Genomic DNA, 72089 nt, shown 5'->3' on the forward strand with positions numbered 1-72089 from the left:
CTCCAACCTCATTAGAGGTTCCAACACACAAGGCGCTGCTGGTTCAGTGCCCCGTGGAGAGAAAAGTAAAACCGACAATAGATTTTGGAAAATCGATGACAGGTTCTGGAGGCAAAATTGTTTTCCTAATAAATTGCCACTGTCTGGGAGCGTTTGATGACAGCTATGGGGTCCTCCCAGGGCTGTGAGTGGCCTGCTCCATGCTCTTATTTCTTAAAGCAGTAAACACCTAGGGTGTACGCATTTCAGGCTTGCCCCAAATAGAGTTGACTATTTTGTACAGTTTGTCAGATAGGTTAAATCCAAAGATAGTCTTTTTTTATTTTTTAAATAGGGAGTTCTCTGATAGAATTTTTGGGTAAATTATATATACTATCATATCAGCTGCAAATAGCAATACCTTGACTTCTTCCTTTCCAATTTGTATCCCTTTGATCTCCTTTAGTTGTCTTTTTGCTCTAGCTAGAACTTCAAGTACTATGCTGAAAAGATATGAAGAGAGTGGGCAGCCTTGCCTTGTCCCTGACCTTAGTAGAATTGTTTTGAGTTTCATCCTACACATATGTAACCGCTAGGCAGTTTGATCTTCATCTGGGTCCCCTCTTAAGTTGAGTGGGTGCTGTCTAATGCCATGGACTCTGTTGCCTGCTTTTTAGATCACCTCTCCTTAATCTGATTGCTTTGCCTCACCTTGGTGGATAAAGAGGAGCTCAATCCTGATGTGACTTGATGTGCTGGGGTGGATTTGTGGGAGATGGCTTCCCTTTTCCAAGGACAAGGGGAGGGAAGATAGGGGGGAGAGGGTGGGAGGGAGGACTGGGAGGAGAGGAGGGAAGAGTCTATGATCAGGATGTGAAGCGAACACATAAATTAAAAATAAATTTTAAAAGTTTAACAATAAGGAAACTTATTCTACCATAGTTTAATGAATAACAGAATGGGCTTTGGGGACCTACAGTACCTGGTCCCTAATTACAGGATGTGCACCCTTTTCGTAAACTCTCTAATCTCTCCAATGAACTGGTTAATGCTGCATGAATTAATGTAGCAAACAGATGCCAGAAACCTGACGCAGAAGACTCAAGATGGTTGCTTCTGTTCTGTTGGTGGCTTTCCACTGAGAGCAGATGATGAGTGTAGGCTGGTTCCATCTTGAGGCATCACTGTCTTTACAAAGTGTGGAAGGGGAAGGGTGTCGGGAAGGCACTTGGTGGGTATGAGTGGGCCAACCCGGGAACTCTTTTCCTCAGCCATCCCACTCTACTAACTCCTGTGGTCACACAGAAATACCAAGTGCTCTTCCATTTTGTCTCCATACATATTTCAGGGGAAAGGAAATAGGCTTGGGGAACAGTGAAATAAAGATAGAGGAAAAGAATTGCACATGACAGCAGATGAGAAAGTGGTGTGTGGTTAGTTCTCAAATATCACCAATTCCAGCTTTCATAGCATAATTTCCAATGCTGGGGTTGTAGACTAAGCTCTTTGATAGTTTTCCAATGACATCAATGAACACTAACACCCACAGCCACAATTATTAGGCATATGTTTTGCTAGATACTACACAAATGTTTACATGGATGTTCTTATTTAATCCTCATAAAAACTGTGAGTTAGGTATCATGCTTAGGCTCATCCAGAAGCAGTCTGGAGAGGTGAAAGGAGCTTGTATAGCTCCATCCAGCCAGGAAGATAAAGACAAGACCAGCCTCTCACCCTAGGTTGCTCATTGCTGGACTGACCTGCTTCTCCAGTGTTGGGAGTGTAAAAAAACTGCATTTATCTTCCTGTCAAGGAACCTCAGAACCAAAAACGGTAAACACAACTACCATGGGTTGTTACAGTTATTTTTATATAACTGTGTTTGTTTCTCTTGGTTTCTTTGCTAACTCAGCTATCACACAAATAATTCAGACTCTTTAGTATTTATTTATAAGGCTTTATAACATAATCTTAAGCAGTTCTTAACCCTCTATGTTTTTCTGGCTTCATCTTTGCTGGAATCTCCAAGTTACTTCCCTTTTACTTCTTCCTTTGGTCCAGTTGGATCTTTCCAGATGTTTCCTGGACCTTAGATCATGACTGAATTCCCTGCTGAACCCCTACTTCCTCTTCTTGGTAGGAATCCCAGCCCTATTCTCTCACTTGCTCAGCAATAGGCTGTAAGCTACTTTATTAGCATATATGGGAACAATTGGAGAGAAGAGTTTATATAACATAGAGACAGAAAACTCTCAGAACAAGGCTTGTAACCAGATATGGGTGTGTATAGAAATCAGCATTTGAATTACACAATAACCTTATGCCAACATTGAGTCTGTATTCCTATGGACCCAAGACCAAAGATAGACCCAGTAGTTGCTTTTTAGGGATCTTTATGGTATGATAAAATGACCTGAAAATATATTATTGAGAATGTGCTTCAAACATGTGTGTGTATATATATCACATTATATAACTGTAGTAGAGTATTTTGTTTTGACAAAGTAATCAATGTTTTTCTTCCGGCCCTAGATTGACACTGGTAGGCACTTTTTTCTAATTCAAGTAGAGTGACCTTTATGTTTTGTTTTGTTTTGTTTTTTCAGTTCAAAGTTGAGACAAAGTAGAAGCTAAAGAGTGGTTCTTAATATCCATGGCTCTGTTTTATCAGAAAATCTTAGTGGATCTAATGATATAGAAGATGTTTGGGATAAATAGTAGAAAGAAGTTTGTTAGAATTATCCAGACTGGAAAAAACAAAACAGAACAAAAATCCCCATGGGCCAAGAAGAAAAGTGAGTGAAGGTTGATGTGAAAGCAGAAGCCAAAGCAGTTCCCAGGGAAAGCAACACTGGTTTCTGTTTGGAGGCAGATTTCCAGGCAGGCAGAGAGACAGAACCTCTACAAGGCCCATACAGATGAGCTCATAGAGAGCCTCACAAAGACTTCTTTGATCTCAAACCTGGTGTAGACATCCCGCAGTGGAAGACTTCTTTAACTTTAACATGCTTACTTGTCACTGTGAGATCTGGTTAAGATGTAAATGCTGACTCAAGAGATCTGGAGAGCCCAAGACTGGCATTGTACCAAGTTCCCAGGTAGTAACAAAGCCGAGTGGAAAGTAAGAGCAGAGTCCCTCCCTCTATAGGGTGGGGTCACGTGATGGAATGAGCATCCATCAGGTGCTGCTGAGACCAGCCATCCTCTGAAGACTGTCCAGGTGTCACATGAGCAAATAGTATCCACTGTGCTGTCTCAAAGCCTAGAAAAGTTTAGTTTCTACTTTCTTCGTTCTTCCCCTTGTTGATAGCCACAGTTAGCCCAGTGACAAGCAGAAGTCGGGACTCCTAGACTCCAGAGTGTTTGTGCTCCCTCCCTGAGTGTCCCATGCTGTATCTACACGAGTGAGACATTCTTTATGGCACTTTGGAGTGTAAGCAAAGAAGTACAGTGCTATGGACACACAACAAGGTGATGATGACATGGGATTTCTCCACACTCCTATTTACAAATGAATCCTCAGACTACTGGTCCTCACATACGTACAAGGAGAGACAGCAATAGAACACCAACTGTTGACTCTGGAGTTGAACATGCCAGTGTTTGCCTCTTGGCCTTGCAAACACCACAGCTTTGTTCTTGCAAGAATATATCCACTTTGATTTTTTTTTTTTTTTTTTTGGTAATGAGTGAATGAGAGGAAGTATCAAGATTTTTTTCTAATGACCAAGATGTAAAGTAAATAAATAAATAAATTTCATTTAAAAAAAGATTTTTCTGAATGACAAGAGTAGGACATGAGTGGCTGTGGAGCCAAGTGCATCAGGGAGGGAATCAATTTAGCAAGCTCTTTTTTAAAATAAATTAAAAGACATTTTAAGAGAAATTCTAGCATTTAATATCTCTCTCTCTCTCTCTCTCTCTCTCTCTCTCTCTCTCTCTCTCTCTCTCTCTCTCACTCACACACATATATATATGTATATATGATAAAAAGAATTCACCTGAGTGATGATGCTCATGGATATATGACATAGAGGGTTTCCACAGGACTCCTCATGAGCTTGCTTTCTCCAGCAGTGTCTCCTTAGTCTTTCATCCCAACTCTGCTTCCAGGCCACTCACATGTTTTAAGAGTTCTCTTCCATCCCTACCTTGTGGTTCAAAGTTAAGGTCCTCTTGGTAACACTGTTTGAAAAAAAAGTAATTACTTGATATAAACATTCTTTTGTTCATGTTTAAATATGCCAGATGAGACAGAATCACCACTAAATAAACATTGTTTGGGTACTCTGGAACACATTTCCTTGCTCATTCTCTTTTTCGGTTCCATAGCCCATAATACTTGGTTCAGGGTACTCCGCCTCATTCCATTTGGGGAAGACACATTTTGTCAAAGATGTGTAATTGTTGATACTCTAAAGAAAATATTCACCAATTTCTCATTACTCAGACAAGTTTAGAAAAGTAGTTGTAGGGATAGAAACAGTAACATGGAGACCTCAGGGAGAAGCCAGTGACTTCCTGTTTCTGGTGAGTGACAAACCCTCTGCTTCTAAGGGAACAGAAGACATATACAAGTGTGAAACCAGAGACTGAAGGATCATGGTTGTTTATGCCATAGATGGCAATATCAACATTTGCATTTAATCCATCAGCAGCGACTCTGCCAGCAATGGCCATTTACTTAGGGTTTATTATGGTCCAAGCACTTTATGAAACACCTAGCTAGGGTCTCTCAAATTCTCACAGAGGTGGCTCAGGCACTGTACTTTGCTTTCTCCATGAACAATTTTCATACCATTTTAGCTTGAAGATACTGCTAGCTAAAATCCACTTCTTGCTATATAGTATAGAAGAAACTAAGTACTAATGTATTAGTGCACTTAGTCTTGTACTCACAAACTGCTGAGTCTTGTGAAGCTTGGGTCCTGGAACCCTGGCTGGGGAAGATGAAGCAATGAAGTAAGGAAAAGCACACAGATACATGTACAGTGAACCTGGGATGGGTGGGGGTCTCTAACTACTACTGCACTCAATCTGGAACCCCCACATGTGTATTAGATACAGTGTGGGAGGACTTAACTAGTCTTGGTTAAGAGGTCACTATAGGTGAGCAGTCTCTAGTTGTAAACATGCAGAAAGAAGAAGCTGATGTTTCTGCTATTTAAATACACCAATCAATCATAAGCATTCCTACTGTTTGAAATGGGTTATGCCAGTTGTCCATAGATATATTGACCTTGGAGTCTTTGGAATGACCATGCTTATGTCAAAATACACATTCAGTCTGGGATTCAACACACTGAGGGCTTTCTCTGACCTGTACAACAAAGTCTGTTAATTAGACAGCTTTATTTTAATGACTGTTGTATCATTAGTACTGATAATATTTAGTGCCATGGAGTAGATGCTCAATAAATATTCTGAATGAATGAGTGAAAATCATGGCACCAGTGTTACTTTACAAATGATACCATTAAAGCTTAAAAAGTAGCCTAAATTCCCACAGCAAATGATGGAGAAAAAGACCCACGTCTGACTCCAGTTCCAGCATGCACAGCCATGTCACAACATCCAGTTGGATAATTCTTACAGTCAGATGCACAGTCAACATAAGAATCAAAGCTCTCTGTGTCCAGAGATGCTAACATGATACAAACATAAGTGATGACATTGTCTGTGAGTCCATCTGTTGCATCCTATGTTTAGAATGTACTGAATGAGTAAAGTGAATAATGTTATGAGAGGATAATAAGAAAGCTTTTTGTTTGTTTGTTTTAGAAAAAAAGGTGTGTGTTAGGGGGTAAGGATGAGATGATCCCAAATTCATAAGCCAGGCTCAGCTTTTGGATTGATTAGTAGGTTCAAGCAATACCTGTAGTGAAGCCAAATAGGAGGAAGATTAAGAGGTGGCATTGCTGGAAATGCAGGTAGTGATAAGGAGACTTAACTCAGAGAGTTTAGAGTAAGCATAAGAAATGAATGAAGTCCTCTGTAGGTGTTTAGAGTGGGCAACAATGTTCTAAAAGCTTATTTAAAGATGGCAGCTTCAACATTATGACGGTCGGATCTGGGCCCAGGGGTGCTCCTCAAACTATGGCACCAGCCAAGGACAATACATGCAGTAAACTTTGAACCCCTACCCAGATCTAGCCAATGGACAGGACATTCTTCACAGTTGAGTGGAGAGAGGGGTCTGACTTTTACACGTACTCTGGTGCCCCATATTTGACCACACACCCCTGGATGGGGAGGCCTGGTGGCACTCAGAGGAAGGATATCAGGCTACCAAGGAGAGACTTGATGCCCTATGATCATATAAAGGGGGAGGAGGTCCCCCTCAGTCACAGTTATGGGGGGAGGAGTAAGGGGAAAATAGGAGGGAGGGAGGAATGGGAGGATACAGGGATGGGATAACAATTGAGATATAATATGAATAAATTAATAAAATATATTTTTAAAAGAGATGGCAGCTTCTGTGGTTGGTTATAGCAGAGAGTTCAGAAGGCTGAGGGATTAGCTATGAGGGTTCTCTAGATCCACACTGATTAAAATCACCCCAAATGTAATTGTGTCATGAATGTGTGTGCACATGTGCACGCACACACATACATGTATGCTGAGGTGTGTATACACAAGTGTCCAAATGTGTGTGGACAGGGTCTGTAGATCTTTTGTTTGAGATGATGTTTGTCATTGCCTAACAGGCTAGGCTGGCTGGTGGGCAGGTGAGCTCAAGCCTGTTTCTGCTTCCCGTACACTGGATTGTAAGGATGCACAACCGTACTCGATTGTTTTAAGTAGGTTTAAAGCCTGGTCCCCACGCTTGCAAGGCAATCATCTTACTGACCTCTCCCAGCCCTACTGCACTTGTCTCTTAAAATCTCAAATGCCTCTGTCTGATACACTTTTTAGAAACAAATGGCTGACTCTTTCCAGGGAATAAATATTGGGTGAGAAAAGTGTATTTTCTTAACATTATTACTGTAATATTAGTACTTTGATATCTAAGGCGTGATAGGGAAAATATATCCCCAAGTAAGGACTAAATGCGTAAGAAAAGGGCAGTTTGACCTGTTCCAGGGCACAAAGCTTGCTCGCACTGTGGGAAGAATCTGGCTCAATTACAGGTATGGTTTTAATAGCAGTGTTTAATTCACCTCAATGACTATACTCAGTTCTCCAGGGACCCCATTTCTCTGTTGTCTTACATGTATGCATTACATATAATTTTACCCACCTGGACTCAAAATGAACTTGAGCTTGCCACTTCTTTTCCATGGTCTTTACAATTTTATAGTACCGTGTTTCTAAACGATAGAAGAATTACAGGAATTGCCTTCGCCTTTCATCCTGCACCACCATGGTCGCACAGCTCCCCCACACAGTTCTTGCAATTATGCAAACTTGCAGGAATAGGAAAAAAAATGTTTCTTTGTCAGTGTGTGGGCTACAGACAGAACATGAGCAGCCTCTTGAAACGTAAGTGGGAAAGGAGGCAGGAATGCAATACCTCCTTGGCAGGTGAGGGCTTTTTCAAGAGATGAGTCTTTGGGAAATCAACGCTAATGAACAAAAAGGCATGACGGCAAAAAAGCAGAGGACAGAGCCTCCTGCGGTTTGTGGAGAGAAGGGTCACACAGATGAGGAAGGGACACTTTGGAGGCTTCTGGAGCAAACTCAGTGAGGCAGCAAAGAGAAGTCCAATTTACAGGACTAGTTAAGACAAATTAAATATTTTTTTTAATCTTTGCTTGTATGTTCGATTGCATGATTGTTTCTTGCTTGATTGAGTGAGGAGGAGCAGAAAGATGCTCATGGCCAGCTTGATAAATGTGAAAGATTGCCTTCAAAAGGCAAAGTAAGCAAATGTACAGATGAACTAGTATGAACAGAAAGTCTACTCAAAAACTGAGGCCAATCAGTGGAGCATTGCCAACATTTTTCCTGTAAAGATGCAGATGTGATTTTTTTCTTTTTGTTGTTGTTGTTTGTTTGTTTGCTGTATTTTTTTGTGTAGTCTTGGCTGTCCTGGTCCTAGACTCACTTCGTAGACTGGGCTGGCCCAAACTCACAGCAAACCCTTGCCTTTGCCTCCCTGAATGCTGGGATTAAAGGCGTGTGCCACCGTGCTCAGCTGCAGATGTGATTTTAAGAAGGATGAATACACATGCTCCCTGGAAAGACTCCTGAGTAGAGTTGTGCCTCTCTTTGCATGCTGCCAGTAGAGCTCCTGATTTCTTCCACGAGGAAACAGGTGTAAAGCCTCTAATCTCTCTCCTGTGTTCCATGTTTAGCTACAACTCAGTGCACGTCCAAGTGAACTCTTGGTGTCGAGGCAAGCTTCCGCCCTCCCTGATCTTCTGTGCCACACCACAGGCTACTGCAAAGGCTCAAGTTCTGTATTTTAGACATTACTTTTTGTCACCGGAAGAACAAGTTGAAACTGTATTTCACAAGCCCAGGATCTGTCTTCACAGAGAAGGCACAGCTTCAGAAACACTGGCTTGGTATGTGGCAACCTTACGTTCAAAAGAGTATAATTATTTTGTACCAAGGCAGCAAGATGGGAGTAGACAATGCAATCAGCATTCTTTCAAAGTACTCTGTTTAGACACTCTGCTTCCTAGTAGAGTGTCTGAAAACTGAAGTGTTATGGCCTCTGTATTATCCCAGGATCGAGACAATTTTATGGGGAGCCAAATTATAGCTTTCTCTCCAGAACTACAAACACATGATTTCTCTGAGAAGAAAAGGGCAACATAGGAGACCTTTCATTTGAAGATGATTTTAAATGATAGCATCTTAATTTGTAGATGTACTAAACTCATATTTTTTTGAAATACAATCAACACATATTGAGTGCCTTCAATGTGCCCAGCACCACATTCATTACTCTTGCATATATGGAACAGTTACTCTCTCTATAGCTCTGTGGGGGGAGCTATCGTTAGCATTGTTCTCATTTAAGAAGTGGGAGAAAAAACATTCATGCTTCAAGGAATTCACCTAACATAGAAAAATTTACAAATGAAAAACTAGAAATTTTAAACTCCAACTCTATAATTTACTTTGTGACATATAGACAAACCAGTTTTCAAAATCCCTGTACTTGGGGAGAAATTTTTAAGAAGTTGCCTACTGAATAATTTCAGTGCACCAGATTTCAAACAATTTTGTTGTTTTCCTCAAATTGCATATGCTTATGACAGATAGATTCTCTTGGGAGAATAAATTATTCAATATTCTCCTAAAAACATTTGGTTGGCCATCCATCACCTGATTTAAGGATGTCAGTTAGTTTAATAAAACACTTTTTAAATTCAAGTAATTAATATTTATTGGTTTATTTCCAAATTTAGTGCAACTAATACAGATCATTTCATTCATTGTCTGTTCCAAACACTTTTATTTACTACCTTATTTACATCTTCCATCCAAGGCATATCTTACATACAGCTGTTAAACCAATCTTGGCCACAAATCTAACTTGTTGCTAACAAATTTTAGTGATTAAAAATTATTTTCATATTAAATATTATGTTTTCAGGGCTGACCATCGGTGTTGGATAGCCGTTTAGTGTGCTTCTCCCTGGAGAAGCTACTTCTCCTGCTCTCAGCACTCCTTAGTTGCCTGTAGTACTTTCTGTAGGGTTGCCGCCTCCAGATCTTTCCCCCATTCATGTTAGCATGTATATTTTTGTTGTCCTCATTCTTTTCATGAGTAGGCAGTCATACTGGTGAGATTTTATGTGTGTAGCTCCATACTGAACATTTTAGTTTTCACTCATTTATTTTTTTCTTCGGAAAAAAAAAAAAAAGAAAAATTTGCTTAGCAAAGATAGTGTACTGTAATAAATCAGAATAGTCAAAAACAACTTAGGGGGTAAAGGATTTATTTCATCTTTCACTTCCAGGGACAGCCCGTCACTGTGGGAAGTCAGGACAGGAACTCAAGGCAGAAACCTGGAGGCAGGAACAGAAGCAGAGACCGTGGAAGAGTGGTGCTTACTGGCTTGTTGTCCATGTTTTGCTAATCCTGTTTTCTTATACAACCAAGAGCCACCTGCCCACAGTGAGCTAGGCCTTCCTGTCTCAGCCATTAATCAAGAACATTTCCCACAGAACATTCTGATGGAGGCAATTCCCTAACTGAAGTTTCTTCTTCTTTCCAGTTATGTCTGGCTTTGTTGGCAGAGTTGATAGAGACTAAGCGGAACAGCTGGTTCTTCTGTCACAAGACAAGGAGTTGTAAGCTTAGACTTAATTTGGGATGGTCAGCATCTCCTTCATGGCTTTTGTTGAACACTAATCAAAATAAAAAAAAATTTAGGACTTTCTTATTTACATTATGTGTTTTGGGGAGAGGACTCAGTCACCTTGAGAATATTCCAAAAATAGCCCGTAAATACTGGAAAGGGTCTTAGCGCTTATAGTACTAATACATGAAGTGGAGACTATAGTGGTGAAATTAGCAACAGACCTAGGCTTTCCTTTTCCATTAGGCTGTGGAGGAAGAGGGTGCTCCTGGGTAAGACCTGGTCAGAGCCATATTGGCTGGTGGGGGGGGGGCAGAGTTGGGCACCAGAAGCTTCTGTCCACATCTGTTGCAGACAACAAAGCTTTCTTTGAGCCCCTTTTCTAGGTGTGTGATAGCAACTCTTTGAATCTCTTGCTCTTCACCCATATTATAAAGGAAGCACTTGAAGCCTTGGGCATATGGGTTGCAAACTGAGCAAAATCCACCCTTGTTACGACAGTGTGTGGCAGGGGAGAAGACAGCAGAAAACACCATGCTACTTCCAATCTGATTTGATGGTTGGGTAGAAATTCCTCATATCCGTTGGACTGCGCTATTGTTTTGAGCAGATAGAGCACTCTGTGTAGTTGGAAGGAATTAGATGGAAAGAGAACATTCAGACTTTTTAAAAGCACTTCATTAAGAATATTTTTAATTAGAGTGTGGGCAAGCTTTCCCATTTTTTTTTTTTTAGTACTTTTACCTATTGGGGAAATGTGCTAATTTATGTATATTAACCACAGTCTATCAGATTCTCTTCACTCAGTTCAAAGAACTGGCCCTGATATCACAGCCAGTTCCAGGATTCAGTGTACACTGAATATCTGAAAGCCTAGTGTGAGTGTCATGCAATGATTTCCATCTGCTAACTTCGAATCCTACACATAGATTTTCCTTTTAATTTTCTGTCTCTTAGACACTGATTATAAATAGACATATCAGGATTAGCTTCTATACTTAGTGAAGATTTAAAATTCTGTTTTCCTTTGGAGACATTCTATGAAGTTAATTATGAAATGTAAAATAATTTAGTTCTTAAAAATGTGTGTGATGTCTTGTTTTTGCAGCATATATGCTATTCTTTCTGTTTTTACCACAGCAACATTCAGTCTATATATTAGCCAGCCTGAGTACTTTTATCAAACAATAATTCTACTTTAAGGAGGATAAGGCTACTGGGGAAATCTCCCAGCTTTTAGAACCATGTAAAGACCTAGATAAAATAGATTCTAGATCATTCAGGAGAAATGGTATAACTTTAGTTATGGACTGTCTTAATCTGCTTGCTGTTTCTGGTGCCAATCTCAGAACACCGCTGGAAAACCAGAAAGAGGATGCTTGACTCTCAGTCTCATTAGTGCATTCTCAAGTAAGTCTCAGTAGGTATCCCAGGTGGTCAGATGGAAGGTGCACATCTATACTTGACCTGTTAAGGAGCAAGGCAATAAACAAAAAAGCTTAATTGTTGAGCGAGTTTGTTTTCAAGATACCACAGGGCAGTTTCTTAATTTGTCTCCCGACTTTCACAAAAATTACCAATTCAAAAGGGAGACAGAAAAGAGCTCTAGGAGTTGAACATGATCAACGTATGTTATATGGAGTATGAAAGTCTCACATAAAAAACCATTATTTTGTATGATTAATACACCCTAATAAAAAGAGTCTTTAAAAAAGATTGCCCTCAGAAAGTAATATTTGTAGAATAATGTCAAACAGTAAAATGAACTTGAATCTATCTCAGGATATTGGAGCTTGAAAGGGAAAAATGCTGAAACTGATCTCTGCTTACAGTGGGTTACATTTTACCAGGTATAGAAAATATGACTATTCTACACTGTAAGTTATATAACAAAATGGAAATAATGATCCAAACTAACCTCTATTGCTCTTTACAAAGCTAAATGACAGCTTAACTCTCCAATATAAAAATTCTAAGGAAAATGAATTTCTTTTATTGCATACTTACACAACAACCCATGTTTTTATGTATACTACTCATCAGTTTTCTTTTTCTGTACTGGTAATTTAATGATTATTTTTATATTTTCAAATTAATGTTTCTGCAAACTATAATCTTGAAGGGAGGAACTCCAATTTTCATTGAAAGATTCCTTGTATATAGCATCAGTGCTCAGCAAGTATTGGATGAAAAGCTGTATGATGAGGGTGCAAGGGAGAAGGATAAATTGGTAATACATTTGCTTTGCATGGGAATTAGACTCTGACTCTAGAACCCATTGCTGGAGGCAAGAAGGTCCCTGGGGCTCATTGGTCAGCCAGTGTATCCCAATTGGTGGGCTGTCAGCCAATGAATGTGCCTATTTAAATGAGATGGAATATCATCCTGAGGGTGATAATGGAGGTTGTCTGATGGTCTGTATGCGTGGGCACACACACACAGACAAAACACACGCACACACAGACAAAACACACGCACACACAGACAAAACACACGCACACACACACTTAACCTTCAAGGCCCCTTTTCCTCCACAGCTTGGATGGTCCTTAAGAATCTTTGCTTGTTGCTTGGTAATTTACGTTGACACAATTTTTTGATGTTTATCCTCAAGGAATAAAATTCATCATCTTCATCATTATCATCATCATCATCATCATCATAAAGGAAAAATTAAAACAAAAGAAAGACATTTGTTTCAGATGTACCAACCTTTGTTCTTGAGCAGGTCTCTGTGAATCCTTAGCCCGGAGTTAACTAGAGTGGGATTTCAATCACTTTTATCATTTCAACGTTGAATATCTACAATGTACTAAGTAGGCAAGACGCTGAAAGTTGGGACCATAAAATGCTGTTATTGGGAGACAATGAAAAGTGGGAGGTGAGGCTGACTTGAAGGAAGTAGGTCACTGAAGATAACTCCTCAAATTTTCACTCTGGCCCATTCTTGTAGTCTAATACAGTGCTTTCATGGTTAGCCCAGCCTGGGCATTCTTGGATGTTCTTGAACTCTGAAACACTGGTGCTGTGGAGAGTGCTTCACCACTCTCTTTTCATCCAGTGACATCTCTTCTAGGGATAAGTATGGATCAACTTTGTGTCTCTCCTTTAGTGTACAGGTGCATGTCTTCTACAACAAAATGCTTAATAGATGTCAACAAATCACATGGATTTATGTCTTTTTATTCCCTCCCTTAATGCTAAACAAATACCTTCCCTTGTGGGTTTGAATTTTTAGAATGTATCAACTCTTCCCAATAAAATGAAGATGTAATAAAACAAAGTTGTGATTGTTCACGTGTATAAAGTTATGTGAGCAAATTCCTCTTTCCTCTCCCTTGTACTCTTGCTTTTCCCAGTTCTCTGCTTTTGCTTCTATGAGGAAGGAACGCATAGCCTTGCTTCTTCCTTTGGAATTCACTATGCTGACTGCTAGGCACCCGCACCCTGCTGTTCCTTTTGTGGAGAAAGCATTAAAGCATTAAGCCTTTCTTCTATTTGCTTTAAGATGCTGTAAGACTCACTTCAGGAGGATGTAATTAAAAAGACAAGAACAGCAGGGAAAATGCTAGACAATTACTAGGAGACATGGGGTAAAAACAAGGTTGAGACAAACTAGTTTATATGAAGAGAAGTTCTGATTACTAGCATAGTTATTATTGGTACTTACCATTTATTGAGCACCAACAGGAGTCACACAGGGTAAAGAGCATGGAATTAGTCCTCCTTCTAGCCAGGAGATAACGCTTAAAGACCTATGAGATACCCCAAAGCTGCTGGTCTTAGATGACACTTTTCTAAGAAGAGGAGGGTGCAAGATTTCTGATCCTGTGTAGATCTTGAGTTTTTATGAGGAAAAAATATACTATAAAGAATGCAGGCAAGAGAATTACCTGTAATGAACATTTACTGCAAATGAGTTGCCCGCAAGAGAGGAGCAGATTAATAATGAATAATAACATTGTATAATCAAGTGAAGAGTCTGGCTGCCTTGTGGATGTTTCCCATATGAAATTTAGCTAAACTCTTCAATTTGTGATTTATTGATGGAGCCTACAAATCCCTACATATTGGTTTGTCTAAAGAAAATGTAGAAGTAATTTTCAAAGTACTCAAATAAATTTATCAAATATAAATATCAAGCAATGCTGGGAGGCCCTTGAAGTAAAAAAAAAAAAAGTCTACATTTTCATCTGTTTAGATTTTAGAGCTGAAAAAATATCTGGCAAATCATAGGAACTAAAACAATGTGTTCAATAAAAAAATGTATGGAAACAACGAAACATGTTTTTAAAAATCAAAGTAAGAAGAAATTTGGATTTGAAATTTTCCACAGAGAAAACTTTTTAAGGAAAAAATAGTTTTAGTCACCCATACCAAGATGACAACACATGCCACACAATGTAACCAGTACTCTCACGTGTCAGTGACAGGATCCGTGTGAGCCAAGTTCTCATCAGTCCGCTCCTGCTCAGTTATTAAGCCCAGTGCATTCACATTTGCTTTGAGGCATGTTCCCCGTTTTAGCAATCCATTTCAGACACAGTTACCCTTTTAAGTGTTGAAACTATTTTGGATGCATTTCCTTCCAATGTACATACCTCCTTTCTTTCCAAAGCAGAACGTATTCTGTTCAGTTTTGATCCACATATTTGGAATTATGTTGGAAAATTGGAGCATATTTAGAAAACATTCTTCCATGAGTTTTACAGCCCAGGACACAAATCTCAAGCTGCTTGCCTTCTCTTAATGAAACTGAGAAGTCTGTGAACTCAAAGTTCTGATTTGCTCTCCCCCACCCCCAACCCCTGGTGTTTTTGAAGGCCTTTTCTCTAAGGAGAAACACAAAATGCATTTTATGTGTGGACTGGCTCAATGGATTAGAGCACTGGCTGATCTTTCAGAGGTCCTGGGTTCAATTCCAGTGTCCATAGTGGGGCTCACAACCATCTTCAACTGCAGTTTCAGGAGATCTGATGTACTGTTTTTGCCTTTTGGGTACCAAGCATGTAAGTAGTGCACAGACAAACATACAGGGAAAACAATGATACATGTAAAATAAAATAAAAATTAATGTTTAATATGATATATAGCATAAATAAAAATATAAATAGTGTTATTTGATGTATAATATATATTTTTTAAAACAATGTATATTTTAAATAATGTGATACTTCTCCTCTTGTCTTCAGCTCTGTATATGTAAGAAGGTCTGTATTGAGCTTCCTACCACAGGCACCCTTGAGATGACAGAGAAAAACAGGCATGAGTATCCATCTATGACATTCCAAGAAGTCATATTATCTACTGAATCAGAAATGATTTTACAGAGAGGAGAGTGAGCTAGCACATGCCTCCTTTACATTGGACACTCAACTCCTGGGATGCTTTAAAGCCATCTCTCTAACTTTGCAGTGTGTATTCTGCTATCCATGAACACAAACCCTTTGGAAAGGCACATATAGAGAAATCATGTCAACATGGCATAGTGAATCTTTCAGATCTCCTGAGGTTTGAGCTTGTTTGTGTGTTTGAAAGTAAATTCTGTTCATTTTCCTCATGAAAAAACAGAGTAAACGGACTGTTTCTTTATATATGCATAAAATCGAAGAAGTAGCTTTTAAGCTCTCACCTGATTGAAGATATGGAATCCAAAGTTTCTACTAGTATTTGTGCCATGATTTTCCTTGAGCTTGGTCACCTCCATTTTTTTTTCTATACTCACTGGCAGCCAAATAGCCAAGTATGGTGGTATATACCTTTAATACTAGCACCCTGGAGACAGAGGAAGGTATATCTCTCTATGAGTTTTAGGCCAGCTTGACATAGAAAGAACAAGGCCAGCCAAGGAAACACAGTGAGACTTTGTCTCAAAAAGCAAGCAAGCAAACAAACAAAGCTTAACCAAAGAGGAGAGTTCTCATGCTTGTTGTATCTTCTCATTGATGTTTACAAAAGACATCTACCCTCTGGACAACACATGATGCTTCTTCTACTAGCTTCATGCTTGAGAACACTCAACAGAATTACAAAAGCAAGAAAGCAACAAAAAACCCAATAAATACATACCTACAATGTTTTAAGTAACTTGATTTTGTATTGGGTCACATTCATAATTATCCTTGGCTGCCTGCTGGCTGTGAGTTGTACACACTTTTCTATGTCCTCAACACTAAAATTCAGGCCAAACAACCTAACACTCCAGTCAATAATCTCTTGACAACCAGCCCCACCCTCTATGGGCACCTGACTTCCTAGGTCTTGTTTCTGTGTCTGGCTCATAGCCTGAACTTTCTCTTCTGCAAATTGGAGAAAAGCAAAGTGTTGCCATACCTGTTCCCTGGACTTTCACACAATGCACTTGGATTGTGATTTGTTGATGCTGTCTGTAACCTAGAAGTACAGAATTGCTTTGAACACATCTTTATGGCCATTAAACATTCAGACCAAACTAGGAGACAAAAGCTTAGGAAACTATTTTCACAGAAAATGAAAACGTGTGAAAATTATTTTTACGGCATGAGTTTCCATTCCTGCAATATTTTGAATATTTGCCAACTATGTGAATAATTAGTGTGTTCTAAAAGCCAAATTTGGTTAGTTAGTTGAGTGTGAAAATAAATTTATTGTGTACAATTTATTCCTTCTTACATTCTTACATATCCCAATTAATTGAAGTCTTAATATGTGATCTACCACAGGTGGCTCTGGACTAATAGAACCATAGATTAGGCCTAGCTTTTCAATCCATAGCTCATTAATAGCTGTGAAGGGCTTAGATGGCATCCCACTTCTACAATCAGAGACTTCTAGGTAGAAGACACAAAACAGGCCAATTTAATAAAGAAACTGTATTTAATACAAGTAGGACATGCATAGAATTTTTGTTCCCTTCTGCTTTGACAACTGTAGAAGTATCAGTGTTAACTCACGTTCCACGGCTATAATTACTACAAAGATCATTTGGAAATTCCAAAGGTTGTGCTGGCACTCTCATGTTGCTAAGGTGGGTGCTCACTTAACTGCTTTGGGTGAGCTGTTGAGTCTTCTTTTGGCGCCATTACCTGGATGAGCAAGTCTACTGGATTTATGATGCATACTTACCCACTGTTGACTCTCAGCAAAGTCTACTAAAGATAGCCAGGCAAACCTCATCATTTCTGCAGTTCCTGAACATGTCTCTGATGAACTTTAGTCTCATCCATGAAGATGAGCCCTGTGGTGAGGAATATCACTGGAGAATGATCAACCATCTTAGTTTTAGGTGAGCGGAGTCTGCAGAAGCGAAGAATGGCCTTTCAAGCCCAAGTTCTTCCAACCAAGAACACATTGTGGTTGCCCAGTAGATACAGGAAAACAAATAACAAATGTGCTAGAAAAATGGAGCTTGAAAGATGAAAAGGATGATGATGTAGTCATCAGATAAAGACTTGTGTGAGGTTCCAAGGAGACAGCCAGGTATATTGGATATAGATGTGCAGATTCAGAAAAATCTGTGCCACCATTTTGGTTCTACTGTCAGATGGCTTGCTGACTTGAGCCACATCACAAAGTAGCCCCTGACCTGAGGGTTGCAGTAAAATGTGTATGAAAATACTATGTGGGCAGCTTTATTGTTTACATCTTATGAAATGAGGCCCAGCACTTAGAGAAGACTAGATGATCAGCAAGCCAAGATTACATTTTTTCCATTGCTATTTAGAGTAGTGATAAAGCTAAGAAAACAAAGCCCTATGAACATTTATATAAATCTGCTTTCCCTAAGTCTGAAAAGGCTGTTCAAATGGATATAGAGTAAAGAGCATCTATTGCGTTTTTTTGAAGCAAGCGTTGTATGCCAAGCTTATACCATTATCGGTATTCTCATGGGATAATAATCCACTAGAGAATTTAGTGTTTTTAGCATTTAGCTAAAACATCATTGCTGTGCATATTTTTAATCTTTTAATTTTAATCATCTCTGTAGATGAGAAGATTGCTTGGCATTTATCATCCTAATGGGTGCGTTTTGTTTGCTCTGTCATTTTTGGAGGAGTTTTCGTGAAATAAGAGATTTTGGAAATTACAGAAATAATGAAATGTGCCTGGACAAAGGCCCCCCCATGGGTGGGTAGCAGCCCCTTAAATAAGCTTGAAGTCTTGTCACATAGGAAAGGATGCCACCTCTGAGCTTTATTTTCTTTTGACTCAGGCAAAAAAAGCATGACTTGTTCTCACAGGATTGAGTGCACCGTGGGAACATGGCTTGTGCTGTCCGTACTTTTGGCAATACTTTTATACTCTTCTGTTCCCTCTGCTGTTTACACATTATCTGTCTCTCCCCACTTCAGTCCCCTCTGCCCATGACTGCCTGCTATGTACTTTGCCTTCCTACTTGTGACATCACCAACTTTTCTCCTCCCTTAACTTCTCCCAGATCCCACGGCATTGTGCTATCAGCAAATCTGACATCAGCATACTGGAATATAAGGTGTATATTTTGTGGTCATATTTCACCTGGCAAAAGCTTATTCTGAAATTCTGAAAAAAAATTGACTAACGTTTGTATAATTTCCCCAGAGTATTACTTAAGTGCATTATCTCAATGCCTGGGACACACAAGTAGGGACAATGAGTCAACGAATGCCACCTTGCAGTGTGGTCTCACGGAGCTGGAGACAGACGGTAAAAGACAGCAGACTGAAAGCACTCCTTTAGAAAAAAATCACAAAATACCTGCCTGATGGGTACCAGTTTCCTGCGACATGGTCACAAATTTTTTATTTAAAGAAAAAGTGAAATTGCAGAACATCGTAACATCTGTAGTATTTTTCCCCTTTTGGGCACCCATCTTCTCTTTGGCTGCTAGAATTCTCTGCACAGGAAACTCAGCACTCTGGCATTTCTTCTTCAGTTCCCCACATCGGGACTGAAAATGTTAGGAGGGCAGAAGCTTTGCTCCTTAGCTTGCGGCAGTGACGAAGTACTGCCCTGTCTCCTGTACAAAAGACCAAACAAACCATATGTCTACCAGGCAGAAAACGTGCAACAGGTTTTTCTCTTTTTCCTGTATCAGTGAGCTGCAGAGCTTAAAGCTACAATTTGGTGGAGAGGTTGTGGGGGGAGATCCAGGAAGTTTTGCAGCTACAGCAGCCATCTCTGGGCTCTGAGAAGCTGAAGGCAAGCGATGCTGCAGTTCGATGAGTTCCCTAAGCAGCAAAAGCCTGTGTTCTGCCGCTGGTACATCCGAAGGAGTCAGAGGTCATCTGGACATGCAAATGATTAAAAAATAGATACATTATTATAAGAGGTTTGAAAATGATTTAGCCTATTTCCCATTCAATTCATTCTTGTGGCTTCATATCTGGTAGTGAGGTTGAGGGTGGCCACTGATTAGACAGTACAGTAGCAGTACCCAGTTAGAGGCTGGTGGCTTGCTGGAGAAGAGAACACCCTCAGCTTTGCTTTGAGCTATTAATTAACGAACCAGTCATTAACTGCTGCTAACAATTGATTTCGAAGGAATTATTGCTTAAATTGCAGGAGGTATTTAAGAGGAATGTAAATTAAAACAAAGAACTGCTGGATCCAGAGGAGAGAGAGAGAGAAAAAAAATAGAAGTTCTTGAAATATAGAGACTAGCTGCAAGGGCCCTGTAATTACCCAGTGATAAACAATCATTGAGACGCGCATCCCTTTATTTTAGTGTGTTTTTCCCACAAACAGTGACAGTATGTCTTACAATCAAGGATCCCACTGTCTTCATTAATTGAGCACTCACAATGAATGATGCTGTGGAAATCATGAGTGAAGTTGTAAATGGTCATTGTAATTATCAAGGCATTTGAGTGGATCACAGATATTATGGAAACTGAAAGAGCTCCAACTGATACATGTACAACACAACTCCTCAGGGAACATCTCAGTAGAAGGGTCAGAAAGATTGTAAGAGCCAGAGGATAAGGAAGTCTACTGTGAGATTGTGTTTCTTAGCTGTGAGAGGGGCACTGCCTCCATGAAGTCTCAACATCATGGCCAGTCTGAAGACGACTTGTGTAATTCTAACAATAGCTGTCATTACAATGTAACTGGAGAAATCAAGTCAGGTTCCACGGCTAGATGAGGAGCAAGCCACAGGCCAATAGCTGCTGAGAGGAGGAATTTGTCTTCCCCAGGGATGAACATCCTGATCAGTTATCCAGTACTAAGTGGTCATCCCTAGAAACATACAAGCAGACAAGAACTCAGCAGATACTTGTTTACATACAGTCATAATGGTTAAAGAAGAGGAGGACATTAATTGGGAACGGGCAGGTGGCATTAGACATGGGAGGGATAAGAAGGAGAAACATTGTAACTATATCTTAATTAAATAAAAACACAAAAAGATGGACAATACAGGCGGTAAACTTTAAACCCCTACCCATATCTAGCCAATGGACAGGACACTCTCCACAGTTGAGAGGAGAGTGGGGCATGACTTTCACACATACTCTGGTGCCTTATATTTGACCATGTCCCCTGGACGGGGAGACCTGGTGGCACTCAGAGGAAGGACAGCAGGTTACCAAGAAGAGACTTGACACCCTATGAGCATATACAGGGAGAGGAAATCCCCCTCAGAAACAGTCATAGGGGAGGGGAATAAGGGGAAAATGGGAGGGAGAGAAGAATGGGAGGATACAAGGGATGGGATAACCATTGAGATGTAACAAGAATAAATTAATAAAAAATTTTTAAAAAGATGAAATAAAGAGCAATAAATCTATTATCTAAGAGCAAAATTGCACAGTAGAACTGGGACTGTGTGACTTCAAGAACCTTGGGCTGCTTTCTATTATAAACCACAGCTTTCTGTCTTGAACAATCCCCTATTCTTGTTACCTTGACAACAAGATTTACTTTCCTATAAAGTAGCAATGAGAAAACTAAAGTAACAAAGAAACTAAAGAAAATCTACAGCTTCTTAGCAAATTATTGACCCTCCCACTAAGGTCAGTTTAGGAATTATTATATCAATAATTCTCAAAATGTCCCCTCCAAAAGAGTTTACCTGCCTTGAACTTCAAATATATTCAGTGTATGATGAATATACTATTATGTATGTAAAAGAATCCATAGAAAAAATTCTCTCTGCTTGAACTGCTGATGGACCGAAAGAGTATTAATTATTACTATTTTCTTGAGAGTTAGGTGGCATCCTAAAGTCTGCCGCTATAATATACTTGCTTTGTCTAGCCATTAGGAAAGGAAGATGGGCTCCTGAGATGCAGTTGTATCAAACATTGATTGGTAGGCTTCATGACTAACTCTTAATTCTAAGTGGCAATTCCACTGAAATGTATCCTTCTTTAGAAACATTTAGAAACTTGGAACTAGAGGGATGTCTCCGTGTCTAAAAGCCTGTGTTGCTCTTACAGAGGACCTGAGTTTGCTTCCAAGCACTCACCTGGTGCTTCAAAACCATCTGTAACTCCAGTTCCAGGGCATCCAACATCATTTTCTGGCTTCCAGAGGCACAGTATACACACCGTGCATAGACATGCATGTCGAAGAACACATCCATACACATAAAATAAAAGTAAGTAAATCTTTTTTAAAAATTGGGGGGGGGGATTTTGTGTATTATAATCTGACGAATTCTACTAACATTTATCACACACACACACACACACACACACACACACACACACACATTTTCCTACATATTAGTAGAAACCGATTTCTTTTGTATGTGTGTGTGTGTATGTGCACATATGTATGTGGGTGGATGTGTGTGTGGAGGCCCGAGGAGGATGCTGGGTGTCCTCCTCTATCATTCTCCACTTTATTCCCTTCAGACGGGTTCTCTCATGGAACCCTGGCAGGAGCTAGTGCAGTCCCAGACATCCTTTTCTGTCCACACCTTCCAGTTCTGGGTTTATAAGTATGGACTCACTGGCTTTTCTTTTTTAACAAACACAAATACAAGGCATTTAAACTCAAATTGTTATATTTATACTGCAAATTCTTATCCACAGAATAATGTCGCCAGCACTTATATTATTTTCTAAGAATGAAAACACCATGAAAAAAAAAAACTAGGAAAGATTGTTTCTTTCTCGTATTTTGAAATTTACCAAGGCTTATTTACACAGAAAGCTGCAAAGCTGAGAAAGATGCTATGTATGAGCCTGGAGCTGTTAACACACACCTGACTCATACTGCATCCCTAGCTGCTACTGTCTAATACATGCAGGGACTCCTTTTTCCCATATCATAATAACCAAAACCTATACATACCAAAGATAATGGTTTTTCACTATTCTGAAACGTGTATTTTAGTTCACAGAGAACCACATACAGTGAGAAGTACTTGTAGTGAAGACACTGAACCGTTGAGATTTCCTTACTAGATTGATTTAAAATGCAGCATCATATGAATATATGGGAAAAGTGCAAGTACATAATTAAATTTTATTAACAAGACTTTTAAATTTTAATCTTCCAATCAAATTCTTTTTAAATGTTGTCAAATTATAATCAACACTGGGAATGTAGCATTGAAACAATTCATTTAAAATTAAATATGCATCTTGGTTTGTGTAGACAAATAAACTTTTCTCACTCAATTTGTCACCAATTTTCCCTTGCTTACTGAAAGATACTGTGTCTATAGCTCTAAAATATGTGTGTGACCTTGAAGAGTGTTTTGAGATAATACTGACATTTAAGTTTGTGACCTTTGGGTGGCTACATGACCCTTTTTGGTGTATGGACTTTATCCAACCATTTGCAGCTTTAATAGAACAGGAAGATCATCTTTGTCATCTCCCCACCCCCAAGCAAGAGGAAGTTCCCCAGCCAACTGTCTTAGAATGCCGCTTGCACCATGAGGTCTGGGGCTCTATGCTGCTGGCTCATGTAGCAGCTTGACAGTTGGAAACATCCTTCACTACTATGTGACTCTTGATCACAGGTCTTTTTATAGGGCAGATTGCTTCTGTCTCTCTGGAAAACCTTGACCGATAGAACAATCATAGGTAACATTCTAGAATTGTGCTTTGTGAGAAAGTTGTAAGCAGTATTGTGGTGGGGCTTAGCACAGGTATAGATTCCACATTGTGTCTACCATCATCATCAGGATACAGACAGCTCTATTGTTCCCCCACATTGCTCATCGAGGAGAGTCAGACCTTTCCCCCGTGACCCTGGCAATGACTGTCTCTTTACTGTAAGATCATTTTAAAGATTGCCATGCAAATCACATCTTGCAGTGCATGGAGACAATTTCCCTTTGTTCAGGGTACTGCTCTTGGGATTCATCAAAGTTTCTCCATATATCAAATGCTATGCTATACTGGATGTTTGTTTTTTGTTTTGTTGTTTGTTTTTTTAAGACAGGGTTTCTCTGCATAGCCCCTGACTATCCTAAAACTTTCTCTGTAGACTAGGATTGCCTTGAACTCACAGGAATGTGCCTGCCTCTGCTCCATGAGTGTTGGGGTTAAAGGCATGGGCCACCACCAGGCATGGCATGTTGGTAGTCATTGCTAAGTAGTACTTCGTTGTATGTCCATGGATTTTATATAATTTTTAATCTATATTTTGTCATGAATTGGACTTTTTTTAAAAAGAGTGATTTATTTACTATTTATGCAGTACTCTGGCTGCATGTGTGCCCACCCGCCAGAAGAGGGCACCAGAATGTCATTATATATGGTTATGAGCCACCATGTGGTTGCTGGGAACTAAACTCAGGACCTTTGGAAGAATAGCCAATGTTCTTAACCTCTGAGCTATCTCTCCAGCCCATGAATTGAAGTTTTAAAAGTGTATGCTACTGATTTTGTTATCTATAACATAGAGTGAATTGTTTGTTATGTGTAAAAAGGCATAGTATATTTGTATAAGCGTACTTTTATTTTTAGTATATTTCTCTTATTGAAAATAGATTTTTCATGAAAATATTCTAATTATGGTTTCTCATGCGCCAACTCCTCTAAGATCCTCCTCACCTCCCCTGTGAAATCCATCTTCCTTCTGTCTCTTGTTAAAGAAACAAATAAGCTTCTAAAGGATAAAATAAGATAAAAAACAAACCAGAATTAGACAAAATGAAAAAACAAATGGAAGAAAAAGAGCCAAACAAAGGGTGCAAGAAACAGATACAGACACAGAGACATCCCTATTTGCATATATTAGAATATCATAAAACAAAGCCAGAATCCATTATATATATGACTTATAATATAAATTAATAAACAAATGAATGAATAATAAAAAGTAAGTAAAAACCTTGCATAAACAGTAGGAGACTTAGATCCTCCAAAGATGCCTTTGAGTTCATTTTGTGTTGTCCATCTACTGCTGGGCATTGGGGTTGCCCTTAAGAGTGGTTTGTGTCTCCAGTGAAACTTCATTGAAGAAAACAAATATTTTGTGACTGGTTATCAATTGGAGATAGCTTCTGGTTTAAAGATTGGGCCTTGTGTTTACTTCTTTCAGCATAGGGACCCTGTGGCATCTGTGCCACCACGGTACCGAGTCGAGGGCAAGGGACTGTGGATTTAACTCATACACACACACACACACACACACACACACACACACACACACACACACTAACACAGCAGGTCTTTCGTGCTAAGAGAGCAGCAGCCGCAGCAGCAGCCGTGGCAGCGGTTTATTCCATTTCAGAGTTCCAAAGAGCCTTCTTATAGGCAGTAAAACAGGAATCCTCCTCCCAGGTGAAATCCCTCAAGAGGTGATTGCACACAGGAGGACAAGTCCATATATGTATCTGTACGTCTGTGTCTAGAAAGCCCCAATTTCTTGATATTCTCTGTTCCCTTTGTCTTTTATAATCTTTCTATCTCCTCTTCTACAAGGTTCCCTATATATCATAAGAGGAGGGATTTGATGGAGACATGTCATTTAGGACTGAGTGTTACAAGGTCTCCTACTCTCTCCATATTGTTTAGTTCTGGGTCTTTGTATTTGTTCCCATCTACAGCAGGAGGAAGCTTCTCTGACGATAGCTGAGCAAGGAAGTGATCTTTGACTATAGCAGAATGTTGTTTAAATTCTTTTTATTACTACATTCCTTTAGCAGAGCAGCAGTATTTGGTTTTCCAAGGTCCCTGGCCTATTTAGTCTCAGGTTCTTGGCAACCTGAGCAGTTTCAGGGATAGGATCAATCTTAAAGAGTGGGCCTTAAATCCAGTCAGACAGTGGTTGGTTATTCTCTAATTCCTGGGCAACTATTGTTATCATGTAGGCATGTCACTTTGTAAATTGAAGGTCTGTAGCTGGGTTGATCTTTGCCTCTCTCCTCTGTTAGTGGACAGAGTACTTTTAAGTACCATGAACACTAGGTATTCGAGGTGAGGTTTCTAGGTAGGGACCAGCTTTATGTCTTTATGTTCAATGCACTGTGCAGACATTGTCTTTGACAATCAGACTTACCACCAATTTGTGGGGCACGATCAATACTCTTGGTAGTTGGCTGGGTTGATTGGAGATTTCTATGGGACCCCATCAATCAATCAATCAGTTACATACAACCCATTTCTGGCACTCGAACTTCTATTTGATGGGAAGAGATGTCTCGTTGAGTCTTCCTTGTTGTTTTATAATTCCAATTAGATTTCATGGTATTTTAAATAAAAATGGCCCACATAGGCTCATAGAAAGTGGCATTAAAAAGAACTGGACACTGATGTGTGACCAGATCAGGCAAGATTCATTCCTCTCAGTATGCTGGACACTGACATCCTTCATCCTTCATGTTCCAGAACTAAGTGCTTCAATTGCTGTTGCCTCATTAGAACAGGACAGCTCCCAGGGCAGCTTTGAGGAAATCTAATCTCAATTGGCCCAGCATCTCAGACTGTCCTACACAGGACTCTAAGCCTGGAATTTCTCAACATTTAGAAACTGGACCATAAATGCTATTCCTAGCTTGTTTCACCATTTTCCCCAATATTATTTGGGCCCCTACAAAGGTATTATTTGCCCCAAATCAGTCGGAAGAAACCTTAAGAGAACAATGCCTCATTTCCCTTAAGGGGGGTTAGGTAGATTTTTGGTTGCTTTCTTGGGTGATAGATGTTTATTTTCATTGGGAGTTGCTTATAAGTTATTATTGGTCTTATTTAGAGAGAAAACATGGTTGGACTCAGGCATGCCTCTCCTTTTCTTTATCTTTCATTCTTAGGTTTGGCAATAGTGGCTGAAAAGAAAGAAGTGGGAATATAGACATATATAGGGATGATAGGACAAAAAATAGATTAGTGTATCTACTCCTCAACTTAATTACTTAATTGCTACTTACAAGGTTATTTTTAATTTACTGGTATAGAATTTTGTATATAGATGCAAAATAAGTTTAATTTTAGATACATTGGTATATAATTCAAATTTAAGATTATTCTTCACGCTGGAGCTGGGCTTTGAAGTTTCAAATGATTAAACCAGGCCCAGTGTCCGCTGGCCCCCCTCTCTCTTGCTGCTGCCTGAAGACCAACATGCAGAGCTCTCAACTCCTTCTCCAACAACACATCTGTCTGCCAAAGTAGCTCTCATCTGGAGAGATTTATTATTTGCTCACATTATCAGACTTAGATGGTGCAGCTTCATATTCATCTTCTCTTCATCCTGAGACTATGATAAAAAAAAACATTACCCCTCTAGCATTTCCTGGACTTTGAGTAGACAGTGAAGATTACTGACAGACCAATTACCATTTCTAAAGCCTTATATTTATTGAGGGGAGCACTTTTATATTCACTTCATGATTAAAATTCAGATCAAATATATATTAAGTGCAATATAAACTGGTTTTTTAGAATATTAAATGTTTGATTTAGGTTGTATCTCATTTGAATCTATATGAAAAATTTTAACTCAATTATTTTGTTTACAAATGCTAAAAAGGCAGCCAAATTAAGATATTTTTAAGCTGAAAAAAAGTATCTTATGGTAGTTACATTCACATGCTGGTGGCTCAGATTAATACTGGAGATACTGGATACTGGAGAAAGTATCCAACATACTTATCAGAAAGATTAAATCCAGGTATACAGTAGGTGCCTAAAAAATGTTCTCATATTAGCAGAAAGAAGATGGATGTAGAAGCTGGCACTTTTCCTGAGACACATTGTTCTGGGGGAATCTGTGAAGTTTAAACATAGTATCTTCCAGCACATCTAATGAAATTAGCTGCTATAATTTAACATTTTAAAATTAATTCATTTACTGTGTTTTCATATAGATAATTTCTCTCTTATTGTATACCTATTATTCCAACATCCTACGTATTTGTCATTAGCATTTTTGTTGTCATTAGCATTTTTGTTGTAGTCGTCGTCATCATCATCATCATCATCATCATCATCATCATCATTGCTCTTTATTGTTTCTGGATAATGTCATGTGATGTGGTCCATGATGATCTCAAACTATCCCACTGTCCTGTCTCAACCTTCTGAGCATTAAGGTTTATTAAAGATATGAACTACACTACCTCATTCTAGCCTTCCAGATCTCAATCCAAATATCAGAGCTCTACCTGACAGTATTCTAGAAGATGAATAAAGAGAATAGCAATACAAGTAGTTTTTGTTTTCTCTTTGGCAACCGGTGTCCTAATTTCTTATTCTGTAATAAAATATTTAATCAACTCACTAAATATTAACATTACCAACAATATTAATTAATATCAGTAACATTATTAACATTTAGTATTAATGTATTAAATATTAATATATTAAATATTAACTAAACACTGTAACCATAAGAGAAGCACTGTGTTAACATTTAGACTGTATTTTGTTGTTTAATAATTACTTATATATTTTTTTCTTTTTTTATTAGTTTATTCTTGTTACATCTCAGTGGCTATCCCATCCCTTGTATCCTCCTATTCTTCCCTCCCTCCCATTTTTCCCTTATTCCCCTCCGCTATGACTGTTCCTGAGGGGCATCACCTCCCCCTGTATATGCTCATAGGGTATCAAGTCTCTTCTTGGTAACCTGCCGTCCTTCCTCTGAGTGCCACCAGGTCTCCCTCTCCAGGGGACATGGTCAAATGTGAGGCACCAGAGTATGTGAGAAAGTCATATCCCACACTCCACTCAACTGTGGAGAGTGTTCTGACCATTGGCTAGATCTGAATAGCAAAGTAGAAGGATCCAGAGGGTCCTAGAAACCCACAAGTAGAACATTATGATAGGCAGATTTGGGCCCAGGGTCCCACTCAAACTAAGGCACCAGCCAAGGACAATACAGGAGGTAAACTTTAAACCCCTACCCAGATCTAATTACTTATATTTTACAACCTATATTCAAATGTTTAATAAGCCAAAAAGCATATTTTAAAACTAGGCTAATGTCTAGTTCTCATGATAGAGCTAAAACCTGTTCTACTCAAGAGGCTAAAGTGGTGGTGATAGGAGCTGCAAGTTAAAAGGTCACTTGTAGGCAAACTAGTGAGACCCTACCTCGGAATTTAAAACAAGTAAAAATAGGGTCGAGGGTAAAGACCCGTGGTAGTAGCTTGCCTATGATGTGTAAAACTCATCTTCAATCCCCAACAATATACACCCATACAAAAACCTTTAAAAAATACAAGGCCAAAACCTAATCTAATTTATACAATAATTTATAGTTGTGTCAAAAAATATCATCAGTGTACTGGACCAGACTTTTCACCACCTGTTTATGTGTGCTACTTCATGCTCTTCTGCCATAACCCCAGGCTCCCACACATGAGCATCTGGGCCAATAAACCTCATCTAGACTGATGTCAGGGGACAAACTACTATGAAAATTTAGGTCCAGCCTGGGTGGCCATTTGCCATCTTGTGATTGGAATGAGGGTTCTGTCAAGCCATCGGCTCCACCTTAAACCAAACCCAGCTACAGGGAAGCAATATTCACAAGTGAGTGGAACCTAGAAAGAAGGAGAGGAAATCCCTGTCCGTGGAAAGTAGAGAGACTGTTAACAGGCACTGAGCCCGAGCGCTGACTAAAGCAAACTTCCATATTGACTTGGGATAGAATCTTCCAGAAAAAAAGAAAAGAAAAGAAAAACACGACAAAATCCTGAGCCAGGCAAACATGCAGATACGGGGCACAGAAAGGAGGTAGGGGTAGTGTGAGCGCAGGTGAAGCCCCGATTCAAACCAGTTCAAACACATGAGAGCTGAGGCTCAGAGGAAGGCGGTGCTGGGGTTATGTGAGAACTGGGGCCATGAGCGTGTGAACGTTCTTTCCCTTCTGTGCCTTGGTAGCTCGTGGAAGCTTTCCACTGACTTTGACAGGAACCTCACCTTCTTCAAAACTTGTAAACAGGTACTTCATGCAATTGTCCTGTGTCTTAGTTAAGGTCCTATTGCTGCGAAGAGCCACCAGAATCACCACAACTCTTACAAGGGAGAGCATTTCATTGGAGCTGGCTTATGTTTCAGTTGGTTTAGTCGGTTATCTTCTTGGCAGAAAGCACAGTGGCATACGGACAGATATGCTACTGGAGAGGTAGGTGAGAATTCTACATCTGGATCCACAGACAGCAGCAAGAGACAGACACTGGTCTTGGCTTGAGCATTTGAAACTTCAAAGCCCACGCCCCAGGGACACACTTCCTCTAAGAAGGCTGCACTAGGTCTAATAAGGACACACCTCCAAAGAGTGCACTCCCTATAGGCCGAGCATTCAAATATATGAGCCTATAGAGGTGATTCCTATTCAAACCACAGCATGTAAAACCTGAATTGCCCTTTTGTGGGGGCTAAAAAAATAAACGTTTCATCTCTCCAAGGATGTTTGAATTTAGTAACTAGGACCTATGAATTTGCATGTCCCCAAGACAGCAGGCATGAACACAGTGTACCATGATTACTGAATATGGTTAGGTAAAGAGGTCAATAAAATTCCCAGATGTAACCACATCTCCTGCTGTGAATATTTGGTAGCGCTCTCCACAACACATGACATAAAGTTATTAACGGAGGCTTCTCTTTGCCTCATGCCCTCTCAGCGGACCGGTTGGCTGGAGTGGGGTTGACGGGTGTGCTTGAGTGCTGGGAAATGTTTGCACAGTATTGCAAATGCAAGAAGTTATGCATGGAAAGGGAAAGGGCTGCTCCTCTAGGGCCCCCTCGGGTGGGGTTTGTTCATACTTTTTACAAATGCTTCATCTTCATCCCGCTCTATGACGTCACAGCTAGCAGGTGGGGAAATCAGTCATTCGGCTGAGCTGACTGAACTCTGACCTGACACTCTTACTCATGAGGCTAAAGCTGCTTGTGATGTCCGGTGGAGGAAAGCGAGGCTTCTCCAACTTGCTTGGTATCTGCGTCTCCTCCACACAACAGTTTGTAATTCACTGGTGGGAAAGATTGGATCTGTTCTGATATTTATAAAGCCAAATAACTCACATGTATGCAGATGAATTTAGTCTTGGTCTTCCAGAGATACCACTGATATTTTTCCTGACACAGTAGGAAATTCAAATACACGTATGTGTCCTTAGTATTTAAGGTCAGGGTATCTAGTTTCAACAAACAAACACTTTTATTTTGCTTCTATCTAATAAAAAAAATCTTGCAATAGTGCGTGTATGCATATTTCTCTGCTTTGACAAAGTTGTATACAAGGTTTTCTAAAGCTTTCAATAATTGCCATTCATTTTTTCTTTATATTGCAGGTTCAGATAAAATATTTTGATTATTTAACAATAACTGTCAAACAGTGGCATCATAATGTGCAAACTTAGGTCTGATCTGAAAAATGGTTGAGTACATATGATTTGCAAGAATATGTGAAACACACTGTATCAACTTTTGTTATGACTGTCACCACCAAGATGACCACTGACCGTCACTGACAAGCTTCCTCAGGCTAAGAGCAGCGATGCCAGATTCCAACCATTCCTGGCTCTGTGCTGACTTAATTATGACCTATCGAGATCAATCATCTATGATTGTCGTCTCTAACAGGGTTTCCAACACGAGTTGTGGTCTGTCAGTTCTCGGTGCCACTCAGGAGGGCCCTCAGGGTGTTATGCTCTTGGCTGTAAGGCTGTGTTTGCTGCCACAGATGGACCTTGGGGAAGCTGTGCTCAGCGCCACTCAGGCAGGGTCACCTATAAAACAGCCATAAGTGAAGCAAGAAGCTAGGAGCACCAGTTTCCAAATAGAAGGTAAATGAATCACTTTTATGTTGCGATGAACATTTATTTCTGATTAAGTGAAAAGCAAAGGTGGCATCGATTTCCAAAAGAGGACAAGGGACTGGAAAATCTGTGACATTTGGAATGCCTGGATTCAAGTCCCATGCCTCTCCACCACATCTGGAGAAATTGATCTCATTTTATCAGCCCCTGCATTACCTGGCTTTCTGTGGCTTGCATTACTCATGAGCTCCTGTTCATCCATGTAGCCATCAACACACAACTGAAGCATTTTGCTTATCAGTTTGCTGCTCTATAAAATGATCCTCCTTCACACACTTCCTCCCAGGCTTGTTAGGAAACTGTACTATTTGATATTTTCAAGGAGCTGAGAATGCTTCTGCCCATAGTATGTAATTAATTTACATAATTCAATTAGATTGTAGTGAGAAATTGTAAAAATTTCATTGCTGTCACTGTGGAGACAATTGCTTCCAAGAATGACTGGGAAGTACCTGAGATCCCATTTTGGCTGGACTTACCTTATTTTTCTTTCCTCACTGGGACCATGTCTAGACATTAGTTGTAAGTCACCTTCATCATCAGGACGCAAAGAGGGGCTTTTCATTTTTACATTTCCTTTCCTTGTCTCTTTTAAATTACCTGGATAGTACTAATGTGTCAGTGAGTGTGGTTTCTCTCGTGTCTGGTCTGTGTGTACATAAATTCTGTGGAAACGTTGCTGACATGTAAATTCTGATTAATGAACCTGCACTGAGCCTTCATTTTATGTTTGAGTAAGCTCTTGGGTTCTAGTTCCATGTCACCCTTTCAATATACAGTGCACACACATGTATTTTGTGTGTGTGTGTGTGTGTGTGTGTGTGTGTGTGTGTATGTGTGTGTGTGTTTGCAAGGCATTACTGTAAATATGTTCTTAATTTTAGGATCCAGGTACATAAAATGTATCACACAGTATTGTCACTAAGTGAACACTCTTCTGCTTTTTAGTGTTTCATATTCTGAGGAAACCAGAGTATATAACAATAACATTTGGAGTTTTTAATTAATTATTTTAAGGATTTATTTTTAGGTATGTGTGTTTGCTTATGCACACACATGTGTTTATGGATACCATAGAGTCTAGAAGAGAACATCTGATCTTCTGGATCCTGAGTTATAAGAGGTTGTGAGCCATCTGACATAGGCGCTGGGAACCAAACTCAGGTCATCAGAAATAAAAGCAAGCACAGCTCACTGCTGAGCCATCTTTCCAGTATCCAGCAATGACATTTTATATGTTCATCTATCTAATCCTTTTTGGAAAGATGCTCTTGAGGATTAAGCACAGAACTTTAGATGGACATTTGAACATGGACACTTCAGTGGATTTTTGTCCTTGTAAGCAGAGCCTATTTCCTGGACTCCACAGCATATGGTGACCCTGTGAGAGCTGCCTCAAGAAGGCAGGGAAGTGAGAGTCTCTCATAGCCACACAGTGTCTCTGCCAACCTGAGCTCAGGTCTCAGTGGGAGCTGCAGAAACAGGAGCCCCCTTCCAGATACAGTGCCAGAATTTCAGTGCTCTGCCCACGCAGAATTGTTAACACAGTTCAAGAGGAAATGTCCACAGAGATTTTTCTCTGTGGGAGATTCCTAGGAACACACTTTCTATCCTCTCTGCCCCTCCCTGGAGTTCCAGGAGAACACATTTACACTGCTATGAGGTCAATGGAGCCATTAAATGGGAGAAGTTTGTCAACTTTTAAAATCACATGGGATTATAAGCTTCCTGGATGTTGATCAAGTGAACTGCAGTTGACATCTTCTTCCCAAGAAACCTGCTTTATCTGCGGATAGGATTGAAATCTTTAAGGTAATTGCTTATTTGAAATACTTTTTAAAAACTGGACATTACAAATCAAAAGTGTATTGTCTTTCCTTTCAAAGTAGACTATAATTTCCTGCCTTCTGTGTGCCAAACACTACAGCTCTTGACATTGGTTCTTGCCTTGGTGGCTTTCTGATCTGCTCACAGAAGCAGAATGCAGAGAGTGGCACTGCCAGGCTGCTCCCTGTGAGCAGATGCCCCAGGCTAACGAGAAGCTATGTCCAGTAGGTGCCATCTGCTACACCTGGCAATGGCAAAAACCGTGGGTTGAAGTCTTTCTGCAACATCTTGGCTTCCTGAGCTTGCCTGGCAGGGTGCTGGCACAGGTGGCCTGGCCACAGCTTGCTTTCCAGTATGTTCTGTTCTGAATTAGTCCTGGAAAAAGGGATGATTCACACATCCCCCATCTCTGCCTCCTTGTTCTGGTTATCGTTGAAGCTCTCATGTGACTGGAGTGTCATCCAGAGTGCAAGAGGCCACACCCAACAACAGCCAGTGAAACACACACTTCCTAGGATCCTGTCACCCGGCAGAGGCAGGGGCTCTTCCTCCTTGGATCCTTTTCCTGTTTTGATCTCTGTATTCCTTTTCATTGTACTCAGTTTCTCTCAGCAGCACCTTTTCCCTCCATGCCTTGTTGGCTCTACTGAGAGACCCATCAGAGAAATGGCTTCTCTGGCCTTTGATCTTCTCAGGGCTGTGAACCTGGTGTTTGCCCACGGACCCTGCTGTTGTTATAGAAGGCTAGCCCTGGGCTCACTTTGCAAATAGCCAAATGCTCAACGATAGATTTCTGCTGCTCTTTCAGGAAACACCATGCACAAAAGCTCTTCTAAGAATCTCTGAGATTCTGGAAAAAATTAAGACAAGCTAGAAATTCCACAAAGAACCTGCAAAAATGCTGTAGCTAGCTGTACCTTTTGACTCTAATGAATATGCTAGAGGACATTTTCTTTGGCTTACTTCTGTGGCTTTGTTATCTTCCTAAGTTTTCTATGTCATCTCCCTTTCTTTTCCCCTTTCCACATTTTTTTCCTAACAATATTTTAGCCAAATCTCAAGCTTCTTTTCCTCCAAGTAAACATGAGAAGGTTTTGCCATGTTTAGAACAAGGTTCCCCTGCACTGAATAAGGAAGCATAAGATGACATTGTCAAAGACAACAGCAGCAGCTTATGCTAGGATTGGAGCAGGCTTCAGTGAAACTGGACCAGAGCACTGGATTTCTTAACACTGTGGACCATAGGGTTGAGCCTCCAGGAATAGGTGTGGCTGGCTACACCTTCAGCCTCATTGTGAACAGGTGAGCTACATACTGCACATAGGCAGAAGCGTGTCACTGCTTTCTTCAGAACTGTGTGCTCCTGAGACAGCAGTGGCAAGTGCTCGGGGTGATGCCTGTTCCATCAGGCTGTGCCACAATCATGATGAGCAGGACCTCCTGGGAGGAAGTGAACTTCAGTTGCTTCAGACAAGTGAAAGTTTGAAGTTATTTTATCACGGTATTATAAATTTAGACTAGTCTGATTGATACATCCTCAAAATTGGATTCTGCGGAAGAAAAGGAGTGTCTCTGCAAGACACTTTTATAATATTGAATCAATTATTCTTAACTGTGAGAGCAAGGAATCAAAGCTATTTCCCTTAATGCCAAGCCATGACTGAGTGACGGTAGCAAGTAGGCAGTGCGTTTTAAAGCAAAGTGTCTTTATACAGAGAGCTGGAATATAGAACAATGCTCCCAAGCAGAAGATTTGAGCAGGAAGCATGAGGTGACCTCTCAGTGAGGGCAGAGACCACAACCAAGACCTTGGAGGAAATAGTCACCGAGCAGCTATTCATCATCCAAATGTATATCTGCCAGAAATTTTATTAGAGGCCAGGAAAAGAGCAACCAGGTTAGACAAACTCTGCTGTATCTAGAGCCCCTTTCCACTGACTGGTTTTGTCTTATACCTAACCTGCTTAACATGGTTTAAAATGAGGATGCTTACCCACTTACAAGTAACCAAGAAGCTCGATCAAGTTCACTCAGGCAGGGAGTAACAAATCTGCATCTTAAACCCCATTTTCACACTGAGGTCATGTTAAAATGTTATAAGAAAAGACCCTTGGGGTAAATTAGGATATGGAACTTGGATTATAATTATGAATTGTTTGATCCTGTAAAGGGACATTTTAGCCATGGATCTACGGAGAACATTTTCTGAAGCCCTCGCATTGTAAATGACACAGAAGAAAAAAATTTTTCAAAGCTGTCAAAGACCAAAAACATAAGAAGAACTGCTCAACACTCAAAAAGTAGAGAGAGGAGACCAGAAACACGTCTTCAGTGGCACATTTCCTGTCAACTCAAGCATCAGTCAGGCAGTGGTAGTAAATTTCTTATACTTTTTGTGCTTATAAGAAAAACCAGGGTGATATGAAAATTTCTAATTTGATTTGCAGATCTGTGATGTGGGTTATCACTCACTATACTGGAGGAGAGATTATAGGGTTAATATTCTGTTTCATAGAGTTACTGAGGTACTGAAGACAGGAGAATGTAAAAATGTATCTTAGGTTTTATTCTGTTTATATGTGCAGAAACCAGCACCAGAGAGACCAGAGTAGCTGGGTTTAGCACTGAGTATCTTTTGAGAGCTTTTCAGTCCATCTGAAGAACCATGCTCCCATTTCTGCTCATCAACAGTCCACCACTGAATCCTAAAACACTATATTACACGCGGATTAGAATATTTGATAATTCAGTTGAACCATTTTTAAAGTGTTTTTAAAATGGAGGAATAAAAATGCAAACACCACACAAAACCCTACACTCTGGGTGGGCAACCATGATTTAACATATACATCAAGTCCTGCTCTGAACATGTCAGAAATATGAAGATGACACAAAGCATTTTCACTCTAAACTGACTTACACCGTTCAGTTTGCTCTCTTGTTTACCAGCCAATAGTATCGGGGCGGCCATAGTGCTGGAGAGGGCTGGAGAGCTACAGCTGGCGTTATAGTCTCTGGCCTCCTTGGAGCTGCTAGTTGAGAGGTCTGGGGCCAGCCCTTTTTCCTCTCCCATCATGAGCTTTTACGGATGCAGATCTGTGGTGCATTTCCCAAGTTGCTTTCAAACTTTGTGATGGTTCATTAGCCAAGGTTCTGCCAGGGACCAGAATTTGCCCCAGACGCGTCATCTAAAGAGAAGAGGAGCTGGTTCAGCATTTTGAGCAAATAGGAAATGAGGTGCTCCCCGCTGCCTTTTTAGCATCCTCAGCTGTGAAGAGGGGAATGGGGACACAGAATAACTAGAGCCCCAAGAGCACCCTGGCTCCACACTCCACACAAGGGCCAACCAGGCAGACAGTGGAGTTGTAGATACACAGGGAAGAACTGAAGTCTGTGCACAGCCGGGGGCAGGAGGAAACAGTCTGGCTTTGCTCTTTTCCAGCCTCCTAGGATAGTTTTCATCTCCAAGCCCAGACAGATGCAAATCTAAACTGACTTGGAAGAGGCAGATTCCCAATGGTCAGCCTCGCAGGACAAGACCAGGCTGGGGACATATGGAGAAAGGGACGAGTAGGAGGGAAGAAGAAAACAATTGCTCTGCACAAAATGCTGACATAAGGTCTCCACTATCATGGCCTTCCCTTGCAATCCACAGGAGAACCAGTTTAGTGTTTTCTGAGATGTCCTTCTGTTGTCGACCTTGCATCCACTGAAGGACACATAAGTAAGAATAATATGTGTTAGGCAGAGGTAATTCTGTCCTGCTTATTTTTTTCTCCTTTGCTGACATTATATTTATACCATGCATGTGTCCACTACAAGGATGAAGCATTCTTGGTCCTTTCCACCTCCAACCCAGTTTGAAAATAACGCATTTTATATATCTTTAAATTCACTTTGCTAACAAATCAGGCATCTTTTCTTTTCTTTTCTTTCTTTCTTTTTTTTTTTTAAGACAGGGTTTCTCTGTGTAGCCTTGGCCATCCTGGACTAGGTCTGTAGACCAGGCTGACCTTGAACTCAGAGAAATCCACCTGCCTCTGTCTCCCCGAGTACTGGGATGGCATATGTCCACCACTGCACCCACATCTTTTCATAAAACTGCAGCAACAGCAAAACAATGATACAAATTTAAAAGGTTCTATGCAAACAGCATGTATTTTTTTTTAAAATGGCGTCCTTCCTAGAGGGAAAAGTTGAAAGACATCTTTGATACTTAGATAGCTTTCATGAGAGCACACGTGAATGCTGGTTTGGTCTGGTCAGATTATCCATTTTTCAGGTCTCACATGTAAGCTCCAGGGTACAAAATGGTGTCAAATCTGGGGCCATTTGTTTGGTGTTCACCACTGGTAGATAGCATGCCCGAACAGGGCAAAGGAGGCACCTAGCTGTCTGGAGTTCATTCCGTTGAAAGGTCCCTGGCTCCAACAGATGCATGTTCTGTAGAGAACTCCACTTACCTCTTCCTTTGCTTCAGCTTCTTGCAAATGTGTCTCTAGAACCCTGTGTCATCACAACCGGGTCAGAAAAACCCTGTTGGGCAGGGTACCATGGTGTAAAGAGTCTAGCTTTGATGGTGAATAAAGCCAAACAAAGCAAAGCCAAGCAAAGCAGAATGGAAACACAAATGCCAGAGGATTAGACAACAAATGTGAGACATCCCAGCAGCCATCATTAGCATCACTCTTTCATAGGCACTGGCTTTACTCAAGCCCACACAAGACCCAGAAGTCTGCAATAACATAAAGACTAACGCATAGCAAATGTCACCTGTGCCTGGATCAGCTCCAGCAAGACGCACCGTGGGAATTATTTATTTTCTGCATGCTTTTGGCAAGGCAGAGGGATTGTCGCTGTGTTCTGAAGACAGATCTTAAGTCTACCGTCTCAGAGGACAAAGGATGGCTCTCTGCTTTGAATAGACACATGGAAGGTGGCCCTTTAGGAGAAGGCCACTGAATCTACCTCTGATTTCCCTCAGGAATAAAGAACAGGCTGGCTTACTAAACATGAACCTGATTATTTGACTTGACAGATGCAATTTATCTCAGTCTTGAAGCTTCAGAGTATCCAGAGACGCATTGTTGTTTGTGATTCCTATAGTTAATACGCAGACCTTCTTCCTTCTGCTTTAACCCAGGCTGGCCACTGTCCTTCGGGTATAGAGAAAGAAAAATGATTGATTCTTGTTCAGATTTTTAAATTTTGAACCCGAAGTTTTGAAGATTTCTATTTCTCCACAAAGACAAACTTATTAGATATTCTTTTCTCTACACAGCTGTCTGCATAATCATCCTGAGGTGATCCATTTAGACAAACAACAACACTTGAGGAAAAGATGTGATGCTATAGATTTATTTATTTATTTTTGTTTTTTGTTTTTGTTTTTGTTTTGTTTTGAGACAGGGTTTCTCTGTGTAGCCTTGGCTGTCCTGAACTTGTTTTTTTGTTTTTTGTTTTTAACCAGGCTGGCCTCGAAATCACAGCGATCTGCCTGCTTTTGCCTCCCAAGTGCTGGGACTAAAGTCATATGCCACCACTGTCCAGTGAAGCTGTAGTTTTAAATGAGACGCTTCCCGTCCTACCTGAGAGGTGCGTGAGTAGACAAGCTTCCCGCATAGCTCGTTCCTCTCTGAAGAGCCCAAGCTTGCACTGCAGATGTCCTTTCTGCCTCTTTCAGTTCTTTTTTTTTTTCTTTTTTCAACACATTTTTATTGAAAAATAAAATAATTCATGTTACATCTCATTTTCTATCCCATCCCATGCATCCTCCCATTCCTCCCTCCCTCCCACTTTCACCCCAATCCCCCTTCCCTATGACTGTGACTGAGGGGGACCTCCTCCCACCCTCTCCTCCTGTCTCCCTCCTGCCTCATGCTTTCCTCATCTCTTCCTACCTACGTCTGCACTGCGATGTATCCTTTGCCAGAAAGCCCTTTCATCAGACTTCTCTGCATCTAAACCTCTCTTATTTGAAGGCTTAGTTCAAGCCCCTCACTTTCATAAACATTTTCCTGATGACTTCAATCCTTTGAATCTTTGTATTCTCCTTTAAGTCTTAGGAGTACTAAAATATTATCGAATAATTACAGTATCTCTATGTAGTAGACCGTTTCACACATAGGCACGTAACTCTAGTGCTTCTGTAACTAGATTGGGAGATGGCTAAGTGTAGGGCACAGAATAAATCATGTTAATTATTTTCCCTGCTCTGATACTTTCTTCTCAGAATCCTTACAATTTCAGTTTATTTTCTCAAAAATATCATCTTACCTTCTCTTGTTCTCTACCTAGTCTCTTTTCAATGGTGATACTTACCATTTTCTGATATGATGGTTAATTTCCATTGCTAACTTGATGGGATGTAAAATTGAAAGCAACCAGAGGCAGAAGCTGGTCAGACAGGTCAGGGACTCCAATATAGTAATCCTAAGAATGTCTTTGCTGAAGAGCCGGCCATCCAGAAGAGAGTGCTGGTTCTTGGTCTCTTGCTATTCTTGCCCTTGTCTGGCAGCTACACATGAAGGCATGCCTGGAGCTTCGAGGGGTACCTGGACACCTCTTGGATTGATCAACAGTACTGACCAGCCTCCCTTTTATCTCACCCCAGTGTCTACTACAGGTCAGTTAAAAAGCCCTTAGACCAACAGCTTGGTGAACCCTATTTTCTCTAAGCTCTCCTTTTGTACTAAAGTTCTGCCCTGACCTTCCCTCTCTTAAGGTCTTTAAAATAAAGTGTTTCTACCTAAGCCCTGCCCTCCACAGTCTGTGAATGTCATTTCACAAAGTTGTGAGACAAGGGCCTGATGGGTCCTGGCTCACAGAAAGTTTTGTGTGACAAAGCAGGTCATCAAAAGCCAAGAAAGACCCCATCACTCTTAAGGACACCCCTCCAAACTTTTCTGTATAAAAAACCGTGAAAACAATCGTCTTGATACATCTCTGAGGGCATTCTAGATTGAGTTAATTGGGTAAGAAGACTAAGGAGCGAAAAGCAAACTGAGTATAGCATCCACCTCCTTCTTTGCTTTCTGACGACAGACACAATGCGACCAGCTGCCTCACACCTGTAGTGTCATAGTTTCCACACCAGGATGGACTGTAAATTTAATCTGTAACCAAAATCAGCCCTTTCTGCCATAAGTTTCTTTTCTCAGATGTTTTGTCACAGCAACAAGGAAATTGACTGCTATTGATAACTAATATGAACAACACATGCACACACGTGTGTGTTCTGGTGTGTATCCATGGGTGTATGTACATATCTTAACCATTGTTTGGGTGAAATGTATGGAAAGAGAATCAAGTTCAGAGATTATGTGACTATTTGGGTGAGGACAGAAAAGAGATTTAAGTTTGAAAACCTTTCAAGAGCAGATAGAGTAACAATCATTAGAATAAAATGGTGTCCTTTTTTCACTATTAAAGAAGAAAGTCAGGTTTTAGGACATCGAAATGGGTCCACCCTTATTAGGTATGGTAGTTTCTATCTTGGAAGTGTAATTTAGTAAGTGAAACAAGAGAAATAATAGTTGAAGGGTAGGATAGAAAAAACACACCTCATTGTCTTAGCTACATTTTACTGCTACAGAGCCATGTAAGCACTCTGGACACCAGAAAAAAAAATGTCATGGATATTTTTTAGGAATATCTCCATTATACTGATGCATTAAAACACATGGTGAAATTTGGATTGTTTAATGGAGGAAAGTAATCACAAATACCTGATAAAATAGTTTGGTGAATTTTGGAAACCAAAGAATTTTTTGTTCAGCTCATGAAATTTGAGTGTTGCCTCCTGGTTGTATTCTGAGTGTGTTTAAGAAAATCATAGCACCCACAACGGTGATTTTTACTCTGATCTGGTGAGGTCTCCTTTTCACATGACTGTCTCATCCTGGAGCATGGATGTCTCTGAATTAGCTCTTCAGCTAGTTATATTTTATCTACGCATAGATGTCTGGGTTAATGCATGTGTATACATTTGGTATCTTGAAAACAAGCTCCGAATTGTTCATAATTAAATGTCTAGGCTGCTAAAAAGGTTTCTCCTTAGGGTGACAACTAACTTGACAGAGCCAAAACGAAGGAATTAAGGATGTTTCCTCCTCCTTATTTTTATTACATTATTATTATTATTGTTGTTGTTGTTATTGTTGTTGTTGTTGTTGTCATTATTATTATCATTACCATCATTACTATATATCATGATGATGACGTGAGAAGATTGTGCTAGATAGCTCTGGTTGACCTCAAACTTTAAGTCTTCTTGCCTCTGCCTCCCTAGTACTGAGATTACAGGTATGTGTTACACCATAATTGGCTTCAGTTAATTTTTGTTATTGTCTTTTTTTTTTTGAGACAGATTCTCAGTATGTAGACTGACTGATCTGGAACTCACTATATAGATGAAGCTGGCCTTGAACTCACAGAGATCCTCCCAGCTCTGCCTGTAAAGTGTTGGGATTAATGACATGTGTCACTGTGACTTATTTTACTATGATAAGTAATGCTGCGCCACTAGCCTCTGTGGTGCCATCTGTTAATCAAGATAAAGAGCTCCTCTGTGTAGGAAGCAGTCTTCAGGGCATCTTGAGTCTTGGGAATGAGTTGGGGAGAGGTCCCACTTACACTCATGGTCTGGTATCCTTGTGAAGCACACGGACTGCAGTGATATTCATGGAGCAATCCCACAGAAGGCTCACGTTTAAAGTAAAAAGATCAACATTGCCAATCAGTCAATAATCAGTTCTAGATAATTAACCCATCAGAGAGGAAGGTACAGGCAGAAGAATGTGTTTTTAATTTTTCTTACCAATGTACACGACTCTTTTTTTTTTCAGTCCTGCAACTTTATTTGATATTAGTAGGATAATTCTCAACTACATCGACCGTCTGTAGATTTTTGAATGTGGTAACAGGTACGTAAGTTAGCCATGTTTGGCTAATCCTCATCTTCATTACGTTTTTTGGACAAATGTGCTCAGATGCAATATGGAACATTGCTTAGTCCTTTGGGCCAGACAGCTTTATTAAGCCTGCTATCTATGCACACATCTGGAGTTCCTATGTCCTTCAGGGCATGTTTCCTTGATTTTCTTTGCATGCTCGAGGAACACGCTTCTTGAAGCCCACTCCATGGATGTGTTTGTGAATGTTGATGGCGTATTCTTGGGCCACCACCTCATTGATGGCTAAACTGCCTGTCTTCTCGCCACCTTTCTTTGCAGGACGGACATGAGGGGTTATGGGAAAGAAAGACACTGAACATGACTATTGTTTCCTTCATACAGTTTCAGTTTTGAGATAATTGATCTAGTAAAGAAAATATAATCAACTAATAATGTTTTTCCTGCTTCGGTTTTATACCCAAACAGACATAGCTTACTTATCTTGGAAATGGGCTTGTTTCCTGCTCTGCTTAGGGCTTTGTTTTCTATCCTCAACTATGGACCTCTGAGGAGCCTAAGTAGGCACTGCCGCAGAGGGATCATGCAATTCTCAGGTGAAATGAATTTGTCCTTTTTGTTATTTCGTGTGCCGATGAGCTAAGTGGATGTGTGATTTTCATGTGGCTTTTTTAGTTTTGGTGACTACTTGTATATCCCAGCAGTTTGGGATATTACATTATAAATAACTACTCTAAAATATACAGTAATTGATTTATTTTATTTCTATTATTGAGAACCTTGACTGGCCATTTCCACTTGCTCATTTGCTTTAACTCAGAAGGTGTTTAGGAATCCACCAGCCTCTGATGGGATCATCAGGAACCCGAATTGGTGTACTCTAAAGAAATAAATTAATCCTAAGTGTATTTCCTAGAGGCATATACTCTTATAATGATGAATAAACTTAATGAATTTTTAGTATAAATTTAAATGTTTATGCTAATTATAGGAAATATGTGTGCACTCTAGAAACACATGCAGCATGTATTCTGCAAAAATAAAATAAATGATGAGGTTGAAGCTTTTCTCTTTTTTTTTTTTTTTTTTTTTTTTTATATTTCTTTTTTTTTTTTTTTTTATTAATTTATTCTTGTTACATCTCAATGGTTATCCCGTCCCTTGTATCCTCCCATTCTTCCCTCCCTCCCATTTTCCCCTTATTCCCCTCCCCTATGACAGTTCCTGAGGGGGATTACCTCCCCCTCTATATGATCATAGGGTATCAAGTCTCTTCTTGGTAACCTGCTGTCCTTCCTCTGAGTGCCATCAGGTCTCCCCATCCAGGGGACATGGTCAGAGGTGTGGCACCAGAGTGTGTGAGAACGTAATATCCCACTCTCCACTTTACTGTGGAGAGTGTTCTGTCCATTGTCTAGATCTGGGTAGGGGTTTAAGGTTTACCGCCTGTATTGTCCTTGTCTGGTGCCTAGTTTGAGTGGGACCCCTGTGCCCAAATCTGCCTATCATAATGTTCTACTTGTAGGCTCCTAGGACCCTCTGGGTCCTTCTACTTTGCCTTTCTCTCATGAATCTCACATCTAGAGTCCCACTAGAATGTCCTCTCCTCTGTCTCTGTTTCCTGGTAAGTGAAGGCTTTCGTGGGACATGCCCGTTGGGCTAATATGCAGATATAAGTGAGTATATACCATTTGAGTCTTTCTGCTTCTGAGTTAACTCACTCATTATGATCATTTCTAGCTCAATCCATTTATCCACAAATTTTGGGAATTCCTTGTTTTTAATAGCTGAATAGTATTCCATAGTGTATATGTACCACAGTTTCTTTATCCATTCTTCTACTGAGGGACACTTAGGCTGTTTCCATGTTCTGGCTATTATGAATAGGGCTGCTATGAACATGGTTGAGCAAATTTTCTTGCTGTGGATCCAAGATGGCGGCGAGCAGTGTGGACCGTGTTTGAAGCTTTTCTCTTAAAAGAATACAAAGCCTGGGTTTGATGATAAGGTTACAGTTGTTGGTCACATTTTGTTTACTTGACTTAGGACTGAACTAGTGGCAGTTTTTGCAGCAGGTTCTGCCAGTACTGGATTCTGAGTGCTCTTCCTTTGGCCTTAGCACTTTCTTCCTACAGTCTAACACCCACAGTTGTTTGTGGAGAGCTGCTTTTCTGCCAAGAAGCCAGAGTGTACAGCTGGCTGGCATGACAGAAACCACAGGCCTTCGAGGATCTCCCTTTGCAAGGCAGGGGTGATAAGATCTCAGCAAGATGTCTACAAGGAGAGACAAACCCTGAAGTACATTTACAGGCCAGTGCTGCCCTTCAAAGGAGCCAAAGAATGTAAAGTGAACAAACAAGCAAGCAAGCAAATGGAGAGAGAGAGAGAGAGAGAGAGAGAGAGAGAGAGAGAGAGAGACAGAGACAGAGACAGAGACAGAGACAGAGACAGAGACAGAGACAGAGAGACAGACAGAGACAGAGACAGACAGAGAAAGCAGCTTTGCTTGGAATTGGGCCCAGCTTTCTTTTCTCTCTTTTACCTGCTTCCTTCAAGTTCCTCTGGATAGCTCTGGTACAGAATCCTTTGCACACAACCCTTGTCTTCTCATCTTCTGTGGAAGCTGACCTAAGACAAAATCCAACAATCACCAGGCTGAAAATGGTCAACATAAACATGATATCTTACTGTCTGTTGGATGCTATGCTGATTTCCTTTCAAGTTAATGTGGTGAAGACCCCCTGCCCCCAAACATTTGTCAAGTCAACCTCCTTCTGACTTAGCCACAGAACATGGTACTGCTGCTGCTTTTGATTATGGATCTCCCTGTCACTGCGGTATTTATTTATAATTATCAACTTGACACAGCCTATTGCCATCTAAGTGGAATGCCTCAATTAAAAAAAGACCTTGGTCAGATTGTAAGAGGACAGCAGCATGCCTAGATAGATAAGTGGTACTGGGTGTATGACAAAGCATGCTAAGAATGAGCCTGTGAGATATCCAGAGACTGAACCAGCAAGCAAAGTCCCTCTGTGGTTTCTGCTTCCAAGTTCCTGCCTTGAGTTCCTTCCCCAATTTCCTTCAATGATGGACTGTGGCCCAGAAATGTAAGAAATGAATTCCTTTCCTAAGTTACTGTTGGTTAGAATGTTTTATCCGGGGTATAGAAATTAAACCATTGCAGATACTGAGATCTTCACAGTGCAGTGACTGGTTCCTCCTGCCAGACTAGATATTAAACAAAGAATCTCCGGGGAAAGAAAAGGTGATCTCAAAGCACCCTATGTCTGTCTTTTTCTTTCATCATTGCACATTTTGGAGGCATGGCTCTAATTAGAAGAAGTCATGCTAAATAACATTTCCAGAGAAGTGTGAAGAATTTTCTCCTATCTTTAAAACCAGAAGTACTTACCCCAAGCTTCATTTCCCGAAGGATGAAGTATGCCTTCTCTGATGTCAGAACATGAGTGATGGACAGCCGCAGCAGAATCTCAAGACTGCTCTTTTCTGTATTGACTCTTTTTTCTAAAAAGTAAATTACTAGATTCATCTACAACAAAATGAAGTTTCTTTCCTGTTGGTTGTGTCCCTAACTCCCATTCTCTGTGGGGTTCACCACTGCCTACATTACTCATGAGCACAAAGGGTGTGACTGCAAAGTTCAGGCTGTGTGTGTGTGCGTGTGTGTGTGTGCGCGTGTGTGTGTGCGCGCGTGTGCGCGTGTGTGTGTCAGATCCCCTAGAACTGGAGTTACAGAGAGTTGTGAGCTGCTACGTGAGTGCCGGAAACTGGACCTGGGTCTGTGCAAGAGCCACCTCTTCAGTCTCAAGATGCCTTTTTCTTTCTATACAAAAATCAAATTAAAAATGGATAGTGACAAATATGGGTCCAGTTGCATTTTTTTAATACATCGACCTCCAGTTAGACCAGCACCATTTGTTGAAGATGCTATCCTTTTTCCATTGAATGGATTTGGCTTCTTTGTCAAAAATCAAGTGACCATATGTGTGTATGGATTCATATCAGGGTCTTCAATTCGATTCCACTGATCAACCAGCCTGTTGCTGTGCCAGTACCATGCTGTTAAAAAAAAAAAAAAAAGGAACAGCACACTGCAGACTATCAATCTGGATATTTCTGTCACAATTTTTATATGTAAACAATGCCTCAGTCAAGGTGACTAAATAATAAAGGTGATAAATGTAAAAAAAAAATGGATAGTGACTCAGATGCAAAATCTGAAAGTGAAAATATCAGAGGAAAGCATGGATATGGTTCCTCATTTCTGTTGGATTGGTCAAGGGCCTCTGAGAGGAAAAAAAACCACTAAAAATACAAGAGTGAAGAAAAGCAAAATAGACTCAAGATGATATGACAACCTAAAGTAATGTGTGGTGCACAGGAACAATCATTAGAGCAAAGAGACAAAGTAGGAGGAAATATTTGTCAGCTATAAATCTAATAAGGATAATACTGAAAATAAATAAGGAGATTAAAAAAAAAAGTCCTTGGTAACATAGACTAAATAATTCAGTTCAAAATGAGAATTATACTTCAGTGCTCCTTTCTCAAAAGAATACATACAAATTGGCAATAGGTCTATAAAAATCACTCTTCCTGCTACTGTCATCAGGGAAATCCTGATTAAAACAGCAGTGTGAAGAGCACAACTGGACACAATGCGGAGATAAACAGGCCCCAACAGATACATCTGCATCACAGCTTCTGCATCCAGGGCTCAGGGAACATTATGGAAGAGGGGCCAGGAAGATGGTAACAACCAGAATACCGGGACATTTTCTGTGAAATGGTTATTCTAGAAAATGCTTCAAAACCAAGATCAGAACAATGGGCATGCTAATGTGGAAAGGGGAATTTTAATGGAGCCCAAAGCTTAGTCAAAAACTACAGTCAACTAATAACTGTTGGGAGAAGGAAAATCAGCCTTTCCTAATGATGAGCACCCTTATTGGTCTTCCAATGCAGAGAAGTCACCTCTGAAACCATTTACACACAGGCAACAAAAATAAGCTCAATTGGCTGCATTTATTTGTGAATATACATACATACATATATACACACATACATACATGCATGTATGCATGCATACATTCATATAACAATAGTAATAAAAGAAAAAGAGATTCTCATTTCGTACTTCTCATCCCTGCCCCCAGAAGCACTGGTATTGTCTGTGCTCCTGGGCCCAAGAAGCTACTGAGGATGGCACGCATTGATGACTGCTATGCAACAGCGAGACGCTGCACTGCCACCCTAGGCAACTTTGCCAAAGTTAACTGGACAAAGGCCAGGTTTGATGCCATCTCCAAGACCTATAGCTATCTGATCCCAGACTAAGTCTCCTTATCAGGAATTCACTGATATCTTGTGAAACCTCACACCAGAATCTCTGCTCAGAGGACCCAGGCTCCAGCTGTGGCTACCATATCGGGGTTTTTATACAAGAAAAACAAAGTGGATTAAGTCTGAGTAAACATAATGTAAAAGAACACAATCCATATCACTTTACTCTCATCAGGACGACTGTCATAAAAAAAAAAGCACGTCTGGGCAAGAACTGGAGGATAAAGAACCCTTGCATACTCTTGATGGGGGCGCAAATCAGTACAGCAGATATTTAGGCTTTCAAACCATTGAAAATGGAATCAATATATTCACCAGAAACTCGACTACTTGGTGCACATTCAAAGGAAGCAAAATTAGGATGTTAAAGAGACATCTGCACTTCCATGTTTATTAAAACCATATTCTCAATGAACAAAAAGTAGAAACAATACAAGTGCCTGCCAGCTAATGTGTAGATGAAGACAATGTGGAATGCCATTCCACCATACAGATAAAAAGAAAATTGAATAAGAAATGAAAACATCCCATGATAAACACAGATTGAAATAATTTATGAAAACTACACAAATTCTACAGCCATACTAGTGGGAGTTCTCTAGAGAGAAAAGAAGGAGAGACACACTCAAGGGATCACAGAAGATAGTAAACAATTTCAGAGCAGTTCATCAGAGGAGATCTAGTAAAATACACACACACAAAAAGTCAGCAAAGCCTAGGATCAAGACACAATTTTTCAATAATAACTGAATACGAATGGTCTCACCTCCCAAAAGATGAACGCACAGACTACCAGACTGGTTTTAGAAAACCATATCCACCCTTTTGATTTCTCCAAGAAACACAAAGCACACCAATGACAGACACAACATTAAGGTAAGAGAATAGGAAACACTATTTCAAGTAGATTGAATTGGGAAACAAGTAGACATTGTTTTGCTATCTATATATAAACCACAGAACAAAAGTAGAAAAGGTTAGTAAGTTCACTACATGCTCACTGAAGGAACAATCAACCAAGAGGATTGCAATTCTAAACATATATGCACCAAACACAGGTTCATCAAATTTCATAGAACAAATATTATTAAGTATGAAGTCAGAGATTAATCCCAATACAACAATAGTTGTTAGCTGCAATAGAACTCTCTCACCAATAGATGGTTCATTTGAACCAAAGGTAAAGAGAGGAAATGTAGAGTAAAATGACACCAAAAATCAAATATCATACCAGACTTCTGCAAAATGTTTCACCCAAACACAAAATAATAAACATTCTCTTAAGCTGCCCATGAAACTTTCTCCACAATTCACCCCCATATTAAGACACAAAGCACAACTCAACAAATATAAGAAAACTGTATTCTCTTTGACCACAATGGAATAAAACTAGGTATCAACAACAGTAAAACCCACAGAAAATATGCTCGCTCATGGGGGCCATATAGCACATTACAGAGTGGTAATTGGAACACTCAGTTGATTAGGAAGGAAATAAAACATTCAAAGTATTGAGTGAAAATGAAAACATAACATATGATAATCTTTGGGAGAGAAAAAGGGCAGCTCAAAAGAGTAAAGTTTATTACAGTAAGTATCTAAATAAAATATTTGAGATATGTAGAATTAATAACTCCAGGCCTTGGAAAAACAAAAGGAAACTAAACCTCAAAACAATAGATGGGAAGAGAATAATAAGATTCAGGACACACAATAAGTGTCTTGGATAAATTCAGGACACAAAATAGAAACAAACAAACAAACAAAAGGAATTGATGAAGTTTTCAAAGAGCTGATACTTTGAAAAGATAAACAAGACAAACAAATGCTTCACTGATCTAACCAAAGATGAAGGAAGACTCAAATTATGAAGATTCAAAATGAAAAGGGAGACAGACACCATTACAAATATCAATGGTATTAATAAGTTATAAGGGCATGTTTTTAAAAACCGTATTTCATTAAATTGGAAAATCTAGAATGGATAATTATTCATATACACATGACATACTAAAATTAAATCAAGAACAAATAAGTGGCTTAAATAGATCATATTCAGCAACTAGATTGAAGCAGTAATAAAAAGGCTCTCCACTGAAAACAGCCCAGGGCTAGATAGATTAATGTCAGAATTTTACCAGAACCTAAAAGAACAATTAATACCAGTTCTATTCAAATTATTCCATGAAAAATAAAGGGAAGCAATGGCTTCTACATTTTTTTATTTAGACAGTATTACCCTGGTACCAAAACTAGAAAAAATATACAAGACAAAAAAAAAAAAAAAAAAAAAAAAAAAAGAAAAGAAAAGAAAAGAAAATTACAGAATTATGTTCCTGGTAAACATAGAAGGAACAGTTCTCAATAAAACATTGACAAACTGCATCCATGATCACAGAAAAGAAGATTACTCATTCTGGAAAGTGTGCTTCACTCCAGGGATGCAGTGATGGTTCAACATACTTAAATAAATAAATGTTGTCTATTACATATATAGACTATAAGAGAGAAATCTCATCATAACCTTAATAGCTGCAGATGAGGCAATATTTCTTCATGATAAAATTCATGGAGAGGCTATGATTGAAAGGAGCATACCTCAATAAATAACGGTCATGTATTACATACATAGAGATAGCATCATGCCCAGTGAGGAAGAAGTTCATACCAGTACCACTAAGATTGGGAGCAAGACAAGTTGTCTCTTCTGTCCACTGTTATCCAGTGCTTGTAGTCTTACCTAGAACAGTAAGACAGGCACAGGAAATAAAATAGATAAGATAGGGTAGGGAAGTCAAAGTATCCCTATTTGCAGGTATACAATTCTCTATGTAAGAATCTCTAAGGACACCATGGAAAAATCTTAAAGCAGACAAATACTGTCAGCAAAGTAGCAGGACATCAAATGAATACATGCAAAGTAGTAACCTTCTTATACACCAATGGCTAACATACTGTAAGAAGAAATCACCAACAAACAAACAAACACACAGAAATAAACAGCTTATGAATATACCTACCCAAGGAAATTAAACATCTCTTAAATGAAACTTTAAGGCACTGAGGAAAGAAACTGAAGAAGGTATTAGAAGATGAAAAGACCTCTTATGATCATGGTTTGGAAGCACTAATATTGTGAAAGTAGCTATCCTACTAAAAAACAATCTACAGATTCAGTGCAATTCCAGTGATGATTCCAGAGCCATTCTTATGATGTACAAAAAAAAAAAAAAGACTCAAAATGTATAAAGCAACATAAAGAAGAAAAGACTCAAAGCTACTCTAAGCAATCTTGGACAAAGTCACAGTGGCTGCAGCTGTATCCATGTGACCTGAACAAGATAAAATCCCAGCATGTATAAGGGAGAAGCTCATGAAGTCTGACCATCCTTGATGTGCTAACACTGACCTTCTGTCCCCAGTGGCACAATGGTGACATGATAGCTCTAAGGGGTAAAATTAGGAGGAATGTGGGGTAGGGACACATCAGTGAGAATTGGGGGAGGGGGTTGTACTGGTAGATGGATATTATTTACATACATTATATAAATATGTGCAACTTCCAAAGGGGGAAAAAAACATTACACAGCAGACATGGAGTTAAATCTTAGAGGAGAAAAAGGTAAAGGCCACATATGGCAGTGCATGTCTCTAACTGCAGACACCTTGCTGGGCAACCGTCTAGCTTACATTGTAACTGACACTTCAGCTAAAGAGTCGGCCTCAAAAATTAGGGTGGAGAAACAGTTGAGGAAAACATCCAGAAGTCAACCTCTGACTTTCACACGTGTCCACATGGTTGAAGACAAGCATACACTACCTGCTCCCCATTATTTTGAGGAGATAGATGCCTTTACCTGAATTTGAACATGGCATGGTATATCTATGTATGGAATTATGATGTGAGACATGATATCTTCTCAACAGTATGTGTCAATTTGCAAACAAGATTTTTTTGACTACTTAAACAGTCTTTAATAAGAGTTGTTATGAGAGGTCTCTACTCCTGCATCGTCTCGATTGTGTCTTCCTTATATTTGTCCTTCTCCTCTCCTACTTGTTGGGACTTGGCTTTCTTTTCCAGGATCTTCTTGCAGTCTTTGTCCAGCTTTAGCCTGGTGATACCTGCCTTACTATGGTGGATGCCCACGTGGACAGTTGTGCCATTAGCCTTTTCTTACTGCACTCATTCAATGTAGATGACATATTTTTTTTCCTGTACACCTGGACCTATTTACCAACCTGCTGGCCTTTGCAGTGTCCTCGGACAAATGTGCATGGACCGAACATTACACTTCTGTCTCAGCTCTTTGGAAAGAGGGAAAGACATGATCTTCCTCTGAATGTGAGAAGGTGCATTGAAATGGCATTTGCTGTTCTTGCTTGGGTCAGAAGTCATGAAGGGATCGAACTTCAGTTTGGCAGCTGTGATCCAGCAATGGCAGCAAAAGGAAAGACACAGATATTTTTGAAACATTCAAAAGGGGGAGGGGGGAAAGCCACAGAAGAACATGTTGAGCGTTATCTTTATCTTTGTCTCCACATGCCAAAGGGGACAAAAGTCTTGCTTGAAGCCAGAGAACAAAAAGCATATACATTGTTCAACCAGTCATGCTGGAGATTGTATTTAAAGGCACCATGGCTCTCATGCGTCATGCAGCAGGGCCTCCTGCTAAGTGGCCCATCACCAGGCTGCCTGAAGAGAGCTAGCTTCCTCCTTGGATACAGCAATGGATGTGGGAAATACGCAGGGAACCTGGAACTAGTTTGCAACCTGCTGGCTTGAAATGTGAAAAACAAGTTCCTAGTGTGAGGAACTGTTTAATAAATATATGCCAATATTGATAGTTGGAGACTCCAGAGCGTTTAAATGGACCTTCATCCCAATTTTTAAAAAAGCTAGTGAACTTCCTTGGAAGGAGAGCTCTCGTGCCGAGGAATCACATTTTTTATTTAAAATTTATCTTGCCTGAGGTATCTTCCTCAGGCAGAAGATTTGTAAATATGAGGAGAAACAGATCACCACATGAATAACAGAATGACTTTCTAGACCCTGACCTCTCAGTGCCTGGCCACCAGTAGCTTAGGCAAGGACAGAAAGGAGGTCTTGCAAACACATCCTGGTGCACATCAGAAACACCAAGGATAAGTGGAAACACATGAGAAGAGGGTGAGAGTCAGGCCGAAGAAGATAACAGACCCCCGAGACATGGCATACAGAGGAAACACTCTCAGAGGCTGTGGTACAGATGCTCACTAAGGGGGTGGTGGTGAAGAAGCTAAATGGAAGATTGTGGCAGAGTTTTTCAAAAGCCAGAGGAGTGGCATATTGAACATTAATGAAACCCTGTTGGTAACTCAGTGTAAGTTTTTCTCCCTGCAGTTTGATGTCCCACTGTTTAGACCAGGACTCATTGTGTAACCCTGGTTATCCTGGAACTCGGCATGGAGAGCAAACCGGCCTAGAACTTAGTAGAGATCTCCATGCCACTACATCACATCTGTTTTTGAATTTATTCTGCCTGTTCAGACTATGACAACAGGTCAGTATTATACACCCTCAGCCATCGTACTGGCCTTGGCTTCCTTTTCATCAGTAGAGCAGCCACAGCACAGAGAGAACAGGGCCACCACTCCTATTGGATGGAAGCAGAGGTGATCTGTGTTGCTAGTTTGGTCTTTATCTCCTCAGTTTACTTTACAAGGCTGAGAGTAGATGACTGAGGAACACAAAGGGAGGAACCTGGGCCATGGCTTCTCAAGACTGATCTACGTGGAGCTGTGGCAAGAACACGCCATAAAGATGGTTCTCCCATCTGTCTCTGTCTCTGTTTTCAAGTGTGAGAAATGGGCATTATTGTTACCTCCTCAGCAAAGCTTCTGTTTTTAAATGTATCTTAACTAAAATAGATAGCAAGCTACGTAGCAATAAAAATGGGTAGTGTGATTCCTTACATAAACCAGTATTTTTCTGTTTAGGACATTCTGCTTTACTATAGGGTACTGTCTTGGGGTTTCTGTTGCTGCAACTAAACACCATGAGCAAAAGCAAGTTGGGCAGGAAAGGGTTTAGTTAGCTTACACTGCTTTATTACAGTTCATCACCAAAGGAAGGTAAGACAGAAACTCAAGCAAGGCAGGAACCTGGAGACAGGAGCTGACGCAGAGGCCATGGAGGGTGCTGCTTACTGGTTTGCTTTACATGGCTTGCTCAGTGCGTACTTTCTTATGGAACCCAAGCCCACAAACTCAGGGATGGCACCACCCACAATGGTCTAAACCCTCCCCCAATGATCACTACTTGAAAAAAAATGCCTTAGAGCTGGATCTCATGGAGGCATTTTAAAAACCGGAGTACTTACCCTCTGATGAGTCTAGTTTGTCAAGTTGACACTCAGAACCAGCCAGTACAGGTGCCCGGGTGCTTACCGGTATAAAATTTAACAAGAAAGTCTGCTGTTTTGTTTCTAGCAGGCCGATTTTGCTGGAACTGGTCCACTTAACACTTTTCACTGCTAGTTTTCTGGTCATTATTATGAAAATAATCAAGTTTAAAACCAAACAATGATACATTTCTCAGGCCACATCCCTCATGCCTATTGGTGTCTCAAATTTACTACTCATTGTTCAGGCCAGAGAGTCAACAGATGCAGCAGGACACTGAATGGCAGTGGAGCTGAGAAAAGACACCAGTGCACAATGACCTTATCCCTGAGGGTGTTATATGAATTAATGATAAAACATCCAGAGAAAAGGAGTTGAGTTATAATGCCTTTGGTAAAGACAAATTCTGAATCAGAGTGTAGGCTCAATTTTCTTAACCAATATATTTTATTACAGCTTATTATCCGAGCGTATGTCACTTATAACCTAACTAACTGAAACAATAGCAAAAGAGGATTAAGGAACACAATAGCAAAACCATAAGGATATCAGTTCTGAGGAGCGATTCTCCTGGTGTAATCAGCAGGATTTCTTCTGCTGGAACTTGGAGTAACCAGAACCCGGAAACTCAGCAGGAGCTGGGAGCCCCGAAGTCTTCCCTCGAGAGGTTCTCTCTAGGAGTATCTCAAAGTGGAGCGATGAACAGCCAAAACTATCCCAAGTTTCCAAAAGGCCCCGCCTCCAGTTTTGGGCTCCTTTATATATCTCCTCCCAGAGTCTGTTCATGGGATCTTTTCAGCTGACAACAATCTAGCTCCCAAATGAGGTGGTTGGTCTTCTAGTGGATTAACCTCACCTGTTCTCTCACAAGACCATTCTGATCCCACACTTGGGATCCTAAAAAACAGGTTTATCTCTCCTTCATCGGAGACTAGCCAGGGACACTCCAAAACAAATGGTGTTATTTTGTACCCATAGAAATAAGCACTTTTTCAAATTAAATGCTACATCAGCTCAGAACACAGATGAACACAGACTTTTAAAGGAAGGACACACCTTGTTTAGTCTGATGAAGCAAGTATATCACGAGGTGTTTATAATACAAGTACCACACCTAGATTTCCCTCCCATAGGAAAGTCGAGTTATAATGGAAGGTGGAGGCAAGGGATGGGGAGAAGAGGGAAAGAGAAGGAGAGGACAAAGAACCCATGAAGCGCCATGTAGAATTTTGAGGTACAATTCCTTCGCGTATTCTTAATATGATTTATTCAATAAGGGTTTTGTTATTTTCTACATTTTCTTTTAGCCACAAAGGATAAAAATATTTTCTACGTCTGAATATAGAATTGAATGCAAGGCAGCCACATGCTCTAAGTCCATTCTCCGACAAATAAATAGCTGCGAGTGGAAGAAAGGCTTCTGCGTTCATTGATGAGTCTACTTCCTCACCTCAACATCAGAGTCAATGGTTGGGTCTTTAAAGGTTTATAGGGCGGTACTTCAACGAACAAGAGACATATTGGCTGTATCTAACTGTCTGAATTAACAGGGCTTTTGAGGACATGAGAGATTTAAAACATTAGAACTTAAGAAAAAAACTCTGAAGGTAAATTTTAAAGATGATAGCACCCAAATTAGACTGTAATTAGACATCTCAGGCCAGAGCATCCCTGTCTTTGTTACAGAAGTGCTAGATGAATCAAGCACCAGTTCTATCTTAATTTGTGACAGGTGGACAGGCACCCTTGGAAGAATACGTTTCAAACATCACAGCCGCAGGTATAATCAGCAAGCCGGAGGGTTTCATTGACACACTATCAATATCCTGTCATTTTCTGTCTCCATTTTGGGCTCTAAGGGACAGATTTGTCATTCTTTCTCTTAATATTTTCTATGTGTGTTGAGCATAGGCAATTCCCTTGTATACCAGTCTGTGGATACATTGCAATGTATTTCTGTCCAAACTGTTTTAAGATATTCACGTTACGTGGTGGAGATTTTATACCTGTCTGCCTGTACACATTCAGAAGTATTGTTGCTGGGCTACAGGTGTGCACATTTGGTAATTCATTTTCTAATTTGGTTCCTCCTGTTTGCCTTCTCAGCGATGCCGTCATCTCAGCAGTCTCATCACTAGTGTCACATTTCCTCTCCTCTGATTACTGCTGAATTAAGTTGATAATCTTGTCACACACTTATTATATATTCAGATTTTTCCTTCTAAGATGAGGCTATTTATTTCTTCTGTGTCTTACTTCCTATCAGATTATTGATTTGTAGAAATTCTTTCCGTTGAATGAATTTCTAGCAGCAGTTGAAGGTATTAGGATATTGTGTTTATTACAGATATTTTCTCACAGCTATAATTTTGTCTGTTTTCTCTAAAGTAGTTATTCTGTGAGTATTCGTCTTGTAAATATAGTTAGCTTTATTAATTCCAAATTATTTTAATTATATAATTATTAGTATTGATTTATTTGATCAAGTAGAATCACGCTTGCTATCTATGTAGTGATCTAATATTATCTCTTAAATGTGCATATCTACTTGTCCAAATACCATTTGTTGAATAGCTTGTCTACTCCTCATTTAATTCTTTATTTTATTTAAATTGTGTATCTTTATTTAAATTAGGTTCTTTCTGTGTTTCTACTTCACCAGATTTCTTCATGTACAATTACGTCAGGATTACCCTGTCCAAAATAATGTAGTCTTGAGAGGTTTTAAGGTAATCGCCTTTGTTTCTTGGTCAATCTTTTCCATTTTTTAGTTTCCACATCCAGAAACGACCACTGAGGCATACAAAAACCTGTGTGATTTTGATTGAAGTGTTCTTTGTAGATTAATTTGTACCGTATATTATGCTGTTGAATCTTTGAAACATTTAGCCTGGAATTTTATATTGGCTATCAAAGCGCCAGCAGTGTTCCCTTAAAATTGTTATGAGTAGGGTTTTCATTTTTGTATTTTATCCTTTAAAGAAATGCATATTATCTTTGGCTCATTACCCCTGCTATCAATAGCCACTTAATTTGCAACTGAGAAATTACCTCCAGAACCAATACAATCAAAGTACTACCTTGATAAGCTTGAAAACTCATAGAAGAAGTAGAGTCTAGATCCTGACAGAATTTCTTTCAGAGAAACCTAGCAGGATGAGGGTGGAGCTCAATAGGTAGAATATGCATAAGGCCTGGGCCAAATTCCCAACTTAAAAAGCAAAAATTGTTTTTTTTGTTCGATTTTGATGTGACTTAAAAAAAAAGATTTGTTTTATTTTCAGTTGTAGTTGCTGGAGTCAGGTCTTTAGCGAGCCCACACTTCTAGACTATGAACTCAAAGGAGACCTTTTAGTCCTACCCTTCTCCTGCCATCCATAGTCAGGCAAGATGGCTAGAAGGCTCTGGAGCTGGGGGTCTCCTCTTCCCACGCAGGATGTTGAGTACTGGATTGAATGGCTTTCTTCTTTCATGTCAGTTATGTTCTCACATGACACTGGTAGTTTAGTCCTTACTTTATTTTAGAACACAATGGAGAATGGACGTTCCCCACTATGATTAATAAAATAGTGTCCAACCATATCTTTATATTTATGTTTACAGTCAACCTTACTAACCCGTGTTTAAATGTCTGTGAGCACCACTATTATATTGCATGAGCGTCCTTTGGAAGGCATTTTTAATTAATTAGCCCTATCTCTTAATAAAGGAGGATGAGTAGTCAAGCCTCTTGATTCATTTACTTTCCTCTGTAATTCTTGGGAAAACTCAGGGCTGCAGGTGCTTCCAAAGTGTGGGTGATCTGTGTGTGCTGGCATTCACATTAGTGTCCATCAGTCCATCTCCTCACCAATGGTTTTCTTGATTTTAAATAAGAATATATGTGGGTTTATACTTCAAAGTTGACAGTTAAAGTTCAAAGCTGATTTTACTCCTCCAGAAATTCAAATATATTGTCCATTCGTTGGGCTTTGACTTCATGCATGATATCAGAGATAATTCAAACGTACTTGTGATGCAGGTAACATTGGCATAGTGTTACTGTGCACTGTGTATAGTTACCCTTGTACTATTCAGATGCTGATTTGTTTTCTGGTTTCAGTCTAGACGTGGCTCTGTGAGGTTCATCCTAAGAATCTCCTGTTTCAAGTTTGTATAAACATTGCTCCTCATTCATTCTCTGCCTTGCCAATAAAATGCTGACAAGTCAATTCTGAGTGATGGAAACAATAGGGTAGTATTTTGATATAATTCTGACTTCAATAAGTAAATCTAGGCATGACTTTAGTAAATAGTATCTTTTTATTTCTTGTCCTTATATTAATTCCCCTTAAATCTATCTTTTTTTATTCAAATTTGCTTCATCTTCCCTTTTATATAATTTCCATATAATTGAAGCAGAATTTTGCATCAGTTTACCAGTCTGGCATTAGCAGATATGAAGTAACAAATTTTTAAATGTTTCTAACCACACTAGAAATATGGATCAGCAGCGAAGTGTGCAAGTTCTATTCTTGATTCTCATGTTGAGTGGCTCACAATAGCCTGTGATGCCAATTCCAGGAGATCTAATGCCCTCTTCTGGTCCTCTAGGGCACCTTCATACATGCGCATATGCACATGCGAGTGCACACACAGCACATACAAGTATAAAATTAAAATGTTTTAAAGTATGTGACCATCTCGTACTCTACTAAATATATTTTTCTAGATTTCTTTGAGAGTTATATTGATAGCTTTTAACAAAACACATCAACATACCTGAGATAAAGACACTGGTAATGTTTGTATCTAATGCCATCCTTGCATCTGTGATCAACACTAGCCTTAATGAGTTACTTCCTATTATTAGCAAAATATTCATCATGTGTAGACCACATGCATTGGTGCATCTTGATGTTTTCTGCCTGGGATGATCCTCTGTTGCTTTTCTGGCCAACTTCTATGGTGTTTCCTCTGTGTCATTCCATCAACACTGACATTTAGTACTCTTATCATTGGTGCTGTTGTTTATAAATATGTCAATGTTAGTATTGGACCTTCCACTGTCTATTGAACTTTCTGTGGTGTGAGAAATGTTCCATATCTACAGTTAAGTACAACGGAATGATTAGTACTCTTAAGTAGCCACTGAGTGCTTCAAATCTGTTCAGTATGGCTGAGGAACTCTTTGAGGTTTAAAAAAAATATTTAAAAAACCAAAGTATCAATACATGACTAATGGTGGCATACTAAAAGTACAGGTCAAGATTTTAAGGCCCCTTTTAGAAATATACATTATTTTCCTTTTGTGACTACTCCCCAGCAGATAGTAGCTAATCTGTGATTCATTAATGAGGGACTAAAAAAAGCTAGAGGACTGAAGATTCCAGTTCCCGCAGGAGAGTTTCACACATCAAAAGACCCCATGAGCACAGCTGAAAAAATAATCTCTCACTCCTTTCCTTTCTCTGCCGAGTTCTGCCCCTCATTCAGTTCTTCCGGGTCCTGAGGTTTAAGAAAAGTTCAGAGATTAACGAGAGGGGTGAACTGGAAAGTACAGAGAAATGAGCTCAGGCAACTGAAAGATGAGTTTATGTTAATTTTTCTCTTGTGATGATTTCAGAAAAGGTCAACGCCAAGTGAATGTGCACTGATGCGAAGTTTTCTGTATTTAGAAACCTGAGCATAGAGAGAAAGAGAAGCTGTGTCAGATCTTCGCACGCAATAGTAGTCATTTCTTTCTTCAGTCTGGGATTAAGTCTGATTTTCTTCGACTTGATTCAATGAAGAAATTGAAACTCCTTTTTGGAATTGGAATATAAAATAATAATAATAATAATAATAGTAATAATAATGATGATGATGTTCTGATCAACATGTAAGAAAAATGAAGAGTTAGGTTTTTAGGAAATAAAAATTGAAATGATATCCTCATCAAGCTCACATTTTCCCACTATGAACTTCTTACCCTGGGAAGAGGACAAGAACATTCTGGATCTCCTATAGTGGGGTTGATGAGCAGAAAAAAAAAAGCGTTATCTGGATATGAGGTGGAGCATGTGCAACTTCAGCTTGGTTCTACGTATGGGCCTCGGAGTTTCAGAGTAAACATCAGTGAGGACGTGGTTTTGTTGCACTGAATATTCTCTATGAATCCAGATTTCCTTCATTAAAATGTCTAAGATTTTTGAAGATGGTAAAAACCACTGTAGAAATCCCACTGAAGTTCACGTCTGCTGTTATGACACATTTTGGAAAATGTATAAATCCTTTGAATTTTTATGAACCTATTTTTTCTTTGTTTTCTGGTCCAGCATTTCATTCAAAATGGGCTAACTAATGCTCCATAACAATCACACCCCAAGATTTAAAAACTGATTGCTTTCTGTAGGTGATTCCCTGTTCTCCTTTCACCTCCTGTGGAGGCTTGTCAGTGCGACTACAAGCCCCAGGTGTAACTACAAGCCCCAGGTGTGACTACAAGCCCCAGGTGTGACTACAAGCCCCAGGTGTGACTACAAGCCCCAGGTGTGACTACAAGCCCCAGGTGTGACTACAAGCCCCAGGAAGCTCTGGCCTCCGCCTTGATCAATGCTTTTTGGATTCACAAGACAGAAAAAGCAGAAGGTTTGTATGTGAGAAAACTCAGAGTCAGGAGTGTTCAGACAGGTGACTAAATCCACAGGGTAAGCATTGTGATGGGATTCTGCCTCAGGCTAACTAAGACTTTAAAACAGCCCAGCCTGCCACTATCCTTAATCATTAAAAATGTCATATTTTCTATATAGGGACCGAGAAGTCACATTTCTGTGGCAATTTTAAAAGTAGTTTTTTACTGAAGAAAAGAAGAAGGAGAAGAAGGAGGAGAAGGAGAAGGAGAAGAAGAAAATGTTAAAAAACAAGTGTATAGAGATATGGGGGTCTAAGTAATTGTCAAAGTCAGCTGTCAAGAATGGTCAGTTTTCATTCTCATCCATAAGAACCCCTGACAACATTTCTACCTATAGGTGGCAATATTGGTGTTTGTTCAAGTCAAGTACAGCCGATGGGATGAGTGGGAACATAACTTAATGACCTAATTAAGAAAATGATTGTCTCTGGAGTCTTTGAGAAACACAAAGCAACTTTTGAAATGGGGTCAATTTTCTCACCTTTGTAGAGTCGTCTTTGCAAAAAATCCTCCATTAAACTATGAGCTTGAGCAGGGAGAATATCCCTTCAGTTATGTGCACCGGATGGCAAGGCTCAGTGCTATTGTCCTTGAATATACTTGGCTTATTCATAACATTTCAAACTATGAATAAAACTAGACTGTTACTGTGTTTCCTTTTGATACATTAGAATATAAACTAAGTGTTTGTCCTGCAGCCATTGAGTTTAGTACCCAGAGCATAACAAAGTTTACGCTTTTTGAGATCATGATAGCCAATGATGATGCCTGTGGTTCTTTAGCTAAGTGCATTTTAACTTTGTAAACTAAATTAATATTTCTTGGAGCTCATAAAGCCAAGATAGATTGAGTCAAGAGAGCAATCTTAGGGACTCTCTCCTATCCCTTTGGGAATTATACTGTCCCTGCCAATGGACTAGCACAGGTTTCTTTTAAGAATGGCTTGCAGCTTTTGAATGGTGTGATTCACCATTTAATCATTTCTATATAAATTCTGTTGTACTCTATCTCTGCAGCTTCATCATTACACTATGGAGGGAAATGGATTTAACTTGATAAGCAATACATTAAAGTGAAAGAAAAGAGATTTCAGAGAAGAGAGAATATTGAATGATTTGGTCTGAGTAATATTGACAAATAAACTGTGCAATCCTAATTGTATGATAAGTATGAACAGCACACAGTTTCTCTTACTTTATAGACACAGGACTTCCAGTGCACTAACTAGGAGCCATGGATGTAATTTAAATTAAACTAAGTTCCTTGATCACATGAACCCCATATTAAGTGCTTAACATCCCCAAGTGGCAAGCATAAAGGGTTGTGTGGCTATAGAGCACCCTCACCTTTGCAGAAAGACCCACAGGGCAGGCCAGCATTGATCAATACTGCAGATTCTCTGTATAGTAATAACTTTATTTCCCTTAGTAGCCACATAAGATACTGTCGGATAGCATCCAGAGAAGATTTTTCTGTTTAAAAGATATAAATGATTGGTAGTGCTTCAGTGTCCATAAGCCCCTACTACCAGCCCACGTTAGTTGACTCTGTTCATCTTTTTGTGGGGTTCTTGTCCCCTCAGGGTCCTTCTAGCCTTCCCCCACTCTTTTACAAGGCTCTGCTCATTCTGCCTAATGTTTGGCTGTGAGTCTCAGCATCTGTTTTGGTCCACTGCTGGGTGTAGCCTCTCAGAGGACAGCTATGATAGGCTTCTGTCTGCAAGCATAGCAGAGTGTTGTTAGTAGTGTCTGGGGTTGGCTCTCTCCCATGGGGTGGGCCTAAGGTTGGGCCAAGCATTGGATGGTCATTCCCTCAATCTCTGCTCTAACTTTATCCCTACATAGCTGTAGGCAGGGTAAATTTTAGGTTGAAATTCTTTGTCAGTAGGTTGGTGTTCCCCTCCCCTCCACTAGAAGTCCAGTCTGGCTAGAAGGTGGCCTCCGTCGTCTCCATGATCCCAGCTATTAGTCTTAGCTAGAGGCACCCCCACACCCTTCCAGAAGACTATCCTGTCATAGGTCTCCAGCTTTCTCCGAGATGCCACCACTGTGGGTTTTCCCTTTCCTCTCTCCATGCCTTCTAATCTTCGGAAAGTTAAACGGCACAGCCAAGGCCGAGAATGGGAAATTTGTCATCAATGGGAAGCCCACTATTGTCTTCCAGGAGTGAGGTCCCACTAACATCAAATGGGGTGATGCTGGTGCTGAGTATGTTGTGGTGTCTATACTACCATAGAGAATGCTGGAGCCCACATGAAGGGCGGGGCCAAAAGGTTATCATCTCTATCCCTTCTGCTGATGCCCCCATGTTTTTGATGGGTGTGAGCCACAAGAAATATGACAACTCACTCAAAATTGTCAGCAATGCTTCCTGCACCACCAACTGCTTAGCACCCCCCTGGCCAAGGTCATCCATGACAACTTTGACATTGTAGAAAGACTCAGGACCACAGTCTATGCCATCACTGCTACCCAGAAAACTGTGGCTGCCCAGAACATCATCCTTGCTTCCCCTGGTGCTGCCAAGGCTGTGGACAAGGTCATCTCAGAGCAGAACGGGAAGCTCACTGGCATGGCCTTCCGTGTTCCTACCCCAACGTGTCCATCGTGGATCTGACATGCGGATGGGAGAAACTCGCCAAGTATGAGGACATCAAGAAGACGGTGAAGCAGGCATCCAAGGGCTCACTATAAAGGGCATCCTAGCCTACACTGAGGACCAGGTTGTCTCCTTTGACTTTAACAGCAACTCCCATTCTTTCATCTTTGATGCTGGGCCTGACGTTGCTCTCATGACAATTTTGTTAAGCTCAGTTCCTTGTATGACAATGAATATGATTACAGCAACAGGGATGTGGACATTATGACCTACATGGCCTCCAAGGATTAAGGAAATCCCAGACCACCCACCTCAGCAAGGAAAAAGAGCAAGAAAGAGGTCCTTGGCTGCCAAGGAGTCCCTGTCCTAACTGAGCCTCTGGCATGAGCATCTCCCTCAAAGTCTCCATCCCAGACCCTCAGAATAACAGCAGGAGCCTAGGGAGTGCTGCTATATTGAATATCATCAATAAAGTTCACTTCATCATATGTGTGTGTGTGTGTGTGTGTGTGTGTGAGAGAGAGAGAGAGAGAGAGAGAGAGAGAGAGAGAGAGAGAGAGAGAGAGAGAGAGAAATTCTACTAAAAAAGTGAACTAAGCTGATCATTTTGCTTCGTAGCAGAGAAAACAATGATACATAAATGCCAAGGAACATGTGAGAGACATGACACTTGGTGTTTGTCTATATTCTGCTTCCAACTTTATCTCTGGCTTCTCGCTCTCATTCCTTCTGAGGGTACCATGGCAAAGCCTTTGGCCAGAACTACACGCTCCAATGGGACAACTTTGTCCTGGCAATAGCCTTACGAGCACCCTCTAAAGATTAGCCAGGCATTGGTCCCGTACTGTATTCTTTAATTAGCATTAGTTAATTCATTCCTTTTTTGAGTTTTCAATTTGCCTGGATGAGCCATTATAAATTAGAAACGTAACACGTTCAGGTGATGATTGAAAGGGCTCTCAGCTGGTAGTCAATGATGTTGACTCAGGGAGGGTAAACTACAAGGATCCATTTTCAATGCTAGTTTAAAGGACACGAGTTGCTGAGGGCAGAGTGATTCACACGCTGGGGTTTGCAGCAGAAAAATCAGACTGCAGCCGCAGTGGCGCCCATAGGTAACCGGTGGCCTTTGTACTTGTGAAAGGATTCAACCACTTTATCTGGTCTGCAGAGAGTTGTAGAGGCTGCTTTCCTCAAACTAAGATATGCGTGCGCTTGGTAAAGCTGGATGCTCTTGTCTTATAACGTGGTTCCTCCCACTTCTCCTCAGGAACATGATGAAGCTAAGTCACATTCTAAGGTTAGTTATGTGTCATTGCTTCGAGTCACTCCTAACCAAGAAGAGTGGCTTTTATTCCCTCTTCCTTGTCTCTTTAGCCATTATGGGTATAGCTTAGACAAATCTGACCATACTCCAATGAGAATATAGATACTACAAGTTGGACATGTTTCTTCTTTTATTATTAGTATTATTATTTTAATTTTCAATTTTTGATGGGGGCAGATTACGAGGGTTGGGGGTGGACTTGGGAGGACTGGGAAATGAGTGTGATCAGGGTGCATGACGTGAAATTCCCAATGAATCAATAAAAATATTACACTGAAAAAAAATGAGTTGATTCTGAAAAGAGTCAATTCTACATTTTGTACTATGGCTATCCCCATTTCTCAGACTGTGAATAGAGTCACGGTGCCTTTAAGAAGTATACTCAGAATAGTGCAAGGTGCAAGTGCCAGATTCCAGACCTGAACACAGGATACTACTGAAGGCCGGTACCCTTCAGCAAGTGCACATATAACTACATATTGATTTCAACTTGGGAGACTATGAACACTTAAAACTACATGACCCATTTTTGGCACCATTCAAAGACTTGTCACCCCAGGTATCATCAGTGCTGAGGACCGCTAGAACCCAGACAGTGGATGGACAAGACGAAGGCGATGCACTCAGTGCCTATACGTTCTCACAGGGGATCAGTAGGATGTTTCTAGTACTGCCAAGTGATTAGCAGAAAAGCAAAGACATAGTTTCAGCAAGAACACTTCCTTTTATTCAATCACTTACATACTTTAAAAACACCGAACAATAAGGACTAGTCTGGGTAGCGGACAGACAGAACCGATAAAGGCGCCGTGTCCACTCGCCACCCCCACTCACCAGGAAGCCTGAAGGAAGGACAGCAAATTAAGTGCTGAAAGATAAAAGAGCTGAAAAGCCAATCCGGCTCCTAAAGGGAGGGTTTCTTTTGAAATACAAGTTTCAGAGGAGGTGACATTTGAACTGAAATGTGGAAAAGGAGGACAGGGTGGGGTGGGGTGGCAAGACCCCCAGCCTTGTAATTTTGACATTTTGCACTGGGTCCTGTTTTGCTTTAGAGAAGCAGACTGCCCCCCCCACCCCACCCCCACCCCCACCCCCACCCCAACCCAGAGATATTTAGCATCTGCCTTGTCTCAAGGTGTGATCATAGTATTTTCCCCAGGTAATTTCAATAAGAGACACCTGGTGCCATGTGTATCTGAAAAGGTTAAGAAGCCCCAAGGTCAGTGAAGCCAATTCAACTTCACAGGAAGGTAGTGAGAGCTGAAGGGGAGAGTGGGGAAGGGAAGAATCACATACAAGGGAATCCCCTGGGGGCTTGGGAGGGGCTCAGTAGGTAACATGTTCACAACATAAATATGAAGACATGAGTTCATAACCACAATATCTATGGAAAAGCCATGTACAGCCATGCACACCTAACATTTCAGAGCTTGGAAGGCAGAGACAGGACAATCTTGGGGTTAATTGGCCAGCAAGTCCAGCCAATCAGGGAACTCCTGATTCTGTGATAAACCGTGTCTCAGATGTAAGTAAGTAAGCAAGCAAGCAAGCACACGAATAAATAAATAAATAATTACATAGGAAAGTAACAACAGAAAACACTTGATCTTTCATCTACAACACACACACACACACACACACACACACACACACACACACACACACACACACACATACTTCCTCTATACAATCTTGGCTGGCCTAGAACTTAGACCTGGTGATTCTCTTGTCTCTACCTCTATATTGTAAATAATGAGATTGCAGCCATGGACCAAAACAGCAGCTTAATTATTGCCTCACTCTTTTGACTAAATATCCATAGGATAATTTGTGTTGTTATGTTGCTACCTTTGACCACCATTTAAAAGCATGGACAGTAACATTTTTCTTCCAGTGAAACATAATAAGGCAGATTGTTAGACTTGTATCTAAAAGTGACTGATAAGTTCTAATACTGTCACAAACACCTATCTCCTGAATAATGCACTGCAAATAATGTTCTATCCTTCAATATTTGTTCCCATAAGAAATGTTTTGGCCATAGAGTGTGGGGTTGTTACAACTGTATTACTGAAGAGCTAAGTCATTATAATTTTGATGTCCAGCTAAATGAGATTTTTATACACATATGACAGCATAATCCTTTAATAATTGTCAAACTCAGAAAGCAGAATATATTTTTAGCAATCTAGAACTCTACTAAATAAAGCAGTAAGGAATAAAATGGGATTTTTTTTAAAATAGGGAAATCTATTTGGCTTAAGACTATGTACACACTTCACCTGAGGTCACCCCTTTCTGCCCCTCTTAACACAGGAAACCACTTAGGATCCCTTTTAATTGGCCTCTGAGTGCCAATGGGTCAAGAGAGCGAGCGATGAGGAAAAAAAAAAAAAAAAGACAAGTACTGAGGCACAGATGTGCTCCAAAGGCCTGGGAAGACAGCAGATAGAGTTGCTCTGCTCTGGCTATGACACATCCCAACTCTTGGGAGGAAATCAGGAGCGGAAACTGGGCGACCATGAAGATGAGTCAGAAGGAAGGAGACAGCAGGCATTATGAAGCCAACAGCTGCAGAACAATGGAGGCCGTGAGAGGCTATTTTTGTTTGGTTTCAACAATTAATTGAACCTGGTGGAGCCGACAGTACTCACTCCCTCTCTTCAATCTTCTCGTACTAAAAGTGGAGCGTTTCCATGCCAAAACCCAGTATCTCTTTCCTGTTTGAGAATGATTAAAATGCCACTGTGCTCTTTCATATGTTTATCTCCGAAGGAAGGAGCTTATTGCAAGACAAAAGTATTCCAATGCTGAAAAGTGGCAAGAGCCTTACAGGCTTCCATTGTTGCTGTCTAAAGCTGAACTGAGCACTATGTCTTGTGGACCTCCCCTGGCAGCAGGCATGGCAAAGAATAGCCAGAGGCCTTCAGCAGCAGGCGGCTTGGCTTGCACAGCTACAGTTCCTTTTTTTTCTTATTTTTACAATTTTCAACTACACCGCCACAAAAATAAGAATTTACTCAGGAAAAATTTAGTTAGTACCAACATTTTCCCACTATTTGTCAAACTGCCCCAAAGCTGAAATAGGTGTAAATTTAACATAATCAAATCAGAAACCAAAATTTGGGGCAGAATTCTGAACGCTACATGAAAGTGGTTGTCAGTGTACTAATCCTGGTATATCATGAGCATTTGGTAATATCTTACCGATCAACACTGGTTCTTTGGAGGCTGTGGTTATCTTACCATGAAGAGACCAAATACTTTTCTAAGTTGGAAACATTCCTTAGGTCGCAGGGCAGAGGATGAATATGAGATTGGGGCACATGGTGTAAAATTCACAAAGTGTCAATTAAAAAGTTATTTTTAAAAATAAAGGAACATCCCCTTTTCAAGATTCAAAAGGCGTTCTTACCTGAATGGAGCCATGTATCAGAGTAGTCGTAAGGCTGATTTCAGTGAGGAGGGACTAGCTAGCAATGCCAGGAGAAATTTGGGCATCTTCATGAGCCTCATCTTAAAGGTGTAGCCTTGAAATTCTAGAAGGGCAGGGACAACTGGAAAAATCTTAGTACTTGGTCAGGGTTCGTGGCATATTGATGGAAGAAAGAGATGAACCATTGAGAGTAAGTGTGAACACAATTAAGTTACCCGGGTAGAGAAGTCTGTGGAGGGAAACAAACTGGAGAGGAGATTAGTAGGGGAAAAAAATCACCACAGATTCCTCACTTTCTTGCACACCCTCGAAGACAAGTCTAGTTTCTTATCTTCAAGATGTGATTACATTTTTCTAGTCTTTTTTCCCAAATGTGCCCATGTAAGCACAGAAATCATGATGCTCTTGTCAGCTATTAGCTACTGTGGGATTTCAATAATTACTCTATTTTTTCTAATGAAGTTTTTTTTCAGGGCATAAGGTATTGTATCTGTTAGACACAACCTGATATTTCAGGACATGATTTATGCAGTTTCTTCCACTATTACTTTTGAGTAGAACATCAACCCCTTTTAAAGGGGCCTTAAGAATATAACTCAAGTGCTTGCCTAAACATCTGAAACCCTAGGTTTGATTCATAGCATCACATAAACCAGTTGTATACTGAGTCTGGGGCCAGCCTGGGCTATGTGAGACCCTATATTAATGAACAAGCAAACTCCAACCAAACAAAACCAAACAGAAAAAATATTGCAAAGAGTTAGGAAACCATTTCTCTTGAAGACCATGCACTGAAAAGTCTGGCTTATTACTTCCTGACCTTTACGTGCCCAGAAGCTGATCATATCTTTTTTTCTTTTCTCAATATAAAATATATATTTTTTGTGGACTGAGAAATTTAGCTCTTCTCAAAATTTCTTTCTAAAGTATGGACTCTTTGTTCATTGATTTCAGACATCATGTAAAAGTTTGCCTCACATTTTTGAAACAATAATATCTTGGAATTACCTCCGTATTATAACGTTTACTTTTCTGAATATCCTTTTAAAGTCTCATTTAATATTTCAGAATAATATGTCAGAAACATAGTCTCATTCTTTACTTGTGCTATTCTGATGTATTTGTCTTATAGTTGGTGCTATGATCAATAGAAGATTGCGTGAAAACCTTCTAGATTCTGAGACAATCACTTTATAGCAACATACAATGTGACTTGAAATACTCTGACCTCAGGCTGGTGTCTATAGCATTCCTCTCCAATGGTTTATGTGTCAAAGACAATGTATATGCAGTGCAAGAGTGTGTGCTTATGAGCAGGTGCACGTGTGTGAGATGAGACAGTGAGAGAGTGTACAGGGAATAACAGATATTAGAAAACAATGGTTTAAGTTAGATAAGCCAGTGGTGCCCTGTATTTTTTAAGTGTGCTTAAAATGTATGTGACGCGCAGGCTTTTAGTGATAAAATATATGTTTTACCTATTCTGCTAAAGCCTGGATAAGTTTAAATTGCTCTTTGCATTTTCTAACTTTTAACCAATTGCCATCAACGTCTTACCAACCAGCCTTTGCTTACCGTTTTTCATCACGTTTTATTCACTTAGCTGCTCCACCTTTTGTTTGACTCCAGAGGTTGGTGCCAATGATAATCCGTCCTGATTCTTGCAGCAGCTCTGTCCATAGTGTTTTCTGAGTTGAGCCATGGGGTCAGGTATGGAAAGCAGGGATCACACATGTCACCCATGGCATTCTGTGTCACAAGTATTTCTTCACTGTCTCCTGGGAGGAAATGGGTGTGGGGAGTCTGACATCAGCTTACTCTTCTTTCATCTGCAATGCCCTGGACATTTCTTCCTGTTCTCAAAGATAATTTGTCTTTAAGATGAGATGTTTTCAATTTATGTCGCAAAGTTGCCGACTCTGTCTCTGGTGCACTCTTCCCGGGGTCATGCTTTCCTTTTCGTAAGTATTTATTACATAGCTGTCAGAGATTTCTTTGTCTGTCTGTCTTTCTTTTTCTTTCTTTCTTTTTTGTTTTTGTTTTTTGTTTTTTTTGAAAGAAGGTGACTTCAGGCTCCCTAAGAATGGCCATGATCTCCTTGTCTTTATCCCCAAAGTGCTAGAATGACAAGCCCAACATTTGAAAAGACTTTATTTCTCTCCATCGTTAATGTGCTTTTATTTTTCTGGTGTTAGGACTCACACCCAGGGCTTTAAGCACGTGTCCTACCCACACACTGCATTGCCAGCTTTCTCAGTGTGCTTTTCGCTGTCATTAGCATTTCTTTTGATCTTGTCCTTAATATTTGCTTTTTAATTCTTTTGTTTGTTTGTTTCACTGGATTCCAGCAGTGCCTCACATCTCGCCATATTGTACCGGTTATTTCATTCATGACCGTAACCACTTCAAAATTTATGGTGAAATTTATGCTTAGTTTTATCTTTTTTTTTTTTTTTTTTTTTTTGGCAATTTTTTTCCTGGAGACTTCTTTTCTGAAAGTGATTTCCTTTCCTATTATTCTGTATTTTTATACTGTTGAATAAGTTGTATAGTTGCAATGTATTGCTATTAAAAAAAGCACTATATGGCAGGTGGCTTAAAACTGTAGACTTTTATTTATTGTCACAGTTCTGTAAAAACACAAGTCACCAGAGCCCTGCTTCATGTGAATCCTGTACAGAACCCTACATAGTTACCAGAAGCTGCCTGCTTCTGGCCACCCTCCACTGTCTCCTTCTGTGGGTGGAGTACTTCAGCCTTTGCCATTCAGCTCTCTGTGTTCTGACAGGATCCCTGTAGCACTGGACCCTTAGTTGCTTGCTGCTCCCAGAGAACCACATCACAAATAATTACCCACAACCACTCTGGCTCCAAATAAACTCATATTTTGAAGTACTGAGGGTGAAACTCCTCTATATATTTGGGAGGTATACATATAACCATATTGGGGCTATCACATCACTAGGCTTTCATTACTCAAATTCCACTGATTCCCTGGAAACAGAGTACTTGCAAATGAGAAAGCAAGGTGTACCCACAGATTTTCCAGGGCTTAAAGCAAGGACATATACATTTACAAAAATAAGGATCTTTGCACTTTAGAAAACAACAATTGCACTACACAAATGAACTAGAGACTCTAATACATTAACCATCTGCTGCAAGGACGCTTGGGAGATAAGAGCCTCTCAGTGTCAAATGCTTACAGGTGCTTGCACCATGGTAGCTTAGGCACTTTGCACACAGGACTAATATGTGCTTGTCGTTACTATAGTAACTGTGGAATACTGACCATCTTTCAGACGAGTAAAGAAACAATATCATGGTAAGGAGTGATGTCTTTTTCAGTTAATGAGAGCCAAGAACATATGACTCCAGATGTAAATGAAACCCAAATTTATACCTATCCATACAATGTGTGACAACCACTGGTCCAGGTAAGGCATGATACGTTTCATCAGATTTTGAAGACGTATAAGAGCCGTGTTGTTCCCACTGGTGTTTGCACAGCAAGCCTTGGTTTATTGAGATACACATGGCACCAGTTCACATACTAAGCCATTTCTGTGATCACAAGACCTTAGTGCAGAATGTGTGATGGATCATTAAGTCAATTCCATCTTGGTTTATTCTATGTTGACATTTTGCTTCTGTTGCCGTGTACACTTTCAAATAAGAGTACACATAAAAGTCATCCTCTATTTTATATCCTGAGATGAATTTAAATATCTCCCCATATATTTATACACATCTGGCTCAAAACATTTACTATTTTATGAAACTTAGGCCATTTTCAACAGTAGTTAATGTCTTTCGTGATGTTTTCCTTAAGCCCTGACAGAGAACGGAGCTGCTTTGTTTCTATGGTAATGCCCCCAGAGATGACAGTCTGGAGCTTTCTGGGAAGATTTCTCTGTTCACACCAGCGCTGTGCAACAGAGAAACAACTTTAAAACCTCGTTATCCTTGGGCCCCTGTGCTGCCAACTGATGAGTCTGCCTATTAATTAGCCACCCATAGTTACCAGGTATGAGTCAGGCAGTTCTCTTCTACTCTCTAACCTGATCCATCTTTGCTTTTACTCAGACTCTGGAAAAACAGGCCACAGACCAAATGTCATATCAGTTTTAGGCAGGTTAATATGGTTAA

At 40.1% G+C, this 72089-nt stretch overlaps 1 long non-coding RNA gene and 1 pseudogene across 3 annotated transcripts; both read right to left on the reverse strand.

The window, feature by feature from the left end:
* Positions 1 to 37305: 37305 nt before the first annotated feature.
* On the reverse strand, positions 37306 to 45703 carry LOC311583892. Of its 2 annotated transcripts, none has more exons than XR_014774708.1 (4): positions 45592 to 45703; positions 44719 to 44804; positions 38853 to 38949; positions 37306 to 38415 (listed from the first exon to the last, which is right to left on the reverse strand). It is a non-coding gene; the product is annotated as an uncharacterized lncRNA (long non-coding RNA). The 2 variants fall into 2 exon arrangements; XR_014774709.1 differs by having other exon boundaries at positions 37306 to 38420.
* Positions 42121 to 42648, reverse strand: LOC311583081 (large ribosomal subunit protein eL31-like; annotated as a pseudogene). The gene is made up of 2 exons: positions 42637 to 42648; positions 42121 to 42489 (listed from the first exon to the last, which is right to left on the reverse strand). The product of its transcript is annotated as a large ribosomal subunit protein eL31-like (transcript).
* Positions 45704 to 72089: the final 26386 nt, after the last annotated feature.

The sequence above is a fragment of the Acomys minous genome (genome assembly GCF_964271855.1).
Source record: "Acomys minous genome assembly, chromosome: 14".
Lineage (NCBI taxonomy): Eukaryota > Metazoa > Chordata > Mammalia > Rodentia > Muridae > Acomys > Acomys minous.